The 72,089-nt window shown below is 47.0% G+C and overlaps 3 protein-coding genes across 3 annotated transcripts; all 3 read left to right on the top strand.

The window, feature by feature from the left end:
- Positions 1-3,623: 3,623 nt before the first annotated feature.
- LOC136488807 (uncharacterized mitochondrial protein AtMg00860-like) lies at positions 3,624-4,139 on the top strand. Its single transcript, XM_066485617.1, has one exon. The coding sequence runs from the start codon at positions 3,624-3,626 to the stop codon at positions 4,137-4,139; it is 516 nt and encodes a 171-aa protein (XP_066341714.1).
- A 24,268-nt stretch (positions 4,140-28,407) lies between these two features.
- Positions 28,408-29,261, top strand: LOC136488805 (uncharacterized). Its single transcript, XM_066485616.1, has 2 exons — positions 28,408-28,599; positions 28,947-29,261. The coding sequence occupies exons 1-2, from the start codon at positions 28,408-28,410 to the stop codon at positions 29,259-29,261; spliced, it is 507 nt and encodes a 168-aa protein (XP_066341713.1).
- A 774-nt stretch (positions 29,262-30,035) lies between these two features.
- LOC136488804 (uncharacterized mitochondrial protein AtMg00860-like) lies at positions 30,036-30,467 on the top strand. The gene has a single exon (XM_066485615.1). It carries the CDS (start codon positions 30,036-30,038, stop codon positions 30,465-30,467), a length of 432 nt encoding a protein of 143 aa, XP_066341712.1.
- The last annotated feature ends 41,622 nt before the right edge of the window (positions 30,468-72,089 follow it).

Genomic DNA, 72,089 nt, shown 5'->3' with positions numbered 1-72,089 from the left:
GAAGGTTTCGCGCAAGTTGTCACGTACGATGCTTGCAAACCGAAGAACCTCCGAAGAAGTTTCATGATTTTCGGAGATTCTTCGGAGATTCGTGACAAACTTACGCGAAACCTCCTTAATTTTTTATCACAGCCTCCACATATGATATCATGACATCTTGACAAGTTTCATGATTTTCGGACTTCGTTTGCTTTTTATAGAATTTAAAAACAACTCGACCGCAAGTTTGTGGTCATATTTCGTGAACAAGATATTCGAAATTGGTGGTCTGTTCCTGGATACGGCCTCACATTATACTAAATAACATGAATATTATTTTTCTATTCATTTTTTTCATTATTCGAATGACTAGCAGTTATAATTTAATTATCCAAGAAAATTCAATTAAATGAAATAAATTAAAGAAATATAGAAAAAGTTCGAAAAATGTGTCACATTGGAACATGGAGTACTAGGTGAAACCCGTGTCTTGTGCTGCGCGTTTGTCCGATTTTGGCGGAAACTGCAAGAGCTCTGATGTTCTGTGATCCCGCCTCTTGCTTTGTTCGGTCAGCTACAGATGTTTGCTACTTGCGGTGACTGGTTCGCTGCTCTAGGCATGTAGTTGTTTGCTAGCAGAATGTTAGTCCGATTGTTAATTGATCATTATAAGTAATTCATGGCTTTACATATGCGAATGTTACTATGTTACTCCCATTATTTGCTCAGATAGTGGTGAAGGGGATATGTGATGTTATGGTCGGCAAGACGTATGAACGCCGAGCCAAGGAGCAACGTGCCTGAGCACGGGCACCTCTGGCCAGGGGCCAAGGTTCCAGACTTGGTCAGCTATCAGTTTGTTTAGATTTGATTTGGTTAGACGTTTCCTTAATTCTAGCGTCAGGTTGTTGGGTCAGTTTGTATAAGAGTCAAACATTGCAACTTAATGGGATTAGCCTGGGATTGTGTCATCTTGACACCCTTGGGCGCCTAGCACCCTAACCCTATCTCTCTCTACCCCCTCGCTTCCTCCAGCGCCGCCACGGCGCCTCGCCGCCGCCAGCGCCAGAGTTAGCCCCTCCACTCTCCTCCATACGCATTACGTAGCAAGGCCAGGCGCCATACCAACCTGGTATCAGCTCCATCGCTACCCATGGATTCCACCGCTTCCACCACTGCTCCATCGTCGTCGATCCCACCTGCATCCACCACCAGCCCCACGTCGGGCGTGTCGCTGCCCCTGGTGACCACGACGCCGCCCGCGCCGCCACCCACCCTGGCCTCGATCGCTGAGATGTTGGCCAGCATGCAACTTCAGATGACCGCCATGAACAACCACCTGGCGGATCAGGGAGCGCGCCTTTCGGCCCTCGACGGCAGGCAGGCGTTCCCTCATTCCGGCTTGCCAGGGTTTGGGGGCGTCCCTTGCCTGCCTGCATCCTCCTCACCGGTGATCACAGGAGATCGCGGCCGCCACTGAGGACTCCTCTGCCTCAGCATTGGTGGCACCATCCCTGCTGCTGTCCCTCCCGGTGCCGCCGCATCCCTAGCAACCGGCCGCGGCCCCGTGGGGTTCCCAGCAGGCGCCAATGCCACTGCCCGGTGGGGTGCCGATCACTCAGATCATGTTCCCGCACTCCCCGTCGCCAATTCCAGGGTTTGGGGCCGTGGCTCCTATGCCGCTCCCGGCCTCCGCTCACATGGCCCTATCGCCACCAGTACCCCCCCCCCCCGCCGCCATTGGAATGGGAGTCTGCCGTTGTGCCGAAGTACCACAAGATCACTTTCGAAACGTACGATGGCCGCGACGATCCCCTGGGGTGGCTCAACAAATGCGAGCAGTTCTTCCACGGACAGCTCACTCGGGAGGTCGACAAGGTGTGGATGGCCTCATATCACCTGAAAGGAGTTGCCCAACATAGTGGTACCTTGTACTGGAGACCGACATCGGCCGCCCATCGTGGCTGGATTTCCGTCGATACTGCCTGCAGCGCTTCGGCCCCGCCCTCAACACCAACCACCTGGCCGACCTGGCCAGGCTGCCGTTCGGCTCCAATGTGGACGCATACATGGAGGTGTTCCAGGCCAGGGCAGCGCATGCGGGGGACCTCACCACGCTGCAGCGCGCCAAGCTCTTCACAAGTGGCCTCCCTGAACTACATTCGGGTGGATGTGGAGATGCACCAGCCCCAGAATCTTCAGCATGCCATGTATTTGGCTCGAGCCTTCGAATGTCGCAACGCGCCACAATGTCCGGCCCTCCCAGCCCCCCCAGCGGCCAGCACGCCGCCAGGGGGGCGCTCCGTCGACTATGTCGGCTTCCACGATGGGGACCACGGCCGACTCCACCAAGGCATTCAAGCGGCTCACACCCGAGGAGATGGCTGGAACGCCGAAAGCTCGGCCTCTGCTACAATTGCGACGAGCCGTTCGCTCGCGGGCACAAATGTGCCTGTTTGTTCTACTTGGAGGCTCCCGATTACATCGTGGAGGAGCCGGAGGAGCAAGACGACGCGTCGCACCCGGCTGAGGAGGCCCAATTCGACCCGGACAAGCCGATGATCTCTCTGTCCGTGGCGACAGGCATTCGGGCGCGCGAACACCATGCAGCTGTGCGTCAAGATTGGCGCCCATGAGCTCACGGCACTCTTGGACTCAGGATCGACACATAACTTCATCAACCCTAGAGGCAGCACGCAGCGCCGGCCTTCAGTTCTCCGACAGCGCGGGCGCCCATGTCATCGTCGCGAATGGTGATCGCGTCGACTGCTAGGGCCTCGCGCGTGGCGTTCAGCTACGTATCAGGCACCGAGCGGTTCACCGTGGACTGTTTCTCCATCCCCTTGGCACCGTACGACATGGTCCTTGGCCTCACGTGGTTGCGGTCGTTGGGGCCCATCCTCTAGGACTTCGCCACACTGCGCATGGCGCTCTCCTTCTGTGGTCGCCGGGTGGTGTGGACCGGCGTGGGCGCGCCGGCCGCGGCGTCCTCGATAGCCCTGTTCACCACAGACCTCTGCATTGACAAGGGCTCCGAGCGCTCCCTCCTAGACCTGCTGTTGGATGCCTACCACGACATGTTCGCCGAACCCGAGGGGCTTCCACCGGCCTGGGCGTGCGACCACCACATCCATCTGAAGCCCAACACCGAGCCAGTGGCGGTTCGGCCGTACCGCTACCCCCAACTCCAAAAAGACGAGCTCGAGCTGCGATGCGAGGCGATGCTCCGGCAAGGGATCATCCGGGCCAGCACCTCACCCTTCTCCGCGCCCGTGCTGTTGGTGAAGAAGCAGGACGGATCATGGCGCTTCTGTGTCGATTACCGGGCCCTCAATGTGGTCACGGTGAAAGACAAGTTTCCTATCCCGGTCGTTGAGGAGCTACTCGATGAACTACACGGCGCCAAGTTCTTTACTAAGCTTGATTTGCGCTCGGGCTATCATCAGGTGCGTGTTGCTGCTGCAGATGTCCACAAGACGGCGTTCTGGACACACCACGGACACTTTGAGTTCCTGGTGATGCCTTTCGGCTTGTCCAACGCGCCGTCGACGTTCCAGGCGCTGATGAACTACATCCTCAAGCTGTTTCTCCACCGCTGCGTCCTCGTCTTCTTCGACGACATCCTGATCTACAGCGCCTCCTAGATGGAGCATCTCCGACACCTACGCGCGGTCCTCGACGTCCTCCACGCGCACCGGCTCCACCTCAAACGGCCGAAGTGTGCGTTCGCCACCTCGGCGGTCCACTACCTCGGGCATGTCATCACTGGGGAGGGGGTGGCTATGGACACGGCCAAGGTGGCAGCTGTGCAGTCCTGGCCGCACCCTCGCACCGCGCGTGGCCTACGTGGCTTCCTCGGGCTAGCCGGGTATTACCGGTGGTTCATCAAGGACTACGGGATCATCGCCGTGCCATTGACGCAGCTGCTTCGCAAGGACGCGTTCCAGTGGTCGGACGCCGCTGAGACCGCCTTCTCCACCCTCAAGGCTGCCCTCACCGCCGCTCTAGTCCTGCACCTTCCGGACTTCACCGCCACATTCGTCGTGGACTACGACGCCTCTGGATCAGGCTTTGGAGCCATGCTGTATCAAGATGGCGCGCCCATAGCCTTCTTCAGCCGGCCAGTTCGCCGCACGCCACCTCAAAGTGGCGGCGTATGAGCGCGAGTTGATCGGGCTTGTTCAGGCGGTGCGCCATTGGAGGCCCTACCTTTGGGGGAGGGCGTTCGTCGTAAGGATGGACCACTACGCCCTCAAGTTAATGCTGGACCAGCGCCTATCTACAATTCCACAACATCACTGGATTAGCAAGTTGTTTGGGTATGATTTCAGGGTGGAGTTTTGTCCCGGCCGCTCCAACATCGTCGCTGATGCTCTATCCAGGCGGGACGGCGAGGCGCCGCTGCTGTCCGTCCTTTCTGGGGCGCCTGCGTCCTGTTTCTCGGCCGTCTCAGGTGCCTACCTTCAGGCTCTTCAATGATTTGCGCCGGGAGGTGGACACCAACCCCGCCCTACGCGCTCGTCGCGACGCCGTGGCCGTCGGAGACCATGGTGACTCCTAGGCCGCCCGCGAGGGGCTGCTGCTGCACAAGGGGCGCGTCTTCGTGCCCAGCTCATCGCCGATCCTCAACGACTGTCCTCCAGCTCGCCCACACGGGGGGCCACGAGGGCATCCAGAAGACGCTGCTCTGCCTCCGCACGGAGTTCTTCGTGGAGCACGACCGCTGCGTCGTCGGCGACTTGGTGCGGTCCTGCGTGGTGTGCCAGTGGAACAAGACGGAGACACTACACCCGGCCGGGTTACTGTAGCCCCTGCCGGTGCCGTCAGCGTGTGTGGGCGGACATCTCCCTCGACTTCATAGAAGCCCTGCCCAAGGTCCATGGCAAGAGCGTCCTGCTCATGGTGGTGGACAGGTTCTCGAAGTACGCTCATTTTATTCCACTCGGCCACCAGTACACATCCTCGTCGGTGGCCCGCGCCTTCTTCCAGGACATCATTCGGCTACACGGCTTCCCGGAGTCCATCGTCAGCGACTGTGATCTGGTGTTCATGGGTCATGTGTGGCGTGACCTCTTCCGTCACGCCGGCATCAAGGTCCGCATGAGTTCTACTGTTCCACCCGCATACAGATGGGCAGTCCGAAGCTGTCAACAAGACAATTACAATGTATCTTCGGTGTTTGACAGGTGATCGCCCACGTGACTGGCTGGATTGGCTCCCATGGGCCGAGTTTTCCTACAACTCAGCCTACCACACGGCGCTCTAGACCTCCCTGTTCCAGGTGGTGTACGGTCGGCCGCCCCCAGGACTTGCTGCCCTACGCCTCGGGGCAGGCGCGCACGAAGGCGGTGGACACCCTATTCGCCAACCGGGAGGAGTTCCTTCAGGAAGTGCGTGCTCGTCTTCTCCAAGCTCAAGAGCACGCCCGCCGGTTCTACGACGCTAACCACCGCGAGCTCGAGTTCGCCGTCGGCGATTGGGTGCTCCTTCGGATGCTCCACCGCCACACGAAAAATCTGGTACCTGGCGGCCGGGGAAAGCTGGCGCCCAAGTACGCCGGGCCGTTCCAGGTGACCGGCCGCATCGGCGAGGTGGCCTACCGTCTTCAGCTTCCCGAGGGCGCGCGCATCCACGACGTCTTCCATGTCGGCGTCCTGAAGCCATTCCGGGGTACGCCGCCCTCCAGTGCGCCGGCCCTGCCTCCTCTACGCCACGGTCGACCGCTGCAGCGGCCAGGAACGCGTCCTACGCTCAGAACTTCGCCGCGGCGTGTGGCACGTCCTCGTCGAATGGGCGGGCATGCCGGTGTCAGAAGCAACTTGGGAGCCGGTCCCGGCGTTTCGCGAAGCCCATCCCTCCTTCCAGCTCGAGGACGAGCTGTTTCCCGAGGGGGGAGAGATGTTATGGTCAGCAAGACGTATGAACGCCGAGCCAAGGAGCAACGTGCCTGAGCACGGGCACCTCTGGCCAGGGGCCAAGGTTCCAGACTTGGTCAGCTATCAGTTTGTTTAGATTTGATTTGGTTAGATGTTTCCTTAATTCTAGCGTCAGGTTGTTGGGTCAGTTTGTATAAGAGTCAAACATTGCAACTTAATGGGATTAGCCTGGGATTGTGTCATCTTGACACCCTTGGGCGCCTGGCACCCTAACCCTATCTCTCTCTACCCCCTCGCTTCCTCCAGCGCCGCCACGGCGCCTCGCCGCCGCCAGTGCTAGAGTCAGCCCCTCCACTCTCCTCCATACGCATTACGTAGCAAGGCCAGGCGCCATACCATGTGATCGTTATAAATAATTTCGTTTTTGGAATTCTATCTCGAGCAAACCAAACGGCAATGGTTCCATGTGTTCTGTACACGTGTTGTCTGACTGAATACGGCTTTTGAGCTTGCTTCAAGTCGGGTTCACTCTTTGTGTGGCCGGTGGAGCGAGTGACTAGTTCCACACACGTATCAAAGTTTAGTTCTTAGTTGCCAGACTTGCAAGTCTTATCGTTGATTTCAAGGCAATCTATTGTTCATTTGTTTGTTGTGTGGCTGCTGCATTTTGTTACCCATCTGCAGATCGAGGTATCTCTTACATTAAATAACTGTCAGAAAAATTGATGGAAGTTTTTAATGCCAAGAGCACTTGATGGTCCACTTGGGTTAATTTTTCTCAGTCGCATTGAAATGTAGAAGTAATGAAGATGCTAGTCAAATTCCTAGAAGTGATTATATTATTAGCTTTCAAGTTTTTATCATACACATGGCTACTCATATTACAAATCAAGGCATAAGGCAACAAACTTAAGTTGATGTGAGTTGCCCGACATTTCTGTTGGAAAGAATCCTAGAGTTTGTTTCCATCTCCAATTATCTCTATACATACATATCTTTATTTACAACAATTTCTTGTCTGGTTGAAGTATTTAACAATTTAAAGCTAGGTAGGATAATTGGAATATGTTAGGAGTGTTATTAATACCACACTGAATATGTGGGTGCATTCAGCCGACTTATAAGCCACAGAAAAGATGGTGGGCGGTGGGAGTAGGAGGAGGAGCAGCCGCAGGAGGGAGCCAGTCACCTGCCGCCCCGTCGCAGTGAGGAGGAGGAGCAGGTGCCCCAGGAGGACGCCGAGGAGGCGCAGGAGGACGACGAGGAGGAGGCGACAGCAGGGGGGTCCGCTTTCTCTAGTTCGTCGAGCGTCTACTTGCGAGGTCCCGCGAGCCTCCCTTAGCGACCGATACCTCGTGAGAGACGGCCGCTGATTCAACCCGAGGGGGAAAGTAAGTAACTTTAGATGTTATCACTACTTTATATGATATGTTGAAAATCAAAATAGAAACTAATAATTTTTCTTAATCACTTGGGCAGGAACTGGACGATTGTTGCGAGTGGAGGTGGTCACACACGCCAAGTCAATGGCATCCTCGGTCTTCTGTGCAAGGAGCACTTCCCTGGCCTGGTTGAGTACGCCGGAGTGACGGGGCCGACCTACTCGTTTGACCACTACGCCGCCGCCCCCGATGCTGCAGATCGGGCCCACAGTGTATTCAACAACAAGGCGGAGCGGGTGAAGCAAGAGCTGTGGGTAAGTCTTTCTCGCACTACATTGCTCAATACATCGCATTCATTGGATATTCTTGAAATAATGAATGGATACATCATGTTTGTATGCAGGATTTCTTTAGATGCCAGGACGGACATGAGGCCAGGGCGGATGCGGTGGCTACCAAATGCTGCAAAAAACTCATCGTGGACATGCATTACGAGGCGCGCATCTAGACCGTCATAACTTACCACGGGACCATCCTTGGAACGAAGGTCACCAAAAGGGACTGCAAGAACCATGACGCTGACCCAAGACCAGTACCTGCATGTAAATACAGAACATTAATATTGATTCCTTTTGAGATTAAGTAGGCTTAATTTCATCTTCTGATATGACATGTACTTGATGGCCTGTAGATGATTCCTTATTGGTGCGCCACACATCCCCAGTGCTGGGAACAGATGGTGGACAAGTAAGTAGGCTTAATTTCATCTTCTGATATGACATGTACTTGATGGCCTGTAGATGATTCCTTATTGATGCGCCACGCATCCCTAGTGCTGGGAACAGATGGTGGACAAGTGGTGCTCATGCGAGTGGGAGGAGACGCACAACTTGTGCCGGGAGCGACGTTTGATGATGCCAGGTGTAGCACACCATCAATGCAGTCGCAACCTCAGCGGATACACAGAAACATCGGTATGCAGATTCATTTATTTATTCTAACGCTCAATTCTGCATGATTTCTAATCATCTTACTGTTTTTCTCGCAGTCGGCGTCACATGGTGGCCAGCCTTGCTCCATCTTCAAGGCATTTGCTATGGCCCACAAGGGCAAGGCGACGTCCGACGTTGACTACAATCCAGAGGACAGGGCCCGAGGCATACAACAATGCGACTGTCCACAACCGTCTTAGTGAGTTACACATCGATGGCAAGGGAGGTCCATGGGGCAGAGTATGATCCGAGCACCGAGGACCTTGATGGAGAAGTCGTCATGAGGGTGGGAGGAGGCAAGAAGCATGGGCGGTACTAGATTAGCGACGGCGCAATCGACTCGGCCGCTACTCCCCATCTCTCCCAGATTCGAGCAAGCAAGCACGAGCAGAAGCCCGGCCATACGACCCCGGCAGGACACTTCACACCACCAGGTGGAGGCACTCGAGGTTATTCCTAGTTTATTCGTCGTTCATTGGTTTTTGCATACCTTTGCATTATTGTAACATTGGGTGAATATATTGTAGGCCCAGCTAGAACAAGAGAGGAGGATACGGGAGCAGATGTAGGCGAAGATGGAGAGGGTGGAGGCCGAGCCAGGAGACCGAGCAGCGGAGGATGGTGGAGATTCTTCAGTATATGCAAAGTCTTGGTGCCGCTACGGGTGTAGTTCCGCCACCTTCGCTATTCGCTCCACCTCCACCTCCAACTCCTCACTATTCTACTCCTGTGAGTATAAATGTTTTAGTTTGTATGTTCATGCTTACGGTCAAATCTAGTGGAGTATGAAAGTTTTATTCATGTATGGTATATATTTATTTTGTCTCACACATGCAATCTCTTCTCCTTTGTGTAGAATCAATCGGTGGCATCGAACGATCCTCATGCTTCAGCGAATCCTTACCAAATCAGTGATGATACTTGTGGTTGTTAATGGTACTTCTATTTGCAATTGTGGTTGACGATGATGGAGCACTTGGATTGCTTGTGAACTTATTTGTGATATATTATGAGACATGTGACATTTGTGATATTTATGTGACGTTTGTGATATATATGTGGTGTTGGTGATATATATGTGGTGTTGATGATATATATGTGATGTTGATGATGTTTGTTATATATATCTTCTGTTTGTTTGGATGGGATGTAAAAAACAAATAAAAAAGGCTGTTTTCAGTCACTTTGCCGAGTGCAATGGCCATGACACTCGGCAAAGTGACTACTTGGGAACTACCTGGAAACATGCTTTGCCGAGTGCAATGGCCATTGCACTCGACAAACATCATAGATTTGCCGAGTGCCACGGGCCAGGCACTCGGCAAAGGTGGCCTGTTTGCCGAGTGTCTTGTCAGCGGCACTCGGCAAAGTGGCCAACTTTGTCGAGTGTCTAAGTCAATGGCACTCGGCAAAGCGGGTACCTTTGCCGAGTGCTTGACCTTGACACTCGGCAAAGCCGCCGTCACGGTGGGGCTCGCCGTCATGGCCACTTTTCTTTGCCAAGTGTCGGATTGGCACTCGGCAAAGCCTTTGCCGAGTACCCGATAAAGTGCACTCGGCAAAGAGGTCTTTGCCGATAAACTGTTTACCGAGCGCCCTTTGTCGAGTGTATATCGGCCTTTGCCGAGTGCCTCAGGCACTCGGCAAAGAAGCCGTCTTCGGTAGTGTTTGGTGCAAGTATATTTCATACTACTACAGTATTATATTTTTTTTCTCCGAGTAATGTATTCTCATTACTCAACGTTGATGTACGTATGTACATGTACTCTCAAATAATTAAATAATTTTCTATATATGTATACATACTTCCAAATAATTAAATAATTTACTACATACGTATACATACTCCCAAATGATACTATGTATGTATACATACTCCCAAATATTTAAATAAAAGATAATACTACATATGCATACATACTCCCAAATAATTAAATAATTTATTTTGTATCAGAATATACAAAGTTATGCATAGAAGCATAATAGATGCAAGACGTTACTTATCGGATCCTACTCTGCACAAACCCAATTAGCTCATATGGATAGAATCGAGTGGCATACTATGAAGGGAGTAGCTACTCCCGGGAGTATAAAAATGCACGTGTGGGTGATGGAGGAATGGTACCACGACCCCATGGATGACGAAGGCGAAGGGTTGAGGGTTTGCGGCGGTGGTGGAGGAGCGAGGTTTGCGGATCTAAGGCACCGACGGCGGACGAGCAAAGAGGGCAGATCCAGATGGCGGAGAAGGCGAGGCTACGGTTAGGCGTGCCGAAACACACTAGGGGGAGGCCCGCTATTTATAAGACGGGATGAGGACGGAAGGCAAACCATCCGCATGGATTCATGTGCCCGCTGTGCCACGTCGCATCACCCCCTCCAAAGATCGTGCACACGCTATCTCTGCCCACTCCCTCGAATCGCGCGCCAGACAGCGGCTCGCCCGACCGATGGGCCGAGAGCCGCGACAGGTAGGAAGGGATACAGAGCTGAAAACGCTCCTATGGCCCATCACGGCCCATGAGTTCTAAGGTTGGCCCACCGATGAGTTCACAACCGCTCTAGGGCACCATCAGAGCAAGGGGTGGAAAAGGATGGGCCCGCTAGCGGCCGAAACCCAAGCGCACGAGGGCTATGGTCATCCTGGCCCACGTTCAAGTCCTGGTCAGGGTTCAGTCCATGGTTTTTCCTCGAAGAAAGGCAGCGAGCCCTTGGGACCAGTTGAACGGACCCAAGAACTATATGGACTGGCCACAGGAATATGGAGTTGGTCACCAGCTGACCCATGCCGGACCCCACGGATGGGACGCCAGAGCCCCACTTGAACCGCCCGTCAGCAGCTCATTGAGCACCATGACTCATCCAGCAAGGAAAGCACGACACGGCTCAACCCCTCTGTTTTGTCGAAAAGACGTTTGAGGGAAAATGACTACAAGACTGAACCGACCCCTCGACTGGACCCCTGCTACGCGTAGGATCTCGGGGGCTTGGAATCGCAAAGTGACCCATTGCGTGGTCACATACGGACAACAGATCAATCGTTGTAGCCTCACCAAAGCGCCTCACAAGTCGCTGAGGACAAGCAAGGACCGCGGCACTCCCCCGCACGAAAAAAGCCTATGAAGGAGTATCCTAACTCCTCCACAGGCTCAGGGGCTACACCCATCGGGTGCGCTCACACGCACCCTCAAGCAATCGAAGGATCCCCCGACCGATCCCTTTGGGATCTCCCAGGGGCTCAGGGGCTACTGTCGGGCATCAATATTTAGGATTCTCGGATAGGGAGAATTAACGGTCATCAGCAATAATTCGCCCAAACAATTAAAGACCTCACTACGATTAAAGGTGTCGCCACGGTTTCGTCTGACCCCAAGGGAATGGGATCCACCTCGCCCGACCCCTCGGGTGAGGGCTTCGCCTCGCCTAACCCCGAGGGCGTAAGCTCCTGCCCTACTGTCACTACCCAATTTTAAGGATAAAATTGAATGCACAAAACTCGTGTGTGCCCAAGAATCAATCACACACACAAGCTGACAAATTACATAAAGTATCATCACGGTATCTCATACATCAGAGTTATAACATAACTTAGTCTTATACATCACAGCGGAAAATAAAAAGTAACTCTCTCGAGGGGCTTCATCACAGGGAAGGTCAACTAGTTGACCACAAGCCTAAAAATCCTCCGAGAATTCCTCATACCCGTTGTCATCTGTTACCCATCCGGGATTTTTATCCAAATAAAGAAAATAAACAAGCGTAAGTACATCCCGTACTTAACAAGCTAACATGGGGTTATGAAGCTCAAAAGGGTTGACTCTGGTTTACTGCAGTTAGCATTTTTAGTAAGTCAAACTTTTATTCTCAGGTATTATCAAATTATGCTTAAGCTCCCATTTAACCCCATATGAACAGATATCAAGGTCAAGTGTCTCATATAACATCATAGAACATCTTAAATGATCATCAACAAGTATTCAGTTATTCTGTGAGTTTTCTGGGCCGCTCGTGACCGTGAGCACGGCTATTATAACAGTTTGTTACCCTCTGCAGAGGTGGTGCACATTCACCGCGAGTCAGTGATTCCCATATGCCCGGGTTAATTACTCCCATGTCACTGCCAAGGTGAGCGAGCAGGGTACACTATGAAGCCATTTCATAGGTTTCTCTAATAAGTTAGGGCCGCTAGGTTTCCTTGGCAGGCAGATGTAGGAACCCCCTTTCCTATGGCGCATATCCATCGTGGCTATACACATAGGAACAGAGGCAGCCCTATACCCAACGTGGCAAGCCCCATTTGTGCTAAAAAGGTAACCTCTAACTAGCTAGAAAAGGTCATATTACTGAGCTAAAGTCAGAGCCATATGACTCTCCTGGTTGCACTGTCAGTCCCTAGCTTTTGCCGACATATAAGTCCTTATGGAGGGTTGGGAGCAACATGAACAAAGGTCATTTGCACCTTCGTCCCTATGGAATAGTTGTTATAAATCATGTTAAACTCTTAGTTCCATAGAATCATTCATCATCATGTAGATCAAGTTCAGTTAGAGCACTAGCAATCTACCCATATGCAATTGACCCATAGGAGACAAGGAACATGATAAACAATCACTAGGATGTCCTTACGGGTATCAAAATTAGACACATGCAAATGAGTAATTGATTAAAGTGAAATAGGACATCAAGGTAGGCCCATGCTATACTTGCCTTGGTTCACAAACTCTTGCTGGTCCTGCTGGTCGTCGAAGAATTCTTGATCTCCAACGTTCTCCTCACCAGTCTGAACGCGACCAACACGGCAACATACAACATTCCAAATGCATTCATGCAAAGCAAACATTCCTATCATTAGAACAGTACACCAATAGTATAGAAAACAAGGTAAAAGGTTTGTGAAAATAATCTACGTCTCGCTACGATCACGTCAACAGCGAAGTTCACGAAAAACGGAGCTAAAATGCGAAAGTTATGTTTTAAATGGGTTTTCCTATAGCCATATATTTAATTAAATCTAACCATGAAATTAAAAAGTTCCAAACTTGACTAACAGTGGTTCTAACATGTAGATTATGGAATTACGAAGCTAACGCGATTTGAATGGATCAATTCGGAGCTAAAACCACAATTTTATAAGCAAAACAGTTCAAATGGCATTTCTGTAAATACTGAAAACGTATTTTAGACTTATGCAGTGAAGTTTACGTTTTCAAAATGAGGATGCATATTTGGGGAACTAGGCATTGGACTGTGGGTTCAATTAGATGAAAACCGAGGGGCTCTTAAGCTATTTGACCTCCGAAGAGGTATCTTATAATCTCAACCGCAGATCGGAAAATGGACAGCTGGAAACGAAACCAGGGGGAGAGAAGAGAGAGGAGACCCGACCGGCACAGTAACGCCGGCAGCAACCTCCATGGACGGCGGCGAAAGCTCGCCGGCGAGCTCGGCTATGGCCCCACGGGCCACGGAATGCATATCCGAGGGCACCGGGAAGAAGCGAGGGGAGCGGGGGATCAAGGCTGGGCCAAAAATATGGTCGGAGGGGTGAGCCGAGGCGGCGGACGCCATGGCCGGCTGGCCAAAGCTCGTGGACGCCCGCGAATAGGGCCCTAAACGGCCACGAAATTCAAAATTGAAAGCACAGGGGGAAGGAGGGGAGCACGGCGAAGCTCACCGCGACTTCAAACGAGGACGAACTCGACTCGGGGACGACGTGGACGGTGGCCGGCGGAACTCTTCCGTGCGGCGGTTGTGGCCTCCTTGGTGTGAGCACGAGAGAGAAAATGGATTGGGGAGAGTAGGGGAGCGCGCGGGGGGGGGGGGGGGGGCTCGGCTCCTTTAAATCAAGGCCGAGGAGCGGGGGGTGCTCCCACGACGCCAGGAGCGTGGGCAGTGGTTGCTCAGGCGCTCGCATGGGCGGTTGCCGAGCCGCGCGGAGGAAGGGGATGGCCCTGACACGCAGTGGCCGAGCAGGTCAGCGGCTGCGGGCGCGAAGAAGGCCGAGGAAGGCGCGGCGGCGGTTGTGCGCGTCAAGCTGGGCTGGCGCGGCTTGCTGGGCCGAGCGAGGCGCGCGGCTGGGCTGGCGGCTGGCGCTAGGGCCACGCAGCGCGCAAGGAGGGAGGCGAGCTGGGCTGTGGGAGGAAAAAGGCCAGCGGAAGGAAGGCCTGCGGGCCGAAATGAAGAAGGAGGGGGAAAATGAATTTTGCATTTTTTTCTTTTTCCACATGGATTTCCAAAGGCATTTTTGAATAAGTTTTGAATTCATTTCAAATTTGAAACAAGATCAATCATCACAAAATTAGATATGCAGCAGCATGTATGCATCAAAAAGTTTCTAACCTTATTTTTAAATTTTAATTCCACAAAATTTATTATTTCCATATATTTTAATGCACACATATTTGCATAAATAAATCATATTTACTAATTTTAAAAGAATGTCATTTTTAGGGTGTTACACCTACCAAACCCCTCGGATGTGGGCCGCGTGTCGCTCGACTCCGAGGGCATGGACTCCGCCTCGCTCGACCCCGAGGGCGCGGGCTCCACCTCGATAGACCCCTCGGGCGTAAGCTCCACCTCGCCTAACAGGATCCGTACCGCCCCCAACCACTACGGGTCCAAGAACGTGGATCCTGGGTCAAACTTTTGACACCAGGGAAGGGGCGAACACACCTTGACGTGACCCGCGGCCGCGACAGGCCATACTCGGGGCCCCACGGCCCCAACAGTGACAAGCACGCCGGCGCTGTGCTGCCTACTCCCCGTACGGCCACTGACTGAATACAAGCCAACCATACCACCCGCCCGGGCAGGATGGAGTGCCACGACCGACTGACGGCGCCCAGCACGAGGTGGACCCGTCTCCGTCATCCTTTATAGGACCGACAGAACCCGCGCAGGAGGGGCGAAGGATGATGCGACCTCAGAAGACTTTTTCCCTCCTTGTTCGCTATTCTCTCTCTCTATGTAACCTGCATCCATCCCTTCTCCTATAAAAGGGAAAAGCATGACGCTCCGAGGAGGGGGGGGGGGGGCTCTCTCGCACGCTTGCACGCAGAACACTCACATACGCAGCAAGACACTCAACATTCTCTGGTTCTCCCCACAAAGATTTGGGATCCGTTTCCCTCTCTCGCCCGTCTATAACCCCTGCCACAGACAGTGCCGGTAATACAAGTAGCATCAAACTGGACGTAGAGACATTCTTCTCAAACCAGTATAAACCTTGTGTCTTCCGAGCACATCATCTGAGTCGGACGTGCAATCTAGAAATTTACTAGCCGGTGACTCGAAGCACCGACAAGTATGCACATATATTTTAATCCCAAAAATAATATGAATACATACTCTTGTTGTTTTGTATATCTCCATACGTGAATGTATGCACATATACTTCGGCCGTGTTGTTTAACTATGTATACATACTAGCTAAATCTGGGCGTATGTACTAGAAAAAATATGCATAAATACTCATACATAATCATTTTAAAAAGTATGAATAAATACTCCTTTCAAGAAAAAAAGTATACGTATATACTCCTCATAAAAAAAGTATGAATATGTACTCCTTAAGAAAAAAAATTCGTCCATACTTTGTTCACACTAAACAAGTATACTCATTTTTCTTATTAAAGTATGCTTCCATACTTTATTCACACAAAAAACATATGTGTATACTAGCGCAAAGTAACAGGCCATAGACGTACGTTCAAATATGCCTAATATATATAGGCAAGCGGCCAACCCATTAAACAACCTTATCCGTTTTTCACGGGATTTGTCTGGCCATCGGCATTTTTTTAATTCACGTATATACGTCCAGATAAATACTACTCCCCCACCGCCAACAAAACGGGTCGCATTTGTCACCCCGTTAACCAGCGCCTAACTCGCCGGGCACAGGGTTGCTGCGTGTACTCTCGGTGGGAGTAACTGCTACGGGAGTATGGAAAATGCACCCTCAATTTTTTTTCTACTCTCTGAGTAGTTATTTCCTCCTTCTAGGCACACAAGAGAGGCTGGCTAATCTGTTACCACAGACGTACGTTCAAATATGCCTAATATATATACGCAAGCGGCCAGCCCATTAAACAATCTTATCCGTTTTTAACGGGAGTTATCTGGCCATCGGCATTTTTTTAATTCACGTATATACGTCTAGATAAATACTACTCCCCCACCGCCAACAAAACGGGTCGCATTTGTCACCCCGTTAACCAGCGCCCAACTTGCCGGACACACGGCCTGTTCGTTTGGCTGGTTCGTATCGTTGCTGGTTCGTGAAGAAGTACTGCTGACTGGTTTGTGTGAGAGAAAAATACTGTTTTGGCTGGAAATTTACGATCGTTTACGACAAACCACGGTCAAACGAACAGGCTGAGGGTTGCTGCATATACTCTTGGTGGGAGTAACTCCTTAGGAGTAGTTACTCGCACCTACTTGCAATGTGTATTCTCTCCTCCCGCACACATGACGGGCGTCAATTGATTAGCGGGCTGGTCCTCATCCACCTACATGCACGTGTTCTGGCTTATCGGGTTTAGTAGCAGATCCTCACCCGTTAGACGAAATAAATTTTACGGCGTCCTGCATCTCTAGCCCTCTCGAGTCTGGACACAGACACCACGGCCTCTTCCCTTCCTCCACTGCTACATAAATCTTTTGTAGGGGCGGTGAAAGGTCTAGTTTGATTTTGATGGATCGATGAAATCATAAGTGTTAATCTAGTTTATTAAAGTAATTATGAAATAGGTAGCACTACTTCTAGTGGTAAAGCAAATGAAGATCATGACATGATGATGGTGTTGCCATAATGATGATCAAGTGCTTGGACTTAGAAAAGAAGTAAAAGAAAGACAAAAGGCTCAAGGCAAAGTTATTAGTGGTAGGAGCCTATTCGTTTTAGTGATCAAGACACTTAGAGAGTGTGATCACATTTAGGATCGATAGCCATACTATTAAGAGGGGTAAAACTCGTATCGAAATACGGTTATCAAAGTGCCACTAGATGCTCTAACTCAATGCATATGCATTTAGAATCTAGTGGAGTGCTAACACCCTTGAAAATGTTTGTGAAAATATGCTAATACACATGCACAAAAGTGATAAACATTGTATTTAGCACTTAGGAGCAAGGGTTTGAAACTCCACCGGCGGAGTGTTGGCCTGTAGAGTGCGGACAGTCCGACGGTGCCACCGGCGCCCTGTACAAAAAATCATTTAGAATCTAGTGGAGTGCTAACACCCTTGAAAATGTTTGTGAAAATATGCTAATACACATGCACAAAAGTGATAAACATTGTATTTAGCACTTGGGAGCAAGGGTTTGAAACTCCACCGGCAGAGTGTCGGCCTGTAGAGTGCAGACAGTCCGACGGTATCACCGGCGCCCTGTACAGAAAGACAGGGTTTCACATAATGCACCGGACGCTGGTCACGCAGTGACCGTACGCTAGGGTCCTGCGTTCGGTCAGTATCAGCAGTGAGCACGCTGTCTCAGTCTTGTGACCAGACGCTGGCGCGAAGAGTGACCGGACACTCACGGCCTGCGTCCGGTCAGTGCTGACGTACACTGATGTGGCGGCGTACGAAGGAGACAGTGAGTGACCAGACGCTGGGTGTGTCTGGTCGGTGGTGACCGGCACGCGTTCGGTCATGACTGGTACCTTACTAGAAACGACCGGACACTGGGGTCCTGCGTCCGGTCACTTTGAAGCAGCGCATCCGGTCATAACTTAAATATACTGATGACCGTTGAGATCGGACAATCAGTGTTTGAAGTAGGGGCCACAGTGGCACGCATCGCGCGATCGGACGCTAGGGTCCAGCGTCCCGTCGATCTGACCGACGTGTCTGGTTGCCCCATTTTTCAGTGGACTAAGGAGCCAACGACTCTATTTTGTCGGGGCCTCTATTTAAGCCACATGGTCGGCTCAAGCTTACTCTCTTGGCCATTTGTATTGACATAGGAACCGTGTGAGCTTAGCCAAAGCCCTCTCACTCATCTCCATCATTAATTCATCATCTTTGTGAGATTATGTTAGAATCCAAGTACATTGCTTGAGTGATTGCATCTAGAGACACTTAGTATTTGTGTTTCACTGCGGGATTCACTTGTTTCTCTTGGTGGTTGCCACCACCTAGACGACTTGAAGCAGTGAGGATCAGTCGAGCGAAGGTTGGTGATTGTCTCCTGGCTCCGATTATGGTGATTATGAGGGGTCTTGTGCCTTCCCCGGCGGAGCGCCGAAAAGTAACTTTAGTGGATTGCTCGTGTCATTGAGTTACCTCACTTGTGGGTAGGTTCTTGCGGTGTCCAATTATGCGGACGAGGTTCGTGCAACACCTCTTAGCCGCTAAACTACCAAGTGTTGGTCGACACAATGGGGACTAGCGTGCCGGCAAGCACGTGAACCTCGGGAGAAAAATTGGTTGTCTCTTGCCATTTGGTATTCTCCCAGTAATTGATTTAGTATTCATCTTGTGATTGGTTCACTCCTCTACACGGTGGTATAATCACCCTACTCACTCATTTATATTCTTGTAGACTAGTTGTAGCAAGCTCTTTGTATAGCTAGAATTGAGAGCTTGCTTTGTAGTTTAAGTTCATCTAGTGGAGCTCTTTAGTGTAGCAAGTGTGAGAGCTCTTAGTGAGTAGTGACATAGCAAATTATGTGTTTAATGATCATAGCAACTAGAATTGTTGGATTGGTGGCTTGCAACCCTTATAGAGCTAGAACAAGTTTGCATATCGATATTTGTTATGCTAATCAAATTGCTCTGGTTGGTTTGTAGATTTTTTAAATAGGCTATTCACCCCTCCTCTAGCCATATTAGGACCTTTCAGGCGGCTCCAGGTGATTTGTAGGGGCGGTTTGGCCAGCCGCCCCTACCAAAGCATGGCTACAAATCATGCATTTGTAGAGGTGGTTCCTAGACCGCCTCTACAAATAGATTTGTAGGGACAGCTGGGAACACCTAGCCGCCTCTACAAAATCAATTTGTAGGGTCGACTGCACCTATAATACCTATTTGTAGGGGCAGTTCAGTCTAGAACCGTCCCTATAGTATATTTTTCACCAAAAAAATTTAAATTTACAATTCAAATTCGACCAGAACATATATATATATAATTCAAATCTAACCACAAGCACAAGAGCATTATATAAACTACCATTATAAGTCCAATTCATAAGAATATATACAATCCATCATTAAATAGACATAATTCACAAGTCTAATTCGTTCCACAAGTCAAAACCGTCCCACAAGGTGAGACCAATGTCAAATTTCATACATATTGTTATCAATGGCCTAGAGCTAACCTTTCAGTCTCACAAAGGTGTTGGTACTGAGGATTTCTACCTAAGTCAGAATCTTAGTCATGGTAGGTTCCTTTGACATGTACAATCTGGTCCAATATGAAATTGCAAAGGTCGCCGACTAGCTCTAAGAGTTGGTCATCCTTGTATGGGTCTCTTTTCATTTCTTTCTCTTCTTTCCACTACAAGAGAACAAGTTCTGGTTTAGTATTTCATATCATGTGCGAAGTTTTTATACTACGGGTGAAGAGGTTCAAACTTACCCTTAAGGGGTGTCTCATATAGGCACCGGTGTTACTCATCATAGAACATACATAGTATCCATAGTGTACACTCTTAGGCTTCTGCTTGGGGCACTGTGTGTGTTGCATATAGAAATATTAAGTAATGCTTTTGATAGCCATGTAATGGAGTACTAAAGTAAGTTACACTTACCACACATAGTGTTTTTATAGCTAGCCTTTCCTTCCTTACTGGATCATGCCTTCCATGATGTTGATTGACATAGAACCTAAATACCCTATTCGAATTATTTTAGCAAATACAACTTGTTAGTATCCAAAAGTGAACATTACAAGTATGTATACAAACATATAAGCTAATGAGGATTGTCGATATGTATACGTCTTGAGAATCGATATGAAGTCTTTGTATATCACCGGGTCCCTATCTATTGAATCAAAGACCCATGCCATGCTCCTCCCAACATCGACGGCTATACAAATCCAGTGGTTGCTGCATGGATTTAATCATAGAACTAGATAAGCTCTTTTGCATCGAATAAAATATATCGAACAAAGCTTTAAGTATAGAGTTGAACTTACTCAAAGTTGTATGGTAGCCATATAGTAGAGTGTTGTTGGAGAGTTTTGAAAGCCAGGGCAATGTATGCCGCAACCTTAAGGGACTCTTCCCTTAGTTTCGCCATACAGATGTGCTCTTTCTCCCGAAGAGTCTTTGCAACAGCTAGCTCTTTGGCATCCTAGTTTCCACTGTGTAGGGTAATTAAAATTTGTTTGGGCTATAACTTGAGGGTCTATATATCCAGCTTTCACACTTGGCATTTGTTTGACAATGTGCACTTGCATTCTACAAATCACGGCGTGGGTTAGTTACAACAAAATTCAAAGATTACATTCATATCATATCAGGAGGACAAGGACTTACAGGCACCACGTGTGAATTAGATTCATCTCCATTGCTCTTAGGTGAAAGCATGTCTGCATGTCATTGAAGTCAAAGACAATTTTCCCGGCTGGGCTTCTAGATGTGCCAGTGGGGAAGCATGCTTGTATGAGGTATATGCTCATTGGGAGAACACACAAGTACCAATTATGGAATCTTCTCATTCCAAGTGGTAGGCGCTAGATGTCCCAGGTTTGGTAGGAAGGGCTTGCCTCTTTTATATGTTTTCAGGCAATCCTTTGACCATTTGATGGCAGTCAACATTTGGATACTGCTTTGCAATTTGGTGGAGTTTGCTAGTGACAGGCCTCCTCAAAACCCCGTGATGGGACTTTTTTTAACTTGGTTCTCAGGCTTGAACTGGTCATGGGAATACCACTTGGACACCGATGAAACATCTTTCATCGAAACATAAACTGGCCTTATGGTGATTGGATGCTTCTTTCGAAGTTCCCATTCAGGCACGTCCTCATCTTCTTGTGCATCACCTTCTTAGGAGGCACTCGTTGTTCATGTATCAGCTATGCTTGTTGAGAAGACTATGGCATCTCATCAGCACTTGCTTGGTATGAGCTGGAGAAGGTTGTGACATCTCATCAGGCACATGCTCGCTAGGAGGCAGGGAAGAATGTGGCATCTCAGGAATGTGGTGGTCACGAGATGGTGAAAATATCTCCCTACCTCAACAGCTCGCTCCAAATTTGGGAGAGGGGGAGGCGGCGAAGAAGCCGTCAATATACTATCCCGTTTGTGCCAGAGGATGAACTGCCCCATAACGTCTCTGAGTAACACCAGCCCCTCAGAAGTTGCGTACTCTATCCTCCGCTGCATGAACTCGGGCTTCATGGTATGCACCTCGACCCAAGTGTAGTCCGGCGGTATCTTATTATTGTGGTGTAAGCCACCTAGGAGGATGTGCCACACCCGTTGCCACCTCCATGACAGTGTTCTGTCGGCCACTGAGAAACACCAAGGTGCAACTAGTTGGTTCCCATATGCGATCAACGGGGGTTGTGGTTGGAGTGGAACCTTGGCTGCTAGGAACTTTTGGAGGGCTGCCAGCTAATGCCAGTTCTCCCGGTGGCGTCACTAATATCTGTGGCTCCATAGACAGTCCTTGCTCCTCCAGCGCCTTCACAACTAGAGCCTTCACTTGGAGCTCAACATTAGTCTCCTAGTCTCTTGCCATATTTCTTGTACATGTGCCTGTCGTCTTTGAATCCGTGCTTCTAGGTCGTTCTTTTCCCTAGCCCCTTGGTGCGGCTTGTGTGCTCAGTTGTTTCCCAAGCCAAGGCTAAGCTCATCCCTCTCTCTGAAAGGATTGAATGAGCCCTTCTCCTTGTCTTCAGCATATTTCAGTATCCTTAATACTACCTCTTGGGTCTCTGGCTTATCAAACTTAAGATTACCGCCGGATGATTCTGTACTCCTCGCATATATCCAATCCCTTGAGCGTACCTTCAAATTCTTCACATCGATATTCCTAGAAGCTATGGCCTCTTCGTCCATCTTCCTAAACTGCTCTTCCTTGGCATAGTAGCCACCGAGGCCTAGATGATGGTGGTGTTTGTTCCTCTTCGCCAGCTCGGTGTTATGGGCACTAAGCTCCAATGCCTCCGGTGAAGTTCGTCTGAGCCACGAGCTCCTCCCATTGACTAGGAGTCATGTTGCCGAACTCGTTGAAGGGAGTTAACCCCTTTTGGATATACTTCTTGTTGAGCTTCCGACCTCCAATGTTGGAATGACTCTCCCTTGATCCTAAAAAACATTTTTTTACCAGTTTGTGCTTACCCTTTAGAAATCTAAAATTGAGCTTCAGCTGGTTATCCCATAGTTCATCCTTTTTCTTCTCTGGTACCTCTTTCTAGTTAGGGATTGCTAGGTTCAATTTATCTATTACTAGTGCCCTGATCGCATTATGGAATCATCCTCTGAATTCCTTTGGCTCAAGGATCTCCTCTACTGGTCCGACCTCCGTTATCACATAGAATGCCTTATCTGGATATTGGTTTGCTTTTCTATCCCCTCATTTACTCTTTGGCTTTGTAGTCATGTTTGTGGTTGTGTCTTGAGGTTGTGGAGCAGAGGCCTCAATGTCCGTCTCTATGGCTGTTGCCTCTGCTCTCCTTTCCTCTACTCTGTCTTGTCCGGCTAGATGTTGTGGACGTCGATGTCGTCTTTTCTAAGTTTTAGGAGGGACCTATATATACAACAGGTCAAAGTGTTAGCAGAGATAACATAGCCAAAGCTTTAGCAAAATTTACAAGCTAAGGCTTTTTCCCTACCTCCTCTTTTGGGTCAAAATCCTTGTCCAAATCTTCCTCCGTTGGCCTCCTTCTGGCTTCACGTGGGAAAGGATCCTCGGGACTTACATATCCCACTTTTGAGTCCTCATCATCATCATCCTCTTCTTCTTAGCCTTCAGCAGCCTCTCCTACTCTTCCTTCTGCTCCCCCTTCCTCCTCGTCACACTGCTCCTGAGTAAGCATCACTTCTAGATCCTTTTCTAACTCGTTATTGAACTGCTCCTAACTAAGCTGGTCCTCTAGTGCTTGCTCCTCATAGGTTGGTTGCTCATCATGCTCGGGGCATCGGGTTGCATTATCTGGTGTCCACTGACATTATTTCGCGCTTTGTTCTAATAGATGTAAGAAAGTGTGCTTTAGATACGCGAGAAGGTATAAGAAATCAAAAAGGTCTATAAACCAAAGTAGTCCTATAAAACAATAATATATAAAAAAACTGAGTAGTAGCAGTAGTAGAGGCCTCAAAAACATGTCAATCATCATTTGATCATGAACTTGGAGCATCAAGGCATCATAACAGAGAATATAGGAGAAGGTAATGTAGGGGCGGCTGGTAATGATGCCAAGTTCCTCATAAGTTCTTGATCATTAGCTCATATTCCATATAATGTATGGACTTGGACAATTTCATCATCGGTAAAACAAAGGAGAGGAGAGGAGTGGGGAGATTTAGCAAAAAAAAGCAACAACTACTTAGCAAACATAGAGCAGCAGCTGATGGCAAAAATAGCCAAAAACAGCAGTGGCCCACTGGTCCTATGCCCCCAAGCTGCAGCAATGCTATGATTATCAAAAAAAGAGAAGACTATTAGAATTGTACAACAATTAGTAGCCAGACTCCATCAGAAGCAAGAAGTAAAAGTTTACTCACTACATAAGTAGAAAATACTATGAACAGATAAAGGTACTGACAGCATCTACTTGAATTTAGTATGCAGGGAAGGCACAGAATGAACATGCCAAAGTACCAGGTGAAAAGGGAAAGCACAATCAATTAGTACCACAACAATTGACAGTCAAATTCAAATATTCTAAAAGCAAGGGAAAAAGACAAGCAGGATGCATCTGGCAATGAAATTGCCCTAAAAGTGCTCGAATGATCAGCACAAGATATACAACAACAGTAATGAGGTCCATAGCAATTGCCAGGTATACGATGTTCACAACAACTTTGCAGTATTGAAGAGAATCATTGTAGCAAGCGCTAAACGCCTAAACCTGTATCGTGATATGTTTCTTTCAAAGTCACAACTCACAACTTAAGTTCCGTTGCCAACCACATTTGTATCTGATATCTTTCAGACAAATTCCTTTCCCAAAGAAAAAGAATAGTAACATTTGCATGTTACTATGAAAGAACAAATGGAGATAGCCATCTAGCTAGGGGGAAGCACAACAAGATTATCAGAACTGATATTTTCTCACTAATGAGGTTGCAAAGAGCAACTCTTATATCTAGTTCAAAACCCAACAATGCAACACCAAAAGTTTCAGCATGCGAAATGCAGCATGAACTAAAGAATATTCAGTCTAAAAATGATCTTGCATCCAGGCCACAACATGAGGAAATTTACAACGGAGGTTTGGAATGCATATATACAGTGTCTAGCCTTAAAACAGGATTTCACATGTACCTCTAGGGTAGTAGGGTTTGTCAAACAGTCAGCAAAATCAGGTGTGGCTTTTTAAAGTTGTAGAAAATGCAACCCCAAACCTAGAGCACAGGGACAGGACTCACAGATCTCTTCACATCTATAACATCTCAACTATATAATGCACCAGTAGCAACACAAACATGCATGACACACAGCTCTCCTGCGTTGTTCGAGAAAAAAAAAGCAACACAAACATGCCCAATGCCAGAACTACTCAATTGCAAACATTACTAAGCACAATTAAAAGGTTCAATGATGTATCTGTTGACAAGGCTTAACAATAAAGACACTGAAACGGATTCAATAGTTCGTACACAGAAACATTGTAGCAAAAACGATTAAATAAACTACCAGTATATAGTACCAAATTCCAAATGAGGGGTGCTAAAAAGTATATAGCATGTCTAAGCATGAAAGAAAAAACGAATGTGACAGTTCTCATTAACCAAAACAAGACCTGTATTAATACTGGGAGTTCAGGTCTTCAACGAAATAGATAATTTGCCAAAAAAGGAACTTTCTGGCAAAGGGCAAAAGAACCCTCTATTCCCTTCAAGCAACAGTGGCATCTGCACTCTTCTCACCCTCACCACCATTAGCAGAAGATGCATTGTTGGCCTCTGCCTCAGCAACATGAAGGTCAATTGGAGCACTAGGCACTAGCATGAAGGTCAGATTCCATAAACAGATTCTACAAGGCCTTAGTAAAAAAAGAAAGAAACATGTCGTGCACAACTATCAAGTGAGAGCTTTCCAAGCTGCTGTTGGGAATTTTTACTGAAATATGTTAGCTCCATCTCATATGGAAGAATACTGGAAAGTAGAAAGTGACTTGCATACACAATTACTGAAACCTGAAGTTTTCAATCAAGATGCATTCAGAATCCTATTTCTGGAAAAGTTGCAGCTTTAAAATGAAATGGGTGATGTGCTTACTCTAAGGATAGATGATGGATTATGAAGTATTAGTCTCCTAAAGTATATTATAGCTGTTTCTTTATTATGAGAACCTTAAGAGAGCCATCCTTAGGCATAGCCATGTGAATGTGGGTGGCATTTTCTCTTGTATAGCATCACCAAGTTTATGCTTACAAATGCTTAGATATTATGACGTAGTATTACACTATTACTCTTTCGAGACAATCAGCTGCTCATATAAAAAGGCATCATATATCAATTCTTTTACCATGAAGATAAAGAAATAAAGAAAATTAAATTAGATTATGGGTCGTACAAATTGAGGCAATGCAAGTATCATGGCTTAATTCTCAGAGGTCATCTTTTACTATTTTTAATCGAGTGTAGTATCTTGCTTGGAGAAAATAAAATTTGAGAACAAAAGATGAAAGAGGAGAGACATAGCTATTTCAATAATGAGCAACCAGAGAACACTACATCCCAAATACACCCAAATGAGTGAGACAGACTTAACCTACAGACTTATGTTTCAGTGAGCCCCCTTGAGCACTTGAATTGTCACCCTTTCTATCCTAAATCAATACATTCACAAAGCTAAAATTCAAAGAGAGTGGTACCCCTCAATGTGCACTAACACCATTCTCTGCATATTTGGTTTAGCAAACATGTCAAAAACTACATATAACAAACATGACTAACAAAATTACTAGAGGAAACCAGAATCAAGAACAATAAAAATTAAGCATTTCAAAACATACTTATTCCTAAAAATTATCTTTACTGATTTTCAACTCAAGTTTATCTAGTAAAATTGTAAGAGCAGAAAAGAACTATTTCAGCTTATAGGAACGGTCCTTTTGCAGGTTGATGATGTACTAGAGTCGAAGTTAGCAGCTGCAAGGTTAACACATTTCTGTTAAGTTCAAATAGGAGCCTTGTGTCGAAGTGGCAGTGCAAAGAAACATATGTAATAACGGAATCACTCAATTTAGCAAGCATATGAGAAGAATAGGGCTGCTGGAACTATATACCAGGGCCAAAATTATATAATAGCTAAAAGATCATTGTTTTAAATGGTTGCACATTGTTGTCGGCATCAGCACATTGCTTTAGATGGTTTCAAATGCCTTACCAAGCAGAGCAAGCAGGAAGCACGAACGTAGAACATACTGGACAACAATAGAAGGCAAGAAAACCCAGTATAAAAGAAACAGACAACAAGGAAAAAAAGGGCATAGCACTAATCAAAGTTTTGTTAAGTGGAATTGAGCTATACATGATTTTGTGGTATGTGCCACAGAAAGGTTACCTGAAAAGTTATCAACTCGCAACAGTCTAACTGAAACTATACATGATTGTTGGCTAAATTGTCTTTTGGCTAAGTTGTTCTTGTTCCTAACTGAAACACAAACATTATCTTAACTTCTAAACTGCATCGAATCTAGGAATAATTAATAGGACTGTGCACATTATATTTAGGTAGTAAAATCTATTGTAAGAACTTGTGTGCTTCTTCTGAAAATTCAGATTAAACCCATTTCCAATGAACTGGCCGTTTCAGTCAAATAGTTTATACACTTACTCTCCTCGGCTTCCTGTTCAGTGAACTGCTCATTCCAGAACACCACTATAACTGTAAATTTTCTGCTATTAGTACTCTGACATTTTTAGAAGTTGCTGATAGCCCATTATCTTTTGCCATGTTTTGTTTATGTGATTTTGTTGGACACATAGCCATATCTCGAATGCCACTGCATTACTTATTCTGCATACTCTTCAGCCTACCACTTGATTCAGACTAACACCACTATACCAGTGATTCATTGGAAAACCAGAGGACCAGCTAGTGAAACAAAACATAGCAGCAACTGTACATAACACATAGCATTTCCTATTCCTGGTTTGAGAACTGCACTCACCATTTTCTTTTGTTATCACTTAAGTGTTACTACACATTCAATGAATGATTACAGATTTAGTAAGAATATTTCAACTAATTGCTATCTTACTAATTTGCTAAATTGCAGACATGTTCACTGAAAATAGGCAATAACGTGCTATCTTACTAAATCTGGAATATTCTTACAAAATAGTGTCATGTACGGGCGCACCTATAGGCGCCGTCGTGACATCAGGAGGGCTGCGGAGCGCGCGGTCAAGGCAGGTGCCACCGTCAGTGGCTAAGTTTAGAAAGATAGGATCTAGTTTCCTTTTGCATGCCTTAATTATAGGAGAGTTGGTTGGGCCATTGGCCATATATGCAGTGTAACAGACTTGGAGAGAATTAAGCAAGATCATTTACCCTAAAGTTGCTCCTCTCTCCCAAACCCTCTCAAGCCGCCGGTGAGATCTTCTCACGGTGAAGGCCTGGAGCGCGACTACGAGTTACGTAGCCGCGGTCCGGCGACGTTGGGCGTTGAGGCGCTTGACAACCTGGCATCGGCGTCACGTACATCCTCTCCCACCCGCTCCAGCCCTCCACCACCCCCTTCCACGTCCACTCCTTCCACCGGCCACTCCACCACCATGGCTGAACCCACCATCAAGGACCTCATGGAGATGATGAAGTCGTTCCAGACTGAATTGTCTTCCGTGAAGGCCAACATGGCCACCATGAAGGACAAGTCAGCATCGTCGTCGGACAACGGCGGCGGCGGCCGCGAGGAGCCTCCTCGTGATCTGGATCGGCCCCCACAATTCTAGAAGCTCGACTTCCCTCGCTTCGATGGCAAGACCGATCCGATGCTCTTCATCAACAAATGTGAATCCTATTTTCGCCAACAGCGCACCATGCCGGAGGAGCGCGTGTGGATGGCCTCCTACAATCTGGAGGACGTCACGCAGCTCTGGTACATCCAGTTGCAGGACGACGAGGGTACGCCGCCATGGGGACGATTCAAGGACCTCCTCAACCTTTGTTTCGGTCCACCTCTCCGCTCGGCGCCCCTATTCGAGTTGGCGGAGTGTCGCCGCATCGGGACCGTGGAGGAATACTCCAACAGGTTCCAGACTCTACTGTCGCGCGCTGGGTCGGCTCGAGGAGGGCCAGCGCGTCCAACTCTACACCGGCGGCCTTCTTCCCCCATTGAGCCATGCCGTCCGCATCCACAATCCGGAGATGCTCGCCGGGGCCATGAGTCTCGCCCGTCAGGTCGAGCAGATGGAGTTATCGTGGCTACCCCCACCGGCCACCCGAGGAGCCCCTTGCACCCTGCTGCCAGCGTCCGGCGCCTAAGCCGCCGCTGCTCGCCCTTCCTGCACCACCAGCGGCCGCGGCTCAGCCGCGATAGGATGGCCCGCCTTTGAAGCGGCTGTCTCCGGAGGAACAGGCGGAACGGCGCCGTCTCGGCCTCTGTTTCAACTGCAATGAGCCGTACTCCCGCGGCCACAATCGTGTCTACCGCCGCATCTTCTACCTCAACGGCGTCGAGATCACGGCCGCCGACGAGGAACCAGCGGGGGACGATCAGCAGGATGGCGCCCCTGTCTTCTCACTCAGGGCAGTGGCCGGTATGCCCATCTGTGATTCCATGCAGGTGCGGGTCTCCCTAGGCGCCACCACCCTCGTCGCGCTCCTGGACACCGGCTCCACACATAATTTCATCGCCGAGGATGCCGCCCGCCGCACCGGCCTGCCGATCTAGCCGCGCCCGCGCCTCACGGCCACTGTGGCCAACAGGCGAGCGCGTCACTTGCCCAGGCGTCATCCGCCGCACCCCGGTCCTCATCAAGGGAGAGACGTTCTTCATCGACCTCTTCGTCATGCCGCTCGCGGGGTATGACCTCGTCTTGGGGACTCAATGGATGGTCACCCTTGGCCGGGTGGTGTGGGACTTCGTCGCCCGCACCGTCTCCTTCCTGCACCAAGGCCGACAGGTCTCCTGGTCGGACGTCGTCCGACCGTCGGCCACCCCTACTCGCCGCCACCACTGACACCGAACTCCCTCCTTGAGGAGCTGCTGCACTCCTTCGAGGGGGTGTTTGCCGAGCCGGCGGGGCTGCCACCGCAGCGAGCACGGGATCACGCCATCGTCCTCAAGCCCGGCTCTACACCTGTGGTGGTTCAGCCCTACCGCTACCCGGCGGCACACAAGGACGAGCTGGAACGGCAATGCGCCGCCATGCTGGACCAAGGCATCGTACGCCGCAGCGATTCGGCGTTCTCATCGCCGGTATTGCTGGTCAAGAAGCAGGATGGGGCTTGGCGGTTTTGCGTGGACTACCGCGCTCTTAATGCCCTCACCATCAAGGATGCTTTCCACATCCCCGTCGTCGACGAACTCCTTGATGAGCTGCATGGTGCGTAGTTCTTCACCAAGCTGGACCTCCGCTCTGGCTATCACCAAGTCCAGATGCGGCCGGCTGATGTACACAAGACGGCGTTCTGAACCCACGACGGCTTCTATGAGTTCCTGGTGATGCTGTTCGGGTTATGCAACGCTCCGGCAACATTCCAGGCGCTCATGAACGACGTGCTACGCCCATTTCTTCGCCGGTTCGTCCTTGTCTTTTTTGATGACATATTGATTTACAGCAAGACGTGGGCAGATCACTTGAGGCACCTCCGCGCCGTCCTCGCCGAACTTCACCGCCATGTCCTCTTCGTCAAGCGATCCAAGTGCATCTTTGGGTCACCTTCCGTGGCATACCTGGGCCACATCATCTCTGCCCAAGGTGTGGCCACGGACCCGGCCAAGGTGCAGGCCATTCACGACTGGCCGGCACCTCGCTCGGCGCGCGCGGTGCGTGGCTTCTTGGGCCTTGCCGGATACTACCGCAAATTCGTCCACGACTACGGCAAGATTGCGGCGCCCCTAACTTCGTTGTTGAAGAAGGAGGGCTTTTCCTAGAACGACGCGGCCCAGGCAGCTTTCCAGGCACTCAAGGCAGCCGTGACGTCGGCCCTGGTGTTGGCGCTGCCTGACTTCACCAAGGGCTTCATCGTTGAGTGTGATGCGTCCACACATGGCTTCGGGGCGGTCTTGCTGTAGGAGCACCATCCGATCGCTTATTTCAGCAGGCCGATCGCCCCCCTGCCACCGTGCTCTGGCAGCGTATGAGAGGGAGCTCATTGGGCTGGTGCACGCCGTGCGCCACTAGAGGCCGTACCTGTGGGGCCACGCGTTCCTCATCTGCACCGACCACTATAGCCTCAAATTCCTCCTCGACCAGCGCCTCTCGATGATCCCGCAGCACCATTGGGTGGGCAAGCTCCTCGGCTTTGACTTCTCGGTGGAATACAAGCCGGGTGCCACAAACACCGTCGCTGACGCGCTGTCCCGGCACGACACCACCGAGGTGGGCTCGGTCTTGGCGCTGTCCGCGCCTCGCTTCGACTTCGTCGACCGTCTTTGTCATGCTCAACGACAAGAACCAGCCTTGGTCGCCCTCAAGGATGAACTAGCAGCCGGCACTAGGGGAGCACCATGGTCGCTGCTGGACGGCATGGTGGCGTATGCTGACCGACACTACATCCCACCGGACTCCCCCCTACTGCTCGAAGTGGTGGCTGCTACGCACGACGATGGACATGAAGGGGTGCAGCGGACTCTACATCGCCTCCACCGGGACTTCTACTTCCCCGCCATGCGCCGTGTGGTCCAGGACTTCGTCCACGCCTGCGCAATGTGCCAGCGCAACAAGTCTGAACACCTACACCCGGCGGGCCTGCTACTGCCCCTGCCCGTTCCCCAGGCCGTGTGGTCCGACGTCGGCTTGGACTTCATCGAGGCGCTGCCTCGCGTTGGGGGCAAATCGGTGATCCTCACAGTGGTCGACCGGTTTAGCAAATACTGCCATTTTATTCCACTGGCTCACCCCTACAGTGCAGAGTCCGTCGCCCAAGGCGTTCTTCAGCGAGATCATTCGCCTCCACGGGATCCCTCAGTCCATGGTGTCAGACTAGGACTCTGTGTTCACCTCGACGTTCTGGTGGGAGCTGATGCGACTCACCGGGCCCAAGCTGCACATGACGTCCTGCCTTCCACCCGCAGTCCGATGGCCAAACGGAGGCGGCCAACAAAGTCATCGTCATGTACCTCCGGTGTCTCACTAGGGATCGGCCACGGCAGTGGCTGCGATGGCTGCCATGGGCGGAGTACATCTACAACACGGCATATCAATCGTCGCTCAAGGACACTCCATTCAAGGTGGTCTACGGTAGAGACCCCCCCTCCATCCGCTCTTATGAGCCTAGAGAGACCCGGGTGGCGGCAGTGGCCAAGACAATGGCTGCACACGAGGAGCTCCTAGCGGATGTCCGCTATCGCCTGGAACAAGCCCAGGCTATCTAGAAGAAGTTCTACGACCGCTTGCATCGACCGGTCTCCTATGCTGTGGGTGACTGGGTGCTGCTGCACCTTCACCAACGGGTAGCTTCCTCTCTTCCCCAGGCGCCCAAGGGCAAGCTGAAGCCGCACTTCGTCGGGCCTTACCAAGTCACCGAGTGCATCAACTAGGTGGCTGTTCGTCTAGCGCTGCCCCCGCGCGCCAAGCTGCATGATGTCTTCCACGTCGACCTTCTCAAGAAGTTCGTCAGCGCACCACCGGCTACGCCACCTCCCCTCCCACCCATTCATCATGGGGCGGTGACTCCAGAACTGGAGTAGGCTATTCGGTACCGGCTGGCAAAGGGTGTTTAGCAGGTGCTCATCCGTTGGAAAGGGTAGTCCACTGCTGGTGCGACCTGGGAGGATGTTGCCGATTTCAGCGACAAATTTCCCTAGTTTCAGCTCGAGGACGAGCTGAACATCGAGGGGGGGAGAGATGTCATGTACGGGCGCACCTATAGGCGCCGTCGTGACATCAGGAGGGCTGCGGAGCGCGCGATCAAGGCAGGTGCCACCGTCAGTGGCTAAGTTTAGAAAGATAGGATCTAGTTTCCTTTTGCATGCCTTAATTATAGGAGAGTTGGTTGGGCCATTGGCCATATATGCAGTGTAACAGACTTGGAGAGAATTAAGCAAGATCATTTACCCTAAAGTTGCTCCTCTCTCCCAAACCCTCTCAAGCCGCCGGTGAGATCTTCTCACGGTGAAGGCCTGGAGCGCGACTACGAGTTACGTAGCCGCGGTCCGGTGACGTTGGGCGTTGAGGCTCTTGACAAATAGCTACCATGTTCAATGGATGCCCACAACCACAAGTATTTATGGAAAGTCTAAAATAGGCAATAATGATATTGGGAGTTTGAGATGTATAGGACAAATGGCAACTAGCATTATCTTTTGTTTTCCTATATCAAGTTACCACATGTAAAACTAGTTTGTAGTAATTCTGACTGACTGATTACTATTTTTGGTTTTCTGAACTTTCGGTTTCCTTATCAAACAGTAATGTGTGCTTACTGATTTTTCAACTCAACTTTACTGATTTTCAACTCAAATTTATCTAGTAAAATTGTAAGAGCAGAAAAGGATTATTTCAGCCTATAGGAACGGTCCTTTTGCAAGTTGATGATGTACTAGAGTCGAAGTTAGTAGCCGCAAGGTTAACACATTTCTGTTAAGTTCAAATAGGAGCCCTGTGTCGAGTGGCAGTGCAAAGAAACATATGCAATAACTGAATCACTCAATTTAGCAAGCATATGAGAAGAAAAGGGCTGCTGGAACTATATACCAGGGCCAAAATTATATAATAGCTAAAAGATCATTGTTTTAAATGGTTGCACATTGTTGTCGGCATCAGCACATTGCTTTAGATGGTTGCAAATGCCTTACCAAGTAGAGCAAGCAGGTTGCATTAACAAGCATTCATAGTGGACAGTGAGCAAATTTGATTACTTGTTAGCAAGAGCAAATTTCATAGTATTAGCTTGACTTTTATCAAATCTTTAGGTCTGAGGACAAAGACAATACCTGGTGCTAGGTTGGAGTCGACTTGCCTCATGCACAGCAGCCAGACTGCATGAGTCACACAGGAGTCAAGTCGCTCCTGGCCACTCGTCCAGCGTCGAGCAGCGGAGGTCAGTTGCGACTTGGGGTGAGCAGCAGTGCACCTCCCCTTTCCTTTACAGCGCCTCGGCAGCGTCTCGGACCACCTCCCTCTCCTCTAGGCTCCTAGGATGGGACTTGGACTGTAGAGGCCAGGTCGTAGCAGCATATTGGGGGAGGGGGAGCTATGGATTGAGTACAGGAGGTCCGAGATGCAGACGGCAAGGTAGACTCGTGGCTGCGGGACGGCACTCTGGTTGGCAGTGATTGGGCGGGATGAGCGGCCAGGATGGAGGCAGTCGGACGACGCCCTGAGTGGCGTGGAGGGCGGTGGCCTGAGGGAGGCGCTTGGGTGGCGCAGAGTGCGACCTTCATGTGGCGTGTAGGGAGTCCAGGTGGGGGAGGGCAGTGGGGCTGGCGGTGCGGAGCAAGGCGCTCGGGCTCTAAAACCCTAGCGGGTCATGGAGATTGGGCAGCCTAACAGCGTCGAGAGAAAGAAGAGAGCGCCCAGCACTTAGGAAATTTTGGCCCCCAAGCGTCCGTGCTTATATACCCAAGACGATTTGTAGGGGTGGTTCTTGACCCAGCCGCCCCTACAAAATGCATTTGTAGGGGCGGTTCGTGATCTAGCCGCGCCTACAAATATTTTCTATTTTATTAAATTATTAATTCTATATTTTTTATATCACAAAAACATAAAGTAAATATATATAATATTTTGTATTATTCTATATATGCACAAATATATGTAAAAACAATTGTAGTCAAAACAATATAGAAAACAAAAAAATTAAAAATTAAAAATTTAAATTTTAAAACTTCGACTATAATTTTAGGACATTAAATTACCTAAAATAAAAATATTGTAAACATAAAAGTTGTATAGCTCATCAACATCTACAATTTTTATTTTGGTCATCTTATAATGTGACTTTGTTTGAACGATTCAAAATTTGAAATTCAAACAATTTCAACTTGAAACAATATTTTGAAAGAGTAAATGATTTCAGCTGAAAAACTCATGAATACCAAAGTTGTAGAACTCATCAATATGTACAACTTATAATTTGCTCATCTTTTTATTTGACCAAATTTGAACGGTTCAAAATTTGAATTTCAATAAATGTCAACTTCAAATAAGATTTTAAAATATTAAATGGTTTCAAATAAGAAAGTCATGAACATAAAAGTTGTTGAACACATCACTATCTACAACTTTTATTTTGATCATATTTTTATTTGACCAAATTTGGATAGTTGAAATTTTGAATTTTAATAAATGACAACTTCAAACAAGATTTTGAAACCTTAAATGATTTCAACTATAAAAGTCATGAACATAAAAGTTGGTGAACTCATCACTATCTACAACTTTTATTTTGGTCACTTCTTCATATGACAAAGTATTAGTAAACAGTGTTCATAAATTCACATATGACTCATAGTTTCATGAACTATACGAGAGACATGTTGATTTGTGAACAATGTTTACTATCACTTTGTTAGATGAAGAAATGATCAAAATAAAAGTTGTAGATCTTGATGAGTTATACAACTTTGGTATTCATTACTTTTTTAGTTGAAATCATTTGGTATTTCAAAATCTTGTTAGAACTTGTCATTTTTTAAAATTTATAAATTTGAATTGCTCAAACTTTGTCAAATGAAAAGAATGACCATACCAACACAGTAACTTGATAGGGCATGATTTTAGAAAATTTTAAGAAAAAATCATCACATTTGGAGTTAGTATTAGGGAGAAAGACTAGTTATAAATTTTAACCAGAGATTAAAAAGAAACATCATAATTGTTCATGATGATCGATGAAGAACAAGTGTGATTTCTCTTTTTAATATGTGGCCGAAGCTTGAAACTAGTTTTTCTTCCTCATACTAACTCCAAATGTGATAGTTTTTTTCCTAAAATTTTCTAAAATCATGCTCTATCATTTTAGTCTGGTCAGCTATCTTTGTAACTAATTTTGGACAACTAAAATTTTGAATTTCAGAAAATTACAATTTAAAACCTGATTTTCAACCATTAAATAATTTCAGCTGTAAAGGTGATGAATACCAAAGTTGTATAACTCGTCAAGATCTTCAACTTATATTTTGGTCATCCTTTCATTTGACCAAATTTAAACAGTTCAAATTTTAAATTTCAATAAATGTCAACTTCAAATAAGATTTTGAAACATTAAATTATTTCAAATAAGAAAGTCATGAACATAAAAGTTGTTGAACACATCACTATATACAACTTTTATTTTGGTCATCTTTTCATTTGATAAAATTTGAACAGTTGAAAGTTTGAATTTCAATAAATGACAACTTCAAACAAAATTTTGAAACCTTAAATGATTTCAACTATAAAAGTCATAAACATAAAAGTTGTTGAACTCATCACTATCTAGAACTTTTATTTTGGTCACTTCTTCATGTGATAAAGTATTAGTAAATATTCTTCATAAATTCACATATGACTCATAGTTTCATGAACTATACGAGAGATATGTTTTGTGAATAATGTTTACCATCACTTTATCAGATGATGAAATGACCAAAATAAAAGTTATAGATCTTGATGAGTTATACAACTTTAGGTATTCATCACTTTTTCATCTGAAATCACTTGGTATTTCAAAATCTTGTTAGAACTTGTCATTTTTTAAATTTTATAAATTTGAATTAGTTCAAACTTTGTCAAATGAAAAGAATGACCAAATCAACACAGTAACTTGATAGGGCGTGGCATGATTTTAGAAAATTTTAGGAAAAAAACTCATCACATTTGGAGTTAGTATGAGAGAGAAAGACTAGTTATAAATTTTACCTAGAGATTAAAAAGAAAAATCACAACTGTTCATGATGATCGATGATGAACAAGTGTGATTTCTCTTTTTAATGTGTGGCTAAAGCTTATAACTAGTTTTTTTTCCCTCATACTAACTCCAAATGTGATGGTTTTTTTTCTAATATTTTCGAAAATCATGTTGTATCATTTTAATCTAGTCATCTATCTTTGTCACTAATTTTGGACAATTCAAATTTTGAATTTTAGAAAATGACAACTTCAAACCTGATTTTCAACCATTAAATGATTTCAACTATAAAGGTGATGAATACCAAAGTTGTATAACTCGTCAAGATCTCCAACTTATATTTTGGTCATTTCTTCATTTCATAAAGTGTTAAGTTCTTGTTTTAAGTGTTTCAATAGTAGTCCAAACATGTTGCAGTAGTAATAAGTGCCTATGTTCAAGTGTACGTGTTACAGCTATTTTAGTAGTAATAGAGTGGATGTTGCAATATGTTTATCTAGATGTTCCAAAGGGTAGTCTCACACACATGCATAAATGTAGTCTCACACACATACATAAATCTATAGTCTCACACACGTACATAAATATATAGTTTCACACACATGCATAAATGAAGTCTTACAAACACACACTTACACAAACACTCCACGTTCAATAACTAGCTAGCCCGCTGTAACGACTTTTCCCTTGACACCTTTTCGTTCCCATGGCAATTGTGTACTATGCAAGACACTGTAATGCGCTCGACTCATTTCTTTGTAATCATGGTTGATGAACATTTTTCTACCACTTGTGCCCTTCCTAGCCAGCCTATCTTTGTGATGAGAATCAGGTTTACCAATCCCTTTCTAGTACTTTTAGGTACTCTTGACAGCACTCAATGACTTCTTCAGTACTGTAACCCTCTATCATGGAGCCCTCTGGGTATGCTTGATTATGCACGTATTGGCTTAGAACCAACATGAACCGCTCATAGGACCACATTTCATGCAAGTAGCAAGGGCCCAACGCCTGTATCTGATGAACCATGTGAATCATGAGATATGGCATTATATAAAAAAGCAGGAGGTAAATACATCTCTAGTTGATTTTGTGTCTCCACCACTAATTCATGTAGGTCACTCAGCTCTTTCTTGTCAATCGTCTTCTATGAGATCTTCAGAAAGGAGTAGCACATGCGGGTGATGACCATTTTTAAGAACTCTGGCTTTATAGCCCTGATTATAATAGGTAGAAACACTGTCAGCATCACATGATAATTATGAGCCTTGCAGTGTGTTATTGACAAGTCCTTCATCGACACTATCTTCTTCACATTCGTAGAAAACCCAGTCGGGACTTTGATCCCCCTCAGGAAAGTGCATATAGTTCTCTTCTCTTCTGGTGTTAGGTTGAAGCATGACATGGGCAGAGTATATTTTCCATTAGCCTCAGGTACCAGGTGAAGCTATAGCATCATGTTTAGCTGCACCATGTCTTTCCATGATTTCAGACCATCTGTTGACTTGCCTATGTCCATCAAGGTAGCAATGAGACTCTCAAAGACATTCTTCTACACGTGCATAGCATCAATGGCACGGGGGACCTCTAAGTCTGGCCAATAAGGAAGATACTAAAAGAAGATCGATTATTTCTTGAACAGGAGGTGTGCTTCTATCTTTGTTCGTCCCATCCGGATTCTTCTTTCCATAGACGACGCATATGCTTTTCACCATTCTGTACGCGTGTTCTCTATTATGACGACTCTCCAGAGGGGGTTCAATCTCTGGGGTGTTGTCATAAAATTTAAAGAATAATTTATTGTGGTACTTGTGACTTGTCTTTAAGAAGCTCCAGTTCCTTAGGTAAACTATCTTCTTGGATGCATCTAGGAACACCCATGTAGTACCATCCAAGCAAACCAAGCATCTCGTATTCCCATTGATCTATCTAGACAAAGCAAACAGCGCGGGGTAATCATTGGTAGTAACAAATATTATTGCTCTAGATATGAAGTCCTCCTTTCAGAACATATCATACATCGGCTCCCCATGCCTCCATAGCCTCTCCATTTCTTGCATCAAAGGCTCAAGGAACATGTCTATATCAATGCCTAGTTGTTTAGGGCTAGAAATAAGAATAGTGAGGAGAAGGTACTTTCTCTTCTGACATAACCACGTTGGGATGTTGTACATGATCAAGATCATTGGTCAAGTGATGTGGTCGCTCATCCTCTCAATGAAGGGATTCATTCCATCGGTGCTCAAGCCAAACTGTACATTCCTTGGCTCATCACTGAATTCTTTGTGCTTCTCATTGATCCTTTGCCACTGACTACAATCAGTCGGGTGTGCAATCTTATCATCATCCACCTTGCTGCTCATCATCCCACCATGTCATAAGTGTGGCTTCTTTAGGGTTTAGGAAGATACGTCTCAAGCGGTCGATCACTGACAGGTACCACATTACCAAGGCAATAATTCTTCTCTGCTTTGCATTATTGCCTAATGGACTGTCCTCTAGGGGCTGAGATTCTTGTACCACCTTTTCATACCCTTCTTATTTCTCTTTTTCCCCTATGGAGGCTTCGTCCCCACCATAAAGGTCATTGTTCTTGTACCGGCTAGCCCCACATCGGGGACATTTATCCAGTGACCTGAACGTTTCGCCATGAAAAAGGATATAGTGGTTGGGCATGCATGGATTTTTTTCAACCCCATGTCAATAGACTAATGACCTTCTTTGCTTGGTATGTGTTGGCGGGAACTGAGTTTGATTCTAGCAGCACCCATGACAAGAGACGCAATAGATCATTGAAACTACAGTCTGACTAGCCGTACTTAGCCTTTAGGATGAGTAGCTTAAGCACAAAACATAGCAATGTTCAATGTGTCGGACAACCCTTTTCCACACCATACACAATCTCCTTCAATGCTTTTGTCACCCTTTCCAAATTTTCTAGACCTTTTAGGATCTTTAGTAAAATCTTTGGTCCAAGGGCTCGAATCATGTCCTCCAAATCATCTTCATCCCCGACACGTGCTCCACCATCATTATTGGCACCACCTTCATCATTACCATCCCAACCAGCAACATCACCACCTTGTTCATTGCAAAACTCAGGATCCATTTGTGCATCAAGCTTTGCTGAATATTGGGACATGGATTCTAGGGTTTTATCATCATATTCCTCCTCATCCGCGTCGTTAACAATAACCGTTTCACCATGATGAATCCACACTGTATAGTCCACAACAAATCCTCGCATAATAAAATGTGATCTAATGATAGTCACATCTGTCCATGCCATACGGTTCTTGCAATCTTTACAGGGATAAATAATTGTATCCTTATTCTCTGTCAATGTCGTTGCATGCTTCTCTACGGCTTCAATAAATTTATCCACCTCTTCACGGAAACCTGCCTTGAACCTTAACGAACCATACATCCAAGAGTTCCTAGTACTCCATCTTTTACAACAACAACAAAACAAACATTAAAGGACTACTTATTCATATATATATATATATATATATATATATATAAATGAATCAAATTAATAATTACTTGAGAATAATTGTATATACTTTAGATATATATGAATATAAATCAAATATAATTACATGAAGCATACAAACACACCATGGTAGAGGAAAATTAATTCATGGCCTATTTATCCATAAATAATTAAAATACATATTTGATGATTACAACAAACAATTTCAAAGACAACAATTAGCAACAATTATATTTTACCCAATATCTTTCATGCAAACCCTAGTCCAATTTCATCAAACATAAATTTACAAAAATGAAATTAATAAAAAAACCAAACCCTAGATCAAGATCTACATGCACATGAAACATCCATAAAACTAACTAATTATTCACTAAAATCAAGAAACATGGACCAAATAAGGGTATGACATTGTTCCCCTACCTAATTTACCCTAGTACATTCAAAACTTGGGTCTAATTTGCTTCATAAGTAGCTCAAGCACCATATAAGAGAGAGAGAGAGAAAAGCAAAACTCTAATTACTCACTAACCCACCATTAAAACTTCAAAAAAAGTGTCGAATAGCATTTTCTTACCTTCTACAACCTCTCCACTAAAGAATTTGAGACCAAAACCTTTCCCCTTTAGTAGAGCAAATTTTGGGAGGTTACCAAGGCCTCCCCACCTTTTTCACTGGGTTGGAGTGAGTGACCCAAGGAGGAAGAAGGGGGCTGTAGCCATTTATACAGTGGACATTTGTAGGAGCGGCTGGTGATTGAGCTGCCCCTACAAATTGAATAATAGCGGTGGCTTGGTGAGTGAGCCGCCCCTACAAATCTACCCATTTGTAGGGGTGGCTCGTTAGATTTGTAGGGACGGCTAGAATCATGGGACCTGAGCTCACCCGCCCCTACAAATGTACCCATTTGTAGGGGTGGCTCGTATCAACAGCCGCCCCTACTGTTAGATTTGTAGGGGTGGCTAGAATCATGGGACCCGAGCTCACCCACTATAGGGGCGGTTGGTAGTGGAGCCACCCCCACAAAAAAAACCCCATTGCTAAAAATTGTTTTTGTAGTAGTGCTCCTCTCGACCTTCAGGCTCCGCCGGAGCTGCGAGCGCCTCGTCCGTCGAGTGTGCTACACGAGCACACCAGAGTCCAAGCTTCGCCCTGCCGAGCGGCTCTATGCCATAGTATGACATCGCCCCACCACTCAAGAACCCAGTGTTTCATTCGCCTCCCCATGTTGGATCTCGTGTTGCAGGCGCGGCTTCTCGTGGCGGCAGCGGTGGCCACTCCGATGGCATCCACTTCTCGTGAAGAGGTGAGGGCCTCGAGCACATCCAATTGAAGGCGACGGTGGCACCTTCCTCCCCTGGTGGCCTGTTTCCCCAATGGCGGTGATGCCACCTCCACCGGGCATGGATCTTGTGTGGAGAGGTGATGCCATCTCCACGTAACACCCTAAAAATTTGCATTGTTTTTAAATAGGAGAATTTGATTTAATTATGTATTTTCTGAGCATTTAAATTTAGAAAAGTAATAACTTTTGTTAACCTAAAATCAATTATATGGTTTACCTACATGTTTATACTTTCATGCTGCTGCATATTATTTTTGTACTGTGTGGTTTGAAATCAAACTTCAAATTGATTTGAATTTGGATTTGAAAATTTCTTTGGAAATTTAGAAAAGAAAAATAAACAGGATTTTCTCCCTCCCTTCTCATTTTTAGACTGTTAGCCCACCTGCTCTATTTCTTTCTCGTGGCCCAGTGCGTCGGCCTGCTCCCTCCTCCATAGCCCAGCCAACCACTAGAGCCCAGCTCCCTTTCCTTCTTCTCTAGGGCTGCCCCGCTTTCCCCCATCCCGCGTGGCCCGCTTAGCTTGGTCCAGCAGCCAGTGCAAGCAGCGTAGCCGCCTGTGCACTCTCCTCTCGCTGACAGCTGGGCCCCCGCAATGTTAGTGTCGTCTCTTTCCCCTGGTCTTGTCCACATTGAACTCTACTCCTGCCACCGTGTCCGCCACCGCTACGCCACGCTTGGCATGTGCTCCATGCCGCTCCGCCCCATATAAGTTGCCCATGTCGCGCCTCCTCCCTATTGAACCATAAAGCCCTAGCGCCGCCCTCTCTTGTGCAGTAGCCGCCGCAACCCTAGTGCCACCGTCGTCACTGTCCGCTACACCGAGCGAGCCACCGCCGCAATCCTACCTTCGCCGATGAAAACTCCTTCGGTGAGTTCGCCTGGATTTCCTCTCTCTCCCCGTGCCCCTGTTTCGTTCAGCGATGGTCCATAGGGCCTAAACCATGAACGCCGGCGAGCTCCTCACCACCATCCATGGAGGCCCATCGCACCGGCCCTATTTCGGCGACAGCACTCTCTCTCCCCCTCCTGATCCAATCCCCGCCGTCAAAATCCCTATCCGACGGCCCAGATTAGAAGATACCCCTTCGCCTATCATATTTGCTAAAGAACCCCTCGGGTTTTTAGTTATCGAACCCGTAGTCCAAGCGTATTCACAGAATACGTTTTTGTCTTTTGAAAACGTAGTTTCTTCTGGATTAGATTCAAAATACATTTTCATCTATTAACAGTTTTGCCACTAGTTTCTATAGGCCATAACTTTCACGTTTTAGCTCTGATTTGACCCGTTCAACTTGCGTTAGGTTCGTAATTCCATAATCTACATGTTCATACTACTATTAGGTATGTTTTCAACTTTTAAAATTTAAGGTTAGATTTAATCTATTATTTTATTAAAGAAAATCTTGTTTAATTTATAACTTCTTCGTTTTAGCTCCGATTAGCGTGCTTTTCGCGTCTGTGTTCATAGCAACGTGTGGAACCTCTTTAGAACCTTTTCACTTACTATTTCACATGTTTGGTGTACTGTTTTAATTTAGTTCTATTGGTTGCTTCGTGTATGATTGCATGGATGCTTGTGTGGTGTTTTATTGATCATGTACAGTCGGTGAGCTTTGCGTTGGTGATCAAGAAATGGTTCTTGGAAGGTTTGGACTAGAAGAAGATCTGATCAGAGTTTAAGGCAAGTATAGCATGGGATCATCCTTGTTGTCATATTCATATTAATATCACATTTTAATCGTATGCATGTGTGTACCTTGACTACCATTAAGGATATCTTACAAAATAGTGTCATGTACGGGCGCACCTATAGGCGCCGTCGTGACATCAGGAGGGCTGCGGAGCGCGCGGTCAAGGCAGGTGCCACCGTCAGTGGCTAAGTTTAGAAAGATAGGATCTAGTTTCCTTTTGCATGCCTTAATTATAGGAGAGTTGGTTGGGCCATTGGCCATATATGCAGTGTAACAGACTTGGAGAGAATTAAGCAAGATCATTTACCTAAAGTTGCTCCTCTCTCCCAACCCTCTCAAGCCGCCGGTGAGATCTTCTCACGGTGAAGGCCTGGAGCGCGACTACGAGTTACGTAGCCGCGGTCCGGCGACGTTGGGCGTTGAGGCGCTTGACAACCTGGCATCGGCGTCACGTACATCCTCTCCCACCCGCTCCAGCCCTCCACCACCCCCTTCCACGTCCACTCCTTCCACCGGCCACTCCACCACCATGGCTGAACCCACCATCAAGGACCTCATGGAGATGATGAAGTCGTTCCAGACTGAATTGTCTTCCGTGAAGGCCAACATGGCCACCATGAAGGACAAGTCAGCATCGTCGTCGGACAACGGCGGCGGCGGCCGCGAGGAGCCTCCTCGTGATCTGGATCGGCCCCCACAATTCTAGAAGCTCGACTTCCCTCGCTTCGATGGCAAGACCGATCCGATGCTCTTCATCAACAAATGTGAATCCTATTTTCGCCAACAGCGCACCATGCCGGAGGAGCGCGTGTGGATGGCCTCCTACAATCTGGAGGACGTCACGCAGCTCTGGTACATCCAGTTGCAGGACGACGAGGGTACGCCGCCATGGGGACGATTCAAGGACCTCCTCAACCTTTGTTTCGGTCCACCTCTCCGCTCGGCGCCCCTATTCGAGTTGGCGGAGTGTCGCCGCACTGGGACCGTGGAGGAATACTCCAACAGGTTCCAGACTCTACTGCCGCGCGCGGGTCGGCTCGAGGAGGGCCAGCGCGTCCAACTCTACACCGGCGGCCTTCTTCCCCCATTGAGCCATGCCGTCCGCATCCACAATCCGGAGATGCTCGCCGGGGCCATGAGTCTCGCCCGTCAGGTCGAGCAGATGGAGTTATCGTGGCTACCCCCACCGGCCACCCGGGGAGCCCCTTGCACCCTGCTGCCAGCGTCGGCGCCTAAGCCGCCGCTGCTCGCCCTTCCTGCACCACCAGCGGCCACGGCTCAGCCGCGATAGGATGGCCCGCCTTTGAAGCGGCTGTCTCCGGAGGAACAGGCGGAACGGCGCCGTCTCGGCCTCTGTTTCAACTGCAATGAGCCGTACTCCCGCGGCCACAATCGTGTCTACCGCCGCATCCTTCTACCTCAACGGCGTCGAGATCACGGCCGCCGACGAGGGAACCAGCGGGGGACGATCAGCAGGATGGCGCCCCTGTCTTCTCACTCAGGGCAGTGGCCGGTATGCCCATCTGTGATTCCATGCAGGTGCGGGTCTCCCTAGGCGCCACCACCCTCGTCACGCTCCTGGACACCGGCTCCACACATAATTTCATCGCCGAGGATGCCGCCCGCCGCACCGGCCTGCCGATCCAGCCGCGCCCGCGCCTCACGGCCACCGTGGCCAACGGCGAGCGCGTCACTTGCCCAGGCGTCATCCGCCGCACCCCGGTCCTCATCAAGGGAGAGACGTTCTTCATCGACCTCTTCGTCATGCCGCTCGCGGGGTATGACCTCGTCTTGGGGACTCAATGGGATGGTCACCCTTGGCCGGGTGGTGTGGGACTTCATCGCCCACACCGTCTCCTTCCTGCACCAAGGCCGACAGGTCTCCCTGGTCGGACGTCGCCGACCGTCGGCCACCCCTACTCGCCGCCACCACGACACCGAACGCCCTCCTTGAGGAGCTGCTGCACTCCTTCGAGGGGGTGTTTGCCGAGCCGGCGGGGCTGCCACCGCAGCGAGCACGGGATCACGCCATCGTCCTCAAGCCCGGCTCTACACCTGTGGTGGTTCAGCCCTACCGCTACCGGCGGCACACAAGGACGAGCTGGAACGGCAATGCGCCGCCATGCTGGACCAAGGCATCGTACGCCGCAGCGATTCGGCGTTCTCATCGCCGGTATTGCTGGTCAAGAAGCAGGATGGGGCTTGGCGGTTTTGCGTGGACTACCGCGCTCTTAATGCCCTCACCATCAAGGATGCTTTCCACATCCCCGTCGTCGACGAACTCCTTGATGAGCTGCATGGTGCGTAGTTCTTCACCAAGCTGGACCTCCGCTCTGGCTATCACCAAGTCCAGATGCGGCCGGCTGATGTACACAAGACGGCGTTCTGAACCCACGACGGCTTCTATGAGTTCCTGGTGATGCTGTTCGGGTTATGCAACGCTCCGGCAACATTCCAGGCGCTCATGAACGACGTGCTACGCCCATTTCTTCGCCGGTTCGTCCTTGTCTTTTTTGATGACATATTGATTTACAGCAAGACGTGGGCAGATCACTTGAGGCACCTCCGCGCCGTCCTCGCCGAACTTCACCGCCATGTCCTCTTCGTCAAGCGATCCAAGTGCATCTTTGGGTCACCTTCCGTGGCATACCTGGGCCACATCATCTCTGCCCAAGGTGTGGCCACGGACCCGGCCAAGGTGCAGGCCATTCACGACTGGCCGGCACCTCGCTCGGCGCGCGCGGTGCGTGGCTTCTTGGGCCTTGCCGGATACTACCGCAAATTCGTCCACGACTACGGCAAGATTGCGGCGCCCCTAACTTCGTTGTTGAAGAAGGAGGGCTTTTCCTAGAACGACGCGGCCCAGGCAGCTTTCCAGGCACTCAAGGCAGCCGTGACGTCGGCCCTGGTGTTGGCGCTGCCTGACTTCACCAAGGGCTTTCATCGTTGAGTGTGATGCGTCCACACATGGCTTCGGGGCGGTCTTGCTGCAGGAGCACCATCCGATCGCTTATTTCAGCAGGCCGATCGCCCCCCGCCACCGTGCTCTGGCAGCGTATGAGAGGGAGCTCATTGGGCTGGTGCACGCCGTGCGCCACTAGAGGCCGTACCTGTGGGGCCACGCGTTCCTCATCTGCACCGACCACTATAGCCTCAAATTCCTCCTCGACCAGCGCCTCTCGATGATCCCGCAGCACCATTGGGTGGGCAAGCTCCTCGGCTTTGACTTCTCGGTGGAATACAAGCCGGGTGCCACAAACACCGTCGCTGACGCGCTGTCCCGGCACGACACCACCGAGGTGGGCTCGGTCTTGGCGCTGTCCGCGCCTCGCTTCGACTTCGTCGACCGTCTTTGTCATGCTCAACGACAAGAACCAGCCTTGGTCGCCTCAAGGATGGAACTAGCAGCCGGCACTAGGGGAGCACCATGGTCGCTGCTGGACGGCATGGTGGCGTATGCTGACCGACACTACATCCCACCGGACTCCCCCCTACTGCTCGAAGTGGTGGCTGCTACGCACGACGATGGACATGAAGGGGTGCAGCGGACTCTACATCGCCTCCACCGGGACTTCTACTTCCCCCGCCATGCGCCGTGTGGTCCAGGACTTCGTCCACGCCTGCGCAATGTGCCAGCGCAACAAGTCTGAACACCTACACCCGGCGGGCCTGCTACTGCCCCTGCCCGTTCCCCAGGCCGTGTGGTCCGACGTCGGCTTGGACTTCATCGAGGCGCTGCCTCGCGTTGGGGGCAAATCGGTGATCCTCACAGTGGTCGACCGGTTTAGCAAATACTGCCATTTTATTCCACTGGCTCACCCCTACAGTGCAGAGTCCGTCGCCCAGGCGTTCTTCAGCGAGATCATTCGCCTCCACGGGATCCCTCAGTCCATGGTGTCAGACTAGGACTCTGTGTTCACCTCGACGTTCTGGTGGGAGCTGATGCGACTCACCGGGCCCAAGCTGCACATGACGTCTGCCTTCCACCCGCAGTCCGATGGCCAAACGGAGGCGGCCAACAAAGTCATCGTCATGTACCTCCGGTGTCTCACTAGGGATCGGCCACGGCAGTGGCTGCGATGGCTGCCATGGGCGGAGTACATCTACAACACGGCGTATCAATCGTCGCTCAAGGACACTCCATTCAAGGTGGTCTACGGTAGAGACCCCCCCTCCATCCGCTCTTATGAGCCTAGAGAGACCCGGGTGGCGGCAGTGGCCAAGACAATGGCTGCACACGAGGAGCTCCTAGCGGATGTCCGCTATCGCCTGGAACAAGCCCAGGCTATCTAGAAGAAGTTCTACGACCGCTTGCATCGACCGGTCTCCTATGCTGTGGGTGACTGGGTGCTGCTGCACCTTCACCAACGGGTAGCTTCCTCTCTTCCCCAGGCGCCCAAGGGCAAGCTGAAGCCGCACTTCGTCGGGCCTTACCAAGTCACCGAGTGCATCAACTAGGTGGCTGTTCGTCTAGCGCTGCCCCCCGCGCGCCAAGCTGCATGATGTCTTCCACGTCGACCTTCTCAAGAAGTTCGTCAGCGCACCACCGGCTACGCCACCTCCCCTCCCACCCATTCATCATGGGGCGGTGACTCCAGAACTGGAGTAGGCTATTCGGTACCGGCTGGCAAAGGGTGTTTAGCAGGTGCTCATCCGTTGGAAAGGGTAGTCCACTGCTGGTGCGACCTGGGAGGATGTTGCCGATTTCAGCGACAAATTTCCCTAGTTTCAGCTCGAGGACGAGCTGAACATCGAGGGGGGGAGAGATGTCATGTACGGGCGCACCTATAGGCGCCGTCGTGACATCAGGAGGGCTGCGGAGCGCGCGATCAAGGCAGGTGCCACCGTCAGTGGCTAAGTTTAGAAAGATAGGATCTAGTTTCCTTTTGCATGCCTTAATTATAGGAGAGTTGGTTGGGCCATTGGCCATATATGCAGTGTAACAGACTTGGAGAGAATTAAGCAAGATCATTTACCCTAAAGTTGCTCCTCTCTCCCAAACCCTCTCAAGCCGCCGGTGAGATCTTCTCACGGTGAAGGCCTGGAGCGCGACTACGAGTTACGTAGCCGCGGTCCGGTGACGTTGGGCGTTGAGGCTCTTGACAAATAGCTACCATGTTCAATGGATGCCCACAACCACAAGTATTTATGGAAAGTCTAAAATAGGCAATAATGATATTGGGAGTTTGAGATGTATAGGACAAATGGCAACTAGCATTATCTTTTGTTTTCCTATATCAAGTTACCACATGTAAAACTAGTTTGTAGTAATTCTGACTGACTGATTACTATTTTTGGTTTTCTGAACTTTCGGTTTCCTTATCAAACAGTAATGTGTGCTTACTGATTTTTCAACTCAACTTTACTGATTTTCAACTCAAATTTATCTAGTAAAATTGTAAGAGCAGAAAAGGATTATTTCAGCCTATAGGAACGGTCCTTTTGCAAGTTGATGATGTACTAGAGTCGAAGTTAGTAGCCGCAAGGTTAACACATTTCTGTTAAGTTCAAATAGGAGCCCTGTGTCGAGTGGCAGTGCAAAGAAACATATGCAATAACTGAATCACTCAATTTAGCAAGCATATGAGAAGAAAAGGGCTGCTGGAACTATATACCAGGGCCAAAATTATATAATAGCTAAAAGATCATTGTTTTAAATGGTTGCACATTGTTGTCGGCATCAGCACATTGCTTTAGATGGTTGCAAATGCCTTACCAAGTAGAGCAAGCAGGTTGCATTAACAAGCATTCATAGTGGACAGTGAGCAAATTTGATTACTTGTTAGCAAGAGCAAATTTCATAGTATTAGCTTGACTTTTATCAAATCTTTAGGTCTGAGGACAAAGACAATACCTGGTGCTAGGTTGGAGTCGACTTGCCTCATGCACAGCAGCCAGACTGCATGAGTCACACAGGAGTCAAGTCGCTCCTGGCCACTCGTCCAGCGTCGAGCAGCGGAGGTCAGTTGCGACTTGGGGTGAGCAGCAGTGCACCTCCCCTTTCCTTTACAGCGCCTCGGCAGCGTCTCGGACCACCTCCCTCTCCTCTAGGCTCCTAGGATGGGACTTGGACTGTAGAGGCCAGGTCGTAGCAGCATATTGGGGGAGGGGGGAGCTATGGATTGAGTACAGGAGGTCCGAGATGCAGACGGCAAGGTAGACTCGTGGCTGCGGGACGGCACTCTGGTTGGCAGTGATTGGGCGGGATGAGCGGCCAGGATGGAGGCAGTCGGACGACGCCCTGAGTGGCGTGGAGGGCGGTGGCCTGAGGGAGGCGCTTGGGTGGCGCAGAGTGCGACCTTCATGTGGCGTGTAGGGAGTCCAGGTGGGGGAGGGCAGTGGGGCTGGCGGTGCGGAGCAAGGCGCTCGGGCTCTAAAACCCTAGCGGGTCATGGAGATTGGGCAGCCTAACAGCGTCGAGAGAAAGAAGAGAGCGCCCAGCACTTAGGAAATTTTGGCCCCCAAGCGTCCGTGCTTATATACCCAAGACGATTTGTAGGGGTGGTTCTTGACCCAGCCGCCCCTACAAAATGCATTTGTAGGGGCGGTTCGTGATCTAGCCGCGCCTACAAATATTTTCTATTTTATTAAATTATTAATTCTATATTTTTTATATCACAAAAACATAAAGTAAATATATATAATATTTTGTATTATTCTATATATGCACAAATATATGTAAAAACAATTGTAGTCAAAACAATATAGAAAACAAAAAAATTAAAAATTAAAAATTTAAATTTTAAAACTTCGACTATAATTTTAGGACATTAAATTACCTAAAATAAAAATATTGTAAACATAAAAGTTGTATAGCTCATCAACATCTACAATTTTTATTTTGGTCATCTTATAATGTGACTTTGTTTGAACGATTCAAAATTTGAAATTCAAACAATTTCAACTTGAAACAATATTTTGAAAGAGTAAATGATTTCAGCTGAAAAACTCATGAATACCAAAGTTGTAGAACTCATCAATATGTACAACTTATAATTTGCTCATCTTTTTATTTGACCAAATTTGAACGGTTCAAAATTTGAATTTCAATAAATGTCAACTTCAAATAAGATTTTAAAATATTAAATGGTTTCAAATAAGAAAGTCATGAACATAAAAGTTGTTGAACACATCACTATCTACAACTTTTATTTTGATCATATTTTTATTTGACCAAATTTGGATAGTTGAAATTTTGAATTTTAATAAATGACAACTTCAAACAAGATTTTGAAACCTTAAATGATTTCAACTATAAAAGTCATGAACATAAAAGTTGGTGAACTCATCACTATCTACAACTTTTATTTTGGTCACTTCTTCATATGACAAAGTATTAGTAAACAGTGTTCATAAATTCACATATGACTCATAGTTTCATGAACTATACGAGAGACATGTTGATTTGTGAACAATGTTTACTATCACTTTGTTAGATGAAGAAATGATCAAAATAAAAGTTGTAGATCTTGATGAGTTATACAACTTTGGTATTCATTACTTTTTTAGTTGAAATCATTTGGTATTTCAAAATCTTGTTAGAACTTGTCATTTTTTAAAATTTATAAATTTGAATTGCTCAAACTTTGTCAAATGAAAAGAATGACCATACCAACACAGTAACTTGATAGGGCATGATTTTAGAAAATTTTAAGAAAAAATCATCACATTTGGAGTTAGTATTAGGGAGAAAGACTAGTTATAAATTTTAACCAGAGATTAAAAAGAAACATCATAATTGTTCATGATGATCGATGAAGAACAAGTGTGATTTCTCTTTTTAATATGTGGCCGAAGCTTGAAACTAGTTTTTCTTCCTCATACTAACTCCAAATGTGATAGTTTTTTTCCTAAAATTTTCTAAAATCATGCTCTATCATTTTAGTCTGGTCAGCTATCTTTGTAACTAATTTTGGACAACTAAAATTTTGAATTTCAGAAAATTACAATTTAAAACCTGATTTTCAACCATTAAATAATTTCAGCTGTAAAGGTGATGAATACCAAAGTTGTATAACTCGTCAAGATCTTCAACTTATATTTTGGTCATCCTTTCATTTGACCAAATTTAAACAGTTCAAATTTTAAATTTCAATAAATGTCAACTTCAAATAAGATTTTGAAACATTAAATTATTTCAAATAAGAAAGTCATGAACATAAAAGTTGTTGAACACATCACTATATACAACTTTTATTTTGGTCATCTTTTCATTTGATAAAATTTGAACAGTTGAAAGTTTGAATTTCAATAAATGACAACTTCAAACAAAATTTTGAAACCTTAAATGATTTCAACTATAAAAGTCATAAACATAAAAGTTGTTGAACTCATCACTATCTAGAACTTTTATTTTGGTCACTTCTTCATGTGATAAAGTATTAGTAAATATTCTTCATAAATTCACATATGACTCATAGTTTCATGAACTATACGAGAGATATGTTTTGTGAATAATGTTTACCATCACTTTATCAGATGATGAAATGACCAAAATAAAAGTTATAGATCTTGATGAGTTATACAACTTTGGTATTCATCACTTTTTCATCTGAAATCACTTGGTATTTCAAAATCTTGTTAGAACTTGTCATTTTTTAAATTTTATAAATTTGAATTGTTCAAACTTTGTCAAATGAAAAGAATGACCAAATCAACACAGTAACTTGATAGGGCGTGGCATGATTTTAGAAAATTTTAGGAAAAAAACTCATCACATTTGGAGTTAGTATGAGAGAGAAAGACTAGTTATAAATTTTACCTAGAGATTAAAAAGAAAAATCACAACTGTTCATGATGATCGATGATGAACAAGTGTGATTTCTCTTTTTAATGTGTGGCTAAAGCTTATAACTAGTTTTTTTTCCCTCATACTAACTCCAAATGTGATGGTTTTTTTTCTAATATTTTCGAAAATCATGTTGTATCATTTTAATCTAGTCATCTATCTTTGTCACTAATTTTGGACAATTCAAATTTTGAATTTTAGAAAATGACAACTTCAAACCTGATTTTCAACCATTAAATGATTTCAACTATAAAGGTGATGAATACCAAAGTTGTATAACTCGTCAAGATCTCCAACTTATATTTTGGTCATTTCTTCATTTCATAAAGTGTTAAGTTCTTGTTTTAAGTGTTTCAATAGTAGTCCAAACATGTTGCAGTAGTAATAAGTGCCTATGTTCAAGTGTACGTGTTACAGCTATTTTAGTAGTAATAGAGTGGATGTTGCAATATGTTTATCTAGATGTTCCAAAGGGTAGTCTCACACACATGCATAAATGTAGTCTCACACACATACATAAATCTATAGTCTCACACACGTACATAAATATATAGTTTCACACACATGCATAAATGAAGTCTTACAAACACACACTTACACAAACACTCCACGTTCAATAACTAGCTAGCCCGCTGTAACGACTTTTCCCTTGACACCTTTTCGTTCCCATGGCAATTGTGTACTATGCAAGACACTGTAATGCGCTCGACTCATTTCTTTGTAATCATGGTTGATGAACATTTTTCTACCACTTGTGCCCTTCCTAGCCAGCCTATCTTTGTGATGAGAATCAGGTTTACCAATCCCTTTCTGTACTTTTAGGTACTCTTGACAGCACTCAATGACTTCTTCAGTACTGTAACCCTCTATCATGGAGCCCTCTGGGTATGCTTGATTATGCACGTATTGGCTTAGAACCAACATGAACCGCTCATAGGACCACATTTCATGCAAGTAGCAAGGGCCCAACGCCTGTATCTGATGAACCATGTGAATCATGAGATATGGCATTATATAAAAAAGCAGGAGGTAAATACATCTCTAGTTGATTTTGTGTCTCCACCACTAATTCATGTAGGTCACTCAGCTCTTTCTTGTCAATCGTCTTCTATGAGATCTTCAGAAAGGAGTAGCACATGCGGGTGATGACCATTTTTAAGAACTCTGGCTTTATAGCCCTGATTATAATAGGTAGAAACACTGTCAGCATCACATGATAATTATGAGCCTTGCAGTGTGTTATTGACAAGTCCTTCATCGACACTATCTTCTTCACATTCGTAGAAAACCCAGTCGGGACTTTGATCCCCCTCAGGAAAGTGCATATAGTTCTCTTCTCTTCTGGTGTTAGGTTGAAGCATGACATGGGCAGAGTATATTTTCCATTAGCCTCAGGTACCAGGTGAAGCTATAGCATCATGTTTAGCTGCACCATGTCTTTCCATGATTTCAGACCATCTGTTGACTTGCCTATGTCCATCAAGGTAGCAATGAGACTCTCAAAGACATTCTTCTACACGTGCATAGCATCAATGGCACGGGGGACCTCTAAGTCTGGCCAATAAGGAAGATACTAAAAGAAGATCGATTATTTCTTGAACAGGAGGTGTGCTTCTATCTTTGTTCGTCCCATCCGGATTCTTCTTTCCATAGACGACGCATATGCTTTTCACCATTCTGTACGCGTGTTCTCTATTATGACGACTCTCCAGAGGGGGTTCAATCTCTGGGGTGTTGTCATAAAATTTAAAGAATAATTTATTGTGGTACTTGTGACTTGTCTTTAAGAAGCTCCAGTTCCTTAGGTAAACTATCTTCTTGGATGCATCTAGGAACACCCATGTAGTACCATCCAAGCAAACCAAGCATCTCGTATTCCCATTGATCTGTCTAGACAAAGCAAACAGCGCGGGGTAATCATTGGTAGTAACAAATATTATTGCTCTAGATATGAAGTCCTCCTTTCAGAACATATCATACATCGGCTCCCCATGCCTCCATAGCCTCTCCATTTCTTGCATCAAAGGCTCAAGGAACATGTCTATATCAATGCCTAGTTGTTTAGGGCTAGAAATAAGAATAGTGAGGAGAAGGTACTTTCTCTTCTGACATAACCACGTTGGGATGTTGTACATGATCAAGATCATTGGTCAAGTGATGTGGTCGCTCATCCTCTCAATGAAGGGATTCATTCCATCGGTGCTCAAGCCAAACTGTACATTCCTTGGCTCATCACTGAATTCTTTGTGCTTCTCATTGATCCTTTGCCACTGACTACAATCAGTCGGGTGTGCAATCTTATCATCATCCACCTTGCGCTCATCATCCCACCATGTCATAAGTGTGGCTTCTTTAGGGTTTAGGAAGATACGTCTCAAGCGGTCGATCACTGGCAGGTACCACATTACCAAGGCAATAATTCTTCTCTGCTTTGCATTATTGCCTAATGGACTGTCCTCTAGGGGCTGAGATTCTTGTACCACCTTTTCATACCCTTCTTATTTCTCTTTTTCCCCATGGAGGCTTCGTCCCCACCATAAAGGTCATTGTTCTTGTACCGGCTAGCCCCACATCGGGGACATTTATCCAGTGACCTGAACGTTTCGCCATGAAAAAGGATATAGTGGTTGGGCATGCATGGATTTTTTTCAACCCCATGTCAATAGACTAATGACCTTCTTTGCTTGGTATGTGTTGGCGGGAACTGAGTTTGATTCTAGCAGCACCCATGACAAGAGACGCAATAGATCATTGAAACTACAGTCTGACTAGCCGTACTTAGCCTTTAGGATGAGTAGCTTAAGCACAAAACATAGCAATGTTCAATGTGTCGGACAACCCTTTTCCACACCATACACAATCTCCTTCAATGCTTTTGTCACCCTTTCCAAATTTTCTAGACCTTTTAGGATCTTTAGTAAAATCTTTGGTCCAAGGGCTCGAATCATGTCCTCCAAATCATCTTCATCCCCGACACGTGCTCCACCATCATTATTGGCACCACCTTCATCATTACCATCCCAACCAGCAACATCACCACCTTGTTCATTGCAAAACTCAGGATCCATTTGTGCATCAAGCTTTGCTGAATATTGGGACATGGATTCTAGGGTTTTATCATCATATTCCTCCTCATCCGCGTCGTTAACAATAACCGTTTCACCATGATGAATCCACACTGTATAGTCCACAACAAATCCTCGCATAATAAAATGTGATCTAATGATAGTCACATCTGTCCATGCCATACGGTTCTTGCAATCTTTACAGGGATAAATAATTGTATCCTTATTCTCTGTCAATGTCGTTGCATGCTTCTCTACGGCTTCAATAAATTTATCCACCTCTTCACGGAAACCTGCCTTGAACCTTAACGAACCATACATCCAAGAGTTCCTGTACTCCATCTTTTACAACAACAACAAAACAAACATTAAAGGACTACTTATTCATATATATATATATATATATATATATAAATGAATCAAATTAATAATTACTTGAGAATAATTGTATATACTTTAGATATATATGAATATAAATCAAATATAATTACATGAAGCATACAAACACACCATGGTAGAGGAAAATTAATTCATGGCCTATTTATCCATAAATAATTAAAATACATATTTGATGATTACAACAAACAATTTCAAAGACAACAATTAGCAACAATTATATTTTACCCAATATCTTTCATGCAAACCCTAGTCCAATTTCATCAAACATAAATTTACAAAAATGAAATTAATAAAAAAACCAAACCCTAGATCAAGATCTACATGCACATGAAACATCCATAAAACTAACTAATTATTCACTAAAATCAAGAAACATGGACCAAATAAGGGTATGACATTGTTCCCCTACCTAATTTACCCTAGTACATTCAAAACTTGGGTCTAATTTGCTTCATAAGTAGCTCAAGCACCATATAAGAGAGAGAGAGAAAAGCAAAACTCTAATTACTCACTAACCCACCATTAAAACTTCAAAAAAAAGTGTCGAATAGCATTTTCTTACCTTCTACAACCTCTCCACTAAAGAATTTGAGACCAAAACCTTTCCCCTTTAGTAGAGCAAATTTTGGGAGGTTACCAAGGCCTCCCCACCTTTTTCACGGGTTGGAGTGAGTGACCCAAGGAGGAAGAAGGGGGCTGTAGCCATTTATACAGTGGACATTTGTAGGAGCGGCTGGTGATTGAGCTGCCCCTACAAATTGAATAATAGCGGTGGCTGGTGAGTGAGCCGCCCCTACAAATCTACCCATTTGTAGGGGTGGCTCGTTAGATTTGTAGGGACGGCTAGAATCATGGGACCTGAGCTCACCCGCCCCTACAAATGTACCCATTTGTAGGGGTGGCTCGTATCAACAGCCGCCCCTACTGTTAGATTTGTAGGGGTGGCTAGAATCATGGGACCCGAGCTCACCCACTATAGGGGCGGTTGGTAGTGGAGCCACCCCCACAAAAAAAACCCCATTGCTAAAAATTGTTTTTGTAGTAGTGCTCCTCTCGACCTTCAGGCTCCGCCGGAGCTGCGAGCGCCTCGTCCGTCGAGTGTGCTACACGAGCACACCAGAGTCCAAGCTTCGCCCTGCCGAGCGGCTCTATGCCATAGTATGACATCGCCCCACCACTCAAGAACCCAGTGTTTCATCGCCTCCCCATGTTGGATCTCGTGTTGCGGCGCGGCTTCTCGTGGCGGCAGCGGTGGCCACTCCGATGGCATCCACTTCTCGTGAAGAGGTGAGGGCCTCGAGCACATCCAATTGAAGGCGACGGTGGCACCTTCCTCCCCTGGTGGCCTGTTTCCCCAATGGCGGTGATGCCACCTCCACCGGGCATGGATCTTGTGTGGAGAGGTGATGCCATCTCCACGTAACACCCTAAAAATTTGCATTGTTTTTAAATAGGAGAATTTGATTTAATTATGTATTTTCTGAGCATTTAAATTTAGAAAAGTAATAACTTTTGTTAACCTAAAATCAATTATATGGTTTACCTACATGTTTATACTTTCATGCTGCTGCATATTATTTTTGTACTGTGTGGTTTGAAATCAAACTTCAAATTGATTTGAATTTGGATTTGAAAATTTCTTTGGAAATTTAGAAAAGAAAAATAAACAGGATTTTCTCCCTCCCTTCTCATTTTTAGACTGTTAGCCCACCTGCTCTATTTCTTTCTCGTGGCCCAGTGCGTCGGCCTGCTCCCTCCTCCATAGCCCAGCCAACCACTAGAGCCCAGCTCCCTTTCCTTCTTCTCTAGGGCTGCCCCGCTTTCCCCCATCCCGCGTGGCCCGCTTAGCTTGGTCCAGCAGCCAGTGCAAGCAGCGTAGCCGCCTGTGCACTCTCCTCTCGCTGACAGCTGGGCCCCGCAATGTTAGTGTCGTCTCTTTCCCCTGGTCTTGTCCACATTGAACTCTACTCCTGCCACCGTGTCCGCCACCGCTACGCCACGCTTGGCATGTGCTCCATGCCGCTCCGCCCCATATAAGTTGCCCATGTCGCGCCTCCTCCCTATTGAACCATAAAGCCCTAGCGCCGCCCTCTCTTGTGCAGTAGCCGCCGCAACCCTAGTGCCACCGTCGTCACTGTCCGCTACACCGAGCGAGCCACCGCCGCAATCCTACCTTCGCCGATGAAAACTCCTTCGGTGAGTTCGCCTGGATTTCCTCTCTCTCCCCGTGCCCCTGTTTCGTTCAGCGATGGTCCATAGGGCCTAAACCATGAACGCCGGCGAGCTCCTCACCACCATCCATGGAGGCCCATCGCACCGGCCCTATTTCGGCGACAGCACTCTCTCTCCCCCTCCTGATCCAATCCCCGCCGTCAAATCCCTATCCGACGGCCCAGATTAGAAGATACCCCTTCGCCTATCATATTTGCTAAAGAACCCCTCGGGTTTTTAGTTATCGAACCCGTAGTCCAAAGCGTATTCACAGAATACGTTTTTGTCTTTTGAAAACGTAGTTTCTTCTGGATTAGATTCAAAATACATTTTCATCTATTAACAGTTTTGCCACTAGTTTCTATAGGCCATAACTTTCACGTTTTAGCTCTGATTTGACCCGTTCAACTTGCGTTAGGTTCGTAATTCCATAATCTACATGTTCATACTACTATTAGGTATGTTTTCAACTTTTAAAATTTAAGGTTAGATTTAATCTATTATTTTATTAAAGAAAATCTTGTTTAATTTATAACTTCTTCGTTTTAGCTCCGATTAGCGTGCTTTTCGCGTCTGTGTTCATAGCAACGTGTGGAACCTCTTTAGAACCTTTTCACTTACTATTTCACATGTTTGGTGTACTGTTTTAATTTAGTTCTATTGTTTGCTTCGTGTATGATTGCATGGATGCTTGTGTGGTGTTTTATGATCATGTACAGTCGGTGAGCTTTGCGTTGGTGATCAAGAAATGGTTCTTGGAAGGTTTGGACTAGAAGAAGATCTGATCAGAGTTTAAGGCAAGTATAGCATGGGATCATCCTTGTTGTCATATTCATATTAATCACATTTTAATCGTATGCATGTGTGTACCTTGACTACCATTAAGGATATCCTAGTCTTTTGTACTTGTACCTTGTCACCTATGGGATTATGCATTGGGTAGTATAATGCTAGTGCTCAATTGAAGACCATGATCTTGTAACTTGAGTAATGAAATATGCAATAAACATTAAAACATGACTTTTAGCAACTTGGAAACTAGGGGCTAGAGTATTTAGCTACTTTCTAAATGCTCTAGATTCCTCTCCCTAAGGACTATCTGTGTAAGTGGTCATCCGGGACTTATAGTACAGCTGTGAGGGCCACATGGCTCTGGCTTTAGCTCAGTACAAGGACCTTTTCTAGCTGGTTAGAGGTTACCTTTATGGCACAAATGGGGTGTGTTTCGGGTCAGGTGTAGTGCGGCCTCTGTCCTTGTGTGTATAGCCTGCGCAGAATGTGCCATCGGGAAGGGGAGCCCTACATTTGCATGGCACAGAAACCTAGCGGCCCTAACTTGTTAGACGAATCTTTAAAAGGCTTTATAGCGTACCCTGCCTGCTCACCTTGGGAGTGTTTTGGGAGTTATAAACCCGGGCATATGGGTAATCATGACTCACAGTGAAAGTGTACAACCTCGGTAGAGTGTAAAACTGTTATAACAGTCATGCTCACGGTCACGAGCGGCCTTAGAACATTTATGGAATAGATGAGCACCAATGATTATATGTTTTTGCTATTCATTATTCATATTATCTGTTCATGAGTTTAATATGAGAATTTTGACAACTTGTTGCTACTCATATGCTAAAATTTTGACAACTAAAAGGTACATGCTGTTAAACCAGTGTCAAACCTTTTGAGCCTCATGAACCTCATGTTATCCTTGTTGAGTACGATATGTACTTACTCATATGTTCACCTGAAGATCGGAGTTGTCTTGCCGCTGTTTGCTGTCTAAGGCTATATCTTTTATACTAAGTACGTTATATAGTGAGCATTGTCTTTAGATATTACCCTTATTTATATCTATATGTGAGATTTGCTTTCTAGGCTCACATATGGTGCGTATCTGGTTTTGTTCTTAAAACCGGATATTACACTCCACCAGCCAAGGAGGCCGGCGAGGGGCCGGCGACCTGCTGATTGGTCTGATGGAAATTGATTTTCTATGTTTCATGTGCTAAATTACTATGCTTCTGATTTGGATCTGATTCAATTATCTTTGGATTTTTATTACTGATGATTTGATTTCGGCATTTGAGTATTACATTGGTGTAATTTTCTCGAAAAAAGTATATACACATACTCCCCTGTCACAAACGTATGCTCAGATTTGGTTATTGGAAGTTTGTATTTTTTTTTCTCGTATGTCTATCTGGATTGTTTAAAAAATGGAAGAAAAGTATACAGTGGTACTTCATCCACAACTTGGTATACAATGATACTCAAATCTAAATCGTGTATATGGTCATACTCACGTATAAAACTTTGGTATACAATCATACTCAAATCTGAATCTTGTATCTGGTCATACTCGCATCTGAAACTTGGTATATAATGATACTCAAACCTGAATTGTGTACACGCATACTATATTACATTTAAAATGTAATCCCTCTAGAAAAAGTATGTGTACATACTCCTTTTAAAAAAGTATATGAACAAATACTCCTTTCAAGAAAGAAAAAAAGTATGTGTATATACTCCACTTCAAAAAGTATGAATATGTACTCTTTATATGAAAAAGGTATGTGTATATACTCTTCTCCACAGGCATATACTTATGCGTACATACTCGAGCGACTGAGAAGCAGTACCAAACCGATGATCACGGCAACAAAGTAGTTTATTTAATTCCTTAATTATCTCTACCGGTTACGCACACGCTTAATTGGATCCGATTGAACACATGCGGACCCGTTATGTCAGCGGTGTTGGCGCAACTGTAGTACAAAATAGGTAGGGAGTAACGGCTCCCGCGAGTACAGAAAACGCACCCATTCTTTATTAGCTATATGTATTAATTATATCTCTTAAAATTTTAGCCTATATGAGAGCACGGGTCGATGGACTAAAACCAAAGAGAACGTTGAAATGGAGGTGGTATGTACCAGCCAAATTGGGAGGTGTCCTTCCACGGCCAAGTTGCCTTCCCATCTTTCTTGCCGGACGTTTGTCCAAGCAGAATGTAGTGTGCTGCAATCTCCGATGGCCTTAACGCAACAACCGTTGCTCCGACTTGCCGTTGCCATGCTGATGATACTGCAGGGAACGGTGGTGTGTACTGAGTCTGAGGTGGATAAGAAGAATTCTCTGGGTGCAGCGCACAGCGTGGTGGTGTTGTATGTGGCCATTCTTTTCGGTTGTTATGTTGGACGATACCTTCCTGCTGCAAGTGCACGCTCTCGTGAGTGGAATGAATGAAGCTTGAGGGCATGGCCGTACGTTGTTTCTATTTATAGGCAGAATTGTTGTTGCGGCATTGTCTTGCAAAGAATATACAGTGTTTGAACCACCGTAGAGTCCTGGCGTCATCGCACGTTCTGGTATGATCATCGTCGTGGTCTTGCTCCCACGTCGTGTGGCATGGCGTGAAGCTACAGTGCCGATCGTGATGACACTGTTGGCACGGTGGTGGTTTACCAACTGTCCTGCATGATGTGGTCTTGCCATTGCCTTTGTCATCGCCTCCTGTTCTCCTGGTGGTATCGTGATGACAGTGCGGGAGCAGGTAGCCGCTCCTGGGTCATCGGTCGCCTTTGCTGGTCGTGGTGTTGATGGCCTCCACCCTGGATTGCGAGGTCGAGGTCCCCGGTGGCCTGGCCAATCTTGAAAGTCAAGGCCAGGTCGTGCGCCCCATCCCGTAGTGGGTGGGATCGTACGTCTATCTTGTCAAGCTAGATTTGGACATGTGGTGCCATACCGATCGTCACCGTCTGGCGGTGTTGTCTTGTCTGCACAGGGATGGCGTCTGCCCCCGAGATGGTTGTCCTTTCAGTCCTGGTAGAATGAGTGGAGCGTGCCTGCCTCTGTCAGGGCAGGTGTACTTGACCGCGTCCGATCCCTCCTCGTCCCTTCCGGGGGTCGTGACAAGGGTGAGGTCGAGGGTGGCTACGTGTGGTGGAAGGAGAAGGGAGAGGTCGTGATGGACCATTTGTCTTACCGTGTGGCCCAGAACCCGTATGGCTTAAATGGTCCCAGGTTGCTAGGCCTCGGCCAGCTGGTTTGGACCGGCCGAGTGGCTAACTAATCGATGTCTTGAGATACCCGGGGTTTCTTAACCCCGACAGTAGCCCCCAAGCATCTTCATGATCTTGGAGTGATCGTGGGGGTGCTGAATTCTGAATGTGTCATGTGTAGACTTGAGGTCGTGGCTGATCTGAGCTTGGAACTCCGACTCACATCGGTTCAAGTATTCAATGCGGTAGGTGGCCATTACGCCCCGTACTGTCAGGTTGCCCTGATGGTTCGGAACATTCCTGCTCTGCTGAGCCTAGCCACGTCAGGGCGTCGTGTGCGACGGTACGAGATCCAGACTGAGTCGTGAGGTCTCGTCAACATTGTACCGATTTTGTCTTTTGGAGGATCTTGATTTTGTCATCCTCATGCGGGCTTCTGACATTAGTTAGGTCCTCCCGTTGTTTGCCACATGGCTTGAGAGTCATGGGCTGCATAGTCTGCCTTCGGGCCTATAAATAGGTGATCTCCCGTTTTAATTACACTTGACCATGTCTCTATGCCAATCTTTGATTTCTGAGAAGCTAAGTCTACGAAAAGGAGTGCTTCTTGATAGATAGCGGTGGTTTTAAAGATGCGACCCACTAAGGGTCGGTTGCGTTGGCAGAAGGTTGGTGGTGCTTCATCCAGCATCTAGTGCTAGAAGGAGGCTTGCGAGCAGGAGGGCAAGAGATGTTTCACATGATGCGTCAGCAATCGGAAGGTCCACCGGCACCACACGCTCTGAGGCCCGCCAACAGCGGGGTCTAGCTCATCATCATCTTCTGATGATGATGATGATTAGCGGGAGTTCCAAGACCTCATTCATGCGGCGAATGAGTCCTGCCGCCTTTACTCCGATGCCACCCACGAGGTGGGTAGGCTACAGCTCTGCCTTGAGGCCATCGAGGTAGCTCTCTCCGCCTCAGATAGGGAGACTGCCACCGTGTGGGGGCGGCCACCGATGCCTAGGCTCACATAGTGGGTAAGAGCTTCTTCCATCAGGAAGTTTCCTCTGGTGTCTTTAGTCTCTGATCTTCATGTCCTCTTTGTTGCTAGCATTGGAGGAGCAACTAGCGTCCTCCCACCACGAGGCAAAGGAGGCCCATCTCTAGGAGGCCCTCTTGATGGTTGACCGCCAGTGGGCGGTGATTTCGAGGATTCGATAGGGGGCTGGCATCGCCCTTGCCACCACCTAGCTGCGCTCTAGCCACGACCTCCACCATCTGCCGCTCGGCTTCCCAGGCTACGTCAGGCTAGAGGAGCAGGAGGAGCTGGTTGGTGACTTCACCGCCACCACGGAAGCCGTCGTCTTGGCCGTGAACATGGAGGACATCCTCCATGGCACCGGCCAAGGCCCTTAGGTTGTACCTAGGGGCTGATTTTAATAAAGAAATTTTTATTTCGAACACTAATTCTCGTCTTTACTGTCTATTTGCCTGCAATTGTTGACCATTGGCTGCTGGGACACCACTGATGCGCCACCTTGCCTGGGGATCGACCCGTGAGGCTTATCCTAGTGCGACTCATTGGCATGACTGAGATGTCGAGGGACAGTTTGCACGGTGTTGCATTTTTTTCTTGACCTTTTTTGCCTAAGTCATGGCGGCATTTTTCTTCCCTTTATTCTTACGCGTGGGTGATTGACCTCGCCCGGGAGCTAGTCTGCGGGGCTTGGTTTGGTGTGACCTGTGGGAGCGTTCGAGGGGCTCCCCGACCTCTTCCGCTAGGGTTGAAGTGGCACTCTGCTTCCTTTCATTCTCATGCATGGGAGCCTAGCCTCACCTAGGAGCTGGTCCTCTTAAGGCTTGGCTTGGAGAGACCCATTGGCACGGTTGAGAGGTCAGAGAGCGTCTCACCATTTTGTCCTGACGTGGGAAAGATAGGTGGATAGAAATTGTCCTTCGTAGGGTAGTGTGATGTGGTGTTGCCCCCGCGAGTGAGCCGTCATCGACTACTGGTGCGAGTCGGGATGGGTCACTCGTGAGGTTAATGAGTTAATGGAAGGTTGTACGCTATCCGTGCTATTTGACATGTTCTGATAGCTCTGTCCAAAGCCTTAAGAATTTGGGATGAATGTACATGTGGGTATGTGCATAACTAGTCAAATGGTTTAAGGATAGTGCTGACGTCGCTACTGGGCGCCTATGCGGCGGACAAAGGCCTCATGGTCGATGTTTTGTGGTGTGGCGATCCCTCGAGCGTGTGGCGAGCCCTTGAGCATGTGGCTTGGTGGGTCAAAGGCCTATCATGATGCGAATGTTTTAGCACTGGTCAGGTGTGTCACCCTTGGCCTGGATCATCATGAGCCTTGTCCCGCGACATGCACAAGGTTGCTTGGCACAGCCCCTATGTGCTTCCCTACTATGTAGAGTAGTTGCTGTCGGCCTGAGCTGTGCTGCCCACTCTAGCATTAGGTTTTTGGGTTCCTAGAGACTGCTCCTTTGTGGTCGATTTGGGCATGGCCTCGGCCTTTGCGGCTTGGAGGGGTCGAGGCTCAGGGATCTAGCATGCGACCGTCACGATGTCACAATTTTCCCATTCGTAGAGATGCGCCTGGCGGAGGTCATCACCCACGGTGATGATCCCACAGGGACCTAGTATCTTGAGCTTGAGGTAGGTGTAGATGGGGACGGCCATGAACTTGGCATAGCACGGTCGGCCTAGGATGGTGAGGTTGGTGCTTGGGGAATCCACTATTTCAAATGTGAGCATCTCTGTGTGGAAGTTTGCTCGACCTCTGAACGTCATGGGTAGGTCGACCTGCCCGAGGGTAATGGCTTGGAGTCTGGGTATGACTCCATGGAACGGAGCACCAGGCGGCCATATCACCACTCGTGACAGGCCCATATTGTCGATGGAATAGAGGAGGTTGAGGCCACTCCCGTCATCCATGAGGACCTAGGATAAGCGTGTCTTGCCGATGATTGGATCAACAATGAGGGGGAAGCGCCCTGGCTGAGGAATATGGTCGGGATGATCTGTCCTATCGAAGGTGATTGTGGTTTTCGACCACTTTAGGAAAGCTTGGACAACCTCCCCTAGAGAGGTAGCCGCATTGACCTCTCTAGTTGTGAGCTTCTGCCGATGCCTGGACTCGTAGGCCGCCGGTCCATCGAATGTCATGAGGCACCCTTTCGGGTTGGGGAAAACGTCTCCCTTTTCCTCGTTATCGGTGGGTCTAGCCGGCTTGTCTGTGCTGGTTGTTTTGTAGTCGCCCTTGAGGTAGCGCTTTATGAGGTCATAGTCCTCAAGGGTGTGCTTGATGGGGTAGCCATGGTCATGGCACAACCCCTTCACTATCTTTTCAAAACTAACAGGGTTGGGCCTGCTGGTCTTCTGCTTGTGGACTCTATCGACCACCATAACAAACTCGCTATTATGATGCCTCTAGTTGTCCTTCTTGCCCTTTCCCTACTGTTGGAAAGCCAAGGATTTCTAGCAGGTGGGGTACAGAAGGCATTCGCCCAGCCGGGTGCTCTAGACGAAGGTAGGTGAAATGGAAGGTGGGCCCAAGCTCAATTAGGGTTTCATTAATGTATTCATCAACCTCTCTTACATAGCATCCTGCTTCCACTTTTATAGGGCACTGTTTGCTACTACTTCATGGTACAAATTTGCCCTTTGACAGCTAAGGTACATTCCTAGAATATCCTAACACCAGTACAAATCTTCAGGGGCATCTTTGGTCTTGTCCACCCACACCATCTTTGCTTCTTGGGCTTTAGCCGTAGGCCCATGGGAGGCCCATCTCTAATCTTGGGCCATGATGCTACGAGGATCCCTTTCTCTTAGGCTAAGACAACATAGCCTCCACCCGAGCCATCGGAGCCTCTGCCTTCACTCCTGAGTCTTCACCTGTGGACTCCTCTAAACATCTTCAGGGCCATGCTCGGGCCTCCATCCTACCGACAGCCAGTGGTAGAGGCCTTCTTGCCATTGGTAGAGGATTTCTGGGCCTCTTCCTGTATCGTGTATGGCCTCCACCTAAATTGCTAGGGTCTTCGCTCCATCGTAGGTCCCACACGAAGGCTTCGCCTAGCAACCTTGCAAAACACTTGCACAAATGTTGCTTATGTTTGCACTAGTCTCTGTTACTCATGTATGGTGTTCCAATAGTTCCCCCCTTGAGGGTGCGGTCCGATGCAAGCGGGCCGTGAGCCTTAAGCATGACACTAATACCGAGTGGCGGAGGCTTGCCCCTTTCCCCCTGGGTCACCTGTATCAGACCGTTGGAGGGGCGACATGTCGACATTTGACTCGTTGCGGTGGCTCGGTGCCCGATGCGCTCACGAACAGTCACGACCGTTGGAGTTTGGAATTCAAAGCATGCCCTCCCATGGCCTATATGAAGGGTGGGTTGGTGGGGAGTCCCCCCATGCTGCCTGTGCCATCACTTTCGCTCCTGTAGCTTTCCAAGCCCGACTGTGCTGCTCTATTGTCTTGTCTTGGTGCCTTAGAATTTTCTTTGCACTGTTGCTCCTTTTAGTTTTGTGCTGCCTTCAAAAGTGGCTTCACCTACTAGCTCTGATCTTCGCTGGTCTAGCTTTAGCGGTCCTTATTCCTGCTTTCTTGGCATGATGTCTGAGGGTTGGTCAAAGAGGTATGAAGAGTGTATGTTTGCATCTGTGGAGGTTCAAGACGATTTAGAGATCTAGAGGTGATAAAGGCTCTAGAGGATGAGGGTTACTTCCTAGCAGGGAAGGGTCGTCCTCCGCGCGGTGAGACTGTGCCTCAGCTAGAGGTTGATGAAGCTATTATCTTCAAGGATTTTTTTCCTTGTGGCCTTAGTATACCTCCGATCTATTTCCTCCACTTGGTTTTTGAGACTTTTAAGGTACAGCTCCATCATCTTACTCCCAATGGGGTTCTTACGTTGAGCAAGTTTTGCTATGCCTATGAGACATATGGCGCTCCCCGGACTTGGATACATTTTGTGTGTATTATGAACTTCAGAGTCAGCCTAAGAAGGCGAAGGTTGATGGTGTGGAAGTTGAGTATCAGTTTGCTAGTTGCACCTTCATGGCAAAGAGGGCTTAGAAGGAAGGTGGTTTGGAGATTTCCTTCACGCAGAAGAATAAGTGGGAGAAGGACTGGCCTCACTACTGGTTCTATGTGAAGACTCCCAGGGTTGTTCCCAAGATGGGGCCGAGGCTAAAGAAATATCCTTTTGCTTCTACAATGGGAGATATGAAGCCTTTGACTCATGTGTGGCCTCCTATGGAGGTCGATGCGGAGCGGGCGACGTATGACACGGCCTTTGGCAAGGGCTACCGCTTCTCAGGGTGTCTTCACCTTGTCAAAGAGATGGTAGTATCCAATTTCTAGCCTTTGGGGAAACATAGGCCACAAATGACTTTAGTGAGGATCAAGCTCCCTGTCTTCGGCAGCGTGGAGGGAGAGTTATGTTCGTGTTTCTATCTTACCCGCGTGAAAGATGAGACCGATGAGGAGTTCATTAGTGAGGTGGAGTAGTCTGCCTCCATGATCCTTGGGGAAATTTCCGAAAGGGAATATTTGTCTCATTGCGCAATAGGCGGTACCATGCCCTGGTTGAACTGGGTATTTGAAGAGATGAAGGTGAAGTATGGGGATCGTAAGGTTCCAAAGAAAGTTTTAAAATTGATCGAGGATAAGGCGACAAAGGCCTCTAAGTCCGCTGTGGCCCCTATTGCTATTGCCCGGGCGGAGTCTAGAAAAAGGAAGGAGATTGACGCTCCGAAGGCTGTTGCGAAGAAGAGGAAGGTGGCAAAAAATGTCATGGATGCCGCTGAGGAAGTGGCGGAGAGTGCCCACAATGAGTCAGAAGTTGCGCATCCCATTGTTGATGCTGGTCAGTCGAAGGCTTCCATTGCTCACCTAGACGAAGACCTGATGGCTTCATCTGTTAAGGTGACGGTTGTTGTTCCTGGGATGGGAGCCTCTCGTGTGGAGTTGTTGCCCTATATCCTTGGTGATGATTCGTTTGAGTCCGAGGGTGACGCTATGGGGCTGGTTCTGCCTCTGTCTCCGCTAGTGAGGAAACCACTTCTATCAAAGCTGGCCGCTTTGCAAAGGCCTAACATTTGGAGGAGTCAGAGGCTGAGTCCGATGAGCGGCCATCTTTGGTTTTGCCCCAAGGTCTGGAGGCTGCACCGACCTCGTCCTGTGCTATGGGTATCAGAGCGTCGGGTTTTATTGGTGAAACCTTGCACCTAGGTAAATCTATCTTAAGTGCTTTCTGTATTTTACTTGTTTTTGTAGCTCCTCTAATATGTTTTTTGTTTCTTAGTTGGTTTGACCAAGGCAATGGTGACACCATTTCCTGTGGAAAAACCTGCTCCCGCTTGCTTGGATCTTGCATGAATTAGGTTGCGTGCTCCTTCAAAGGCCTTGCTGCTGCTTGGAGCTGGTCCTTCGGAGCATGCGCCCCCTGGCAATGGAGGTTTGATTGGCTTAGATCTTGTTTTTTTTGTTCGAACTTTGCTATTTTTAGTTCTTATTGTTCGCTTTTGCTTCTGGTGAAGGTTCTGCCGATACACTAAGTGGGTGGGAGGAAACCCTACATGCTCTTTACAGCGAGATAGGAGGTTGCATTTCATTTTTTCTGTTGGTTTTGCCTTACTTTTTCTTATATTTCATCTTTTTGCTAGATCATGCCCGTCACCATTTTAAGAAGGGATTTCAACAAGCTGCTGCGTTATAATCTTGAGCATAACTGCATGGTTAGTGCGTGGGCTTTGTATTTTCACCATATCAGTCTTGGATTTCTCTATTTTTGTTAATGTTTGTTGTTATTAGGAATATCATATGTCAAAAATCCTTGAGGAGTGCATGTCCGAGGAAGTTATCAAGCTGGACAGGGTTGAGGATGAAAAGAAGTGACTTACTGCAAAAGTGGCTAACCTTTGCGTTGCCCATCAGACCATTGAGGATTTGAAGATCTAGGTGGGGGCCTAGAGAAGGACATTGTTGGCTCGAAGGCCATTGAGGAACTTGCCCATGCCCAATTGCAGAAAGCGGTCAATGCGAATGAGGGCCTTCGGAAGGAGATTGATGTAGAGAAATCTTCGAGCCAGGCGTTGAGTGTGCAAATTGATCTACTTCACCTTTGCCAGTTGATGCCTCCGCCTATGGCATACTTGCTTGGTTCAAGGAAAATGTTGCTAAACTGCTGAAGTTTGTCGAAGATGCTATGGATTTTGGTGTGCTTTCGTGTGCCACAAATCTCTGCAAGACCCTTGGGAAGCTAGGTTGCACGCATTTTGTTGGGCTCAAAGGGCAGAGGGAGTTTGAATTGCCTTTGAAACTTGGTGAAACTTCGGGGGAAGTTGCCAAGTCGGTCAGGAATTTTATGAAGTACTTTTGGCTCAAATTTGGGCACGCTGATGCTCGCTCCCTAGCAGAGGCTCGCCGTGCCACAGTTTGTATCTTATTTATATGTGTATCCATCATGATTTTTCTATCTTTTTGTTGTTCTCTTTTTATTCTTATTGATTTTTGTTGTGCTTGTGTAGGATTTGCAGAAGGCTGGGCCTCAACATGCCACTAAGGAGGTACAGACGTCGAAGACCAGCGAGACAATGAGCCAGAAGTCCCCTACTGCTTGTAATGCGTTCTATTGTAATATGTTTGCTTTCTTTGAATAAAGTAAGTTTGAAGTAATTGGATGGGTACTTTTTCATTAAAGAATTTGGTTACAATTGCCTTCTGTGCCAAAGGGCTCTAGCGAATGGCACTTATTTTCTTGCTCTTACCTTTGCTTCTTTCTTCTCTGGTCAACGTTGAGTACGAGTCTACACGTCGCAACAGAGAAACTGAGGTGCTCGTATTTGATTTTGCTGATGTTGCGAAGGCTTTGGCACAATTTGAGCATTCATTGAAGATGCTAATCTTGATTCTTGATGCTTCTCCAGAGGCCATAGAGCAATTTGAGCAAGCAACGAAGGTTGAAGAAGCATTTCTTGGACATTGTCTCCGCTTGCGCCTAGATTATTTTGTTTTTGCCTTCGGCTATGCTAGAGCAGCTGCGCTCCCATCGAACATGGTTGATGTCGGGTTGCGCCAGATGGTGTCTTTGGTTGCGGGGGGATGTTATGAGACTTTGTGCGATACCATCCCACAACCTCTAACACTGACTCCTTGCTATCGGCCTATGGTCATAAAATGCCCCGTGGAGGCTGTATGACACCAAGTGGAAGATGCGTACAACCTCAGCATGGCCTTCGCCAGGTTGCGCGAGCTGCTGGATTTACGAGTCTTCACATGACACCTTCTGATCTCTCTTTTCTAAGGAAACTCTGGCTTCCATTTTTCTCCTGCTTTGCTCTATAGTACACTAGCTCTTTATTGGTTTGGCTTACCCCTAGAGCTCTTCTAGAGGTAGGGGTATGAAAATGCACTGACTAGGGCTACTGCTAGGGTAAGGTGCTAGATTTTATAGTCTACTACTTGTACGATTTAATAAATCTTGGTGGTTGGCCGATGTTTATTACTTAAATACGTTTTGTAATGAGACTAATGGATTTCTTTGTCCTGATGTATCTTTGGTCTTTATTGTTGTTGTACTTTAGTTATAAATCACTGATGAGGGTAGGTCTTCCCCATGTGTTTTCTTGCTGGTGCCTACGGCGATGGTAGGTCTTTGTCTAATTTTTGGCCTTTTGAGCCATTTTGAACAATTCTTGATGCCTGAATGTGGATAGGGCTTTGTTAAGGTTGCAGGCTGATTTTAGCCATGGAGGTCGTTCCTTGCTTTTAAGCCTTTGGCTAAAGCAAAGGAAGGTCCTCTTTGTTGTGTTGTCGAATGTTGTGGCTCCGTTGCTAACCACTTTCGACCTTCGCTTTTCATGGTATTCTTGGGGGAACTCCTCTTTATATTTTTAGAGGTTTTTACATGGGTTCTGCCTCGTTAAAAACCTCACCTCCATTCGGAGCCCCTTTGTGAGGAAAAGAGTGCATGCCCTTTTGCATGAAATGTAAAGAAAATATGAAAATTGGGAGAGGTGTGGTGACCTTCGCTTATAGTTCCATGGAGGCCACCTTTTTACATTTTAGATGTAGAACCTATGCAAACTGTCAATGTTCTAGGTATGAGTGGTTGTTTTACTTTCGCTGTCTATCAAGAAGAATGACCCTGGTCTCTCGGCGGCCTTCGCCGTGTATGGACCTTTCCATTTTGGTTGGAGCTTTCCCGCACTGGTCGCATTGGGCATCCTTCTTAAGACTAGGTCTCTGTCTCATATGAGCTTTCTGACTACCTAGCTGTCTCTCCACTTTTTGGTTTGCTCTTGGTATTTTGTGATGTTTTCCACTACTTCCAATCTTGTGCCTTCGATCGTCTCCTTGGAGTACTCTTCGTCTTCTGCCAAGGCTTGCTTTATGACGCAGAGGCTCTGATGCTTGGCTTCCTCAGGCAGAATTGCTTCTTCATCGTATAAGAGTTTGAATGGTGTAAACCCTATTGTTCTAGAGGCTATGGTGTTATGGGACCACACAACCTTTGGCAGTTCCTCTACCCATTTGCCCTTGCAGAGGTTGAGTAGAGTCTTCGATATTGCTGAGAATATTACTCTATTAGCCCTTTTAATCGCTCCATTTGACTCTAGGTAGTAGACTAAAGCGAAGGCTATCTTGGTGCCTATGCTTCCACAAAATTCCTTGAATTTGTCTGAGTTGAATTGTTTTCCATTGTCAAATGTCAAGGTTCTTGGCACTCTGAACCTACAAATTATGTTCTGCCAGAAGAACTTTTTTACTGTCTCTAATGTGATTGTTGCAAGTGGCTTGGCCTCAATCCATCTTGTGAAATATTCTATGGCTACTACTGCAAACTTGTTACCCCTTGCGATGGTGGTAATTGTCACAGAACCGACCAATTTATAAGAGCACAAGTATAAAAACAATCGCCGAAACGATCAAATTCTCGCACTTGAGCCCATATAAACCCGGTAGTCAACTGAAACCTCGAAGGATTTCAAACCACTTGCATACAACCAAGATCACAGTAATTCAACATAACATATCGTACGTTACAACATTTCACAGACGGTTAGAGAATAGGTTACAACACCTCAGAGTCATCGTTATTACAAAATAGGTCTTGTAAAGTATGCGGAAGCAAATAGTTTAACTTACACACCCGAGTTCAAATACAAATATTGGTTTGCTGATCACAACCCGCAAAAGCATTCAGATAAGGGAAACAGAGATCATGCCCATGATCTAGTCTTCGTCACCCGCTGGGTGGAGACAATACTTACAGAAGCCCTGATATAGAAGGTCATCTGCAACAAGAGGGAATAAACCCTGAGTACGAGAATGTACTCAGCTAGACTTACTCATCAGAAACCAAAACAAATGACACCAAGGATCATGCATAGCTGAATTTAGTGGATCTGACTGACACTTTCTTTTTGTAGAAAAGCATAAGTAATAATGATCAACTCTTAACCTGAACTAGTAGTGACTTTTAGCCATTAACCTGTCATCTATATTAGCACATGTACTAAGCAATCATTTGATTAAGATGCAAACATTAATAACCATAGCAGGTATAAATCGTGGCAACATTATCATAATCGTCCATTTAACCATATCGTTAAATTAATTGAATCTATGTTGCCGTTGCTCAGTCAAGTTCTCACTATCCGGGAGAGACAGCGATTCAAATCGATTCCTATCCAGCTGGAGGGGTATTCTTAACAC

The sequence above is a fragment of the Miscanthus floridulus genome, chromosome 10, assembly GCF_019320115.1.
Source record: "Miscanthus floridulus cultivar M001 chromosome 10, ASM1932011v1, whole genome shotgun sequence".
NCBI classification, from domain to species: domain Eukaryota; kingdom Viridiplantae; phylum Streptophyta; class Magnoliopsida; order Poales; family Poaceae; genus Miscanthus; species Miscanthus floridulus.
This window is presented reverse-complemented; position numbering and strand designations above follow the sequence as displayed.

Bases quoted from the DNA above. Each gene is read 5' to 3' on its own strand.
- LOC136488805 (XM_066485616.1), top strand. From the start codon at position 28,408: ATGCCGGAGGAGCGCGTGTGGATGGCCTCCTACAATCTGGAGGACGTC. The intron at 28,600-28,946 runs GTGGAGGAATAC...CCGGAGGAACAG, and splicing joins AGTGTCGCCGCATCGGGACC to GCGGAACGGCGCCGTCTCGG.
- LOC136488807 (XM_066485617.1), top strand. From the start codon at position 3,624: ATGGAGCATCTCCGACACCTACGCGCGGTCCTCGACGTCCTCCACGCG.
- LOC136488804 (XM_066485615.1), top strand. From the start codon at position 30,036: ATGCTGTTCGGGTTATGCAACGCTCCGGCAACATTCCAGGCGCTCATG.